This window comes from Nuphar pumila, chromosome 10 (genome assembly GCF_984573655.1).
Source record: "Nuphar pumila chromosome 10, dmNupPumi1.hap1.1, whole genome shotgun sequence".
Classification (NCBI taxonomy): domain Eukaryota; kingdom Viridiplantae; phylum Streptophyta; class Magnoliopsida; order Nymphaeales; family Nymphaeaceae; genus Nuphar; species Nuphar pumila.
The window spans coordinates 1292247-1353848 of NC_143258.1; the positions used below are offsets into that span (position 1 = coordinate 1292247).

Below are 61602 nucleotides of genomic sequence, written 5' to 3' on the forward strand. Positions count from 1 at the left end.
GACGCATGGAAAGAAGTCGTACTGGTTTGATTGTCATCATTAATTTCTACTCAACAACCATCCGTTCTGACGACAAAGGAATGTATTGTGAGCAGGCGCAACTGAAATGGAAGGTCCACCTATAAGGTTGTCTGCATAGAGATTTTAAGACGATTGCGATACTTTCCATATGAACTGACAGATGCCTGTAGTCCCACGCCCTTCTTTGGATTTGAAAAGAATCACAATTAGACAAAGAAATCTATATTTTGGGAACTACCATATTGGTCAACCTTATTGATATGACATAATTTAGATGTGATGTATGTGAAAAAAAAATGTGTTTGATAATGTGTTCAATACGGTAATGAATGTCAAAGAGAAAATGAAGGATAATTCGAAGGCCCGTATGGATTTAAAAGAATATGTAAAAGACCAGAATTGGAACTCAAAGAGTACAATGGCAAAGTACTGAAACCAAAGGCAAGGTACGTGCATGGACCAGATCAAGTAAAGCAGGTATGTCAATGGTTGAGACAGTTAAATTTTTTAGATGGATACGTCTTTAATGTTGCTCGGGCTGTGAAGATAGATGAGGAACAATTATATAGGTTGAAGAGCCATGATTGTCATGTCATTATGCAACGGTTGATTCCCCTAGCATTCCATGATATGTTAGACAACCCTATATGGGGAGTATTATCCGAGTTGAGTAGATTTTTTAGAACATTGTGTGCATCGAAAGTTGTAGTAACTAATGTAAAGAATCTCAAGAATTCTGTCATCATTACTATTTGTCAGTTAGAGAAGATATTTTCGCCAGCATTTTTCAATATTATGAAACATGTGATCATACACTTGCCATATGAACTTAGGGTTCGTGGTTCTATACAATATCGTTGGATGTACCCATTTTGAAAGGTATATATTTTTTTATATTTTTCTCTTCAATGCTATTAGAAATTTATTGTATTACGAGATGTATATTGTTGACAGATGCATGTTTGACCTAAAAAAAATGTTCAGAATAAAACAAGAGTAGAGGGTTCTATTTGTGAGGCGTACACTTTAAAAGAGATTTCGAATTTCTCATCTATGTACTTTGAACCTCACATTCCAATACGTTATACTTGCCCACCTCGTAATGATGATGGAGAACAATTTACTATAGTTGACAAATTGTCGATATTTCAACCACTTGGGCATGCCTTTGGTAGTTGTTGGTCAAGACTCTTGAAAGATCGAGAGCAAGACGCAACACAAATCTATATCCTTTTTAATTGCTCAGCGATCGACCCCTACATCGAGTAAGTATACTTAATATGTAACACTAAGTTCTATACGTGCGTACATGGTTCGATAATATAAATATTTGTTAAGTGCGGACAATTTGATCTGGAGTTGCGAAGAGAACTTCCACATCTCACTGATTCAGAAGTACATAAAGAACGTTAAAATAAGTTTGTGGCATGATTGAAAGAGTTGGTAAGAACGATGACATACATTCTTTTTGTGTAAACAACAATAAGTTACTTAATTGGTCATGATCACAGTCAATGTTTATGCTTGTAGGTCCGTCATGGTGATGTTAATGATCAAAGAATATGTGATTTATAAAATAGTCAGACCAAAGTTATGCAATGTTATAACAGGTATATCATAAATGGTTATCGATTCCATACAAAAGACTACGGTGTAAACAAGTCAATGTTGAATATTAGCGTGTGTGTCAAGGATAACAACTACGATGAAAATGAACATGACTACTACGGTGTTATAGAAGCAATAATGGAGTTGACTTACTTAGGCATAAATAATAGGGTAACTTATTCAAGTGTCATTGGTTTGATCCCACAACAACAAGAGTCGACAAAACCTCAGGCATTGTAGAGGTGAATCATAAATCAAGGTTTGGAACATATGAACCATTCATATTAGCCTCGCAAGATCAACAAATTTATTGTACTTCATATCCGAATACAAGGAAGTCAGATAGAAATGAATGGTGGGCAGTTTGCAAGGTAAAGTGTAAACTATACCCCGAGTATGATCAGTTACAGGAAAACAAGATTGCCGAAGAGGGTGATTACTATCAATCAGATGATATGTATGACTTCTCTTATGGTCACGATGTCGCACATGATATGCATGTCATATCTTCATTGTCCGATGACACACATATAGAAGAATGTGATCCAAATGATATACCAAGTGGATGGGCGCCCAATGAAGAAGAAGAAGAAGAGGACGAAGAGGAGGAAGAAGAAGAAAAATATGAAAGTCAAACAAGTGAGGAGGAAGCATACTCGAGCTAATGAAATACATCTTGTAATACATATGTTATGTTTAAATATATTGCAATGTTTAATGTGAATGATTTGAATGTATTACAATGATTTGAATGTATTGCAATATTTGAATGTATTGCAATATTTGAATGTATTGCATGAAGTTATTTTCAATTTGATTATATATCCATGAAGATATAGAGCTGTGTAACTGGTCCAAATAAAATTTTTATTTGTTAGAATATGGTTCATGGAGGTCACAGTAGTCGAGCACCCAGTGGTAGTCAGTCTCAGCCTTCATCTTCATGGGCTGCTTCGATAGCTATATCATTTAACCAATTATATACTTGATTAGTTTAAATGCGTATTGTGTGAATTTCTAACTCATTTTTCTATAAATGTTATTTTGCCTGCACATGACCCACCTACACCAGCTATTCATACACGTCACGAGACAATGTTGGATGAAAGGTCTTCTCAGTTTGACATATGATGACTCATTCAAATAATATATATCGATAATCTACCGTAAGTATTTCATTTTCACTTATCCAATACTTGTCTTATAAATAGTGTATATCGATAGTTAATGTATACCAATTCATGTGCAGCACGAGGTTCAAGTCACAAAGAGTAATACGAGAAATTAGGCAGTCACTAGTTCAACATCTTCCAGGACCGATCGCTTAATGAAAAAAGTACTTGAAGGAGGTGTTGGACATATTGTGGTCCTCATTCATGGTATACAATCGTTTATTATAGCTAATATGTTTCACATTTAATTTTTTGTTATAGTCATGTCTACTAACTTTCTGAAATTATTTATACGCTTTGAATCGCTTCATGACTGTGATGGAGAAGCAAGGCGTGAGGCAGGTGTAGCAGAAGATAGTTGTTAGTCGATTTGCAGACATGTTGCACAATATGAAGACTACAACAATAAAAGCATCTGGTGGGATAGATGATCCACTGTAGTGAAAGGGCCATGACCCTCTTACTATCAGGTCAGATTTTTTTGATGCAATGTGCGACAAGTGGGTGGGGCATGAATTTCAAAACTGCTTAGTAAAGGTTGTACAAAATTGAGCAAAGATTTCGGATGCCCATCTACACACAGATGAATCTAGAACTTTTGGGAGCCACCTAAAGAAAATGGTAACTCATCAATATATATATATATATATATATATATATATATATATATATATATATATATATATATATATATATATATATATATATATATATATATATATATATATATATTGTCAACATTATAAGTATTGTTGCATACTTTTTAAATAATTTTTTTATCATTTAACCTCACAGAAAGCAGAAAAAGAAAGTATTGTGCCTTACAAGGATGTGTTTGTTGAAACACATAAACGTAAGAGAATGGGAGAGTTTGTATCAGAGAATGCGAGAACGATAACGGTATGTATTTATTGTATTAATAAACATTGTAATATACAAGTTATTGTGAACATTGTAATTCTTAATTATTAATTCATATTATAACCATTACTTTGTAGGAGTCATACGAGCAACAGATGGTAGAGCGATATGGCGATGACTCCACTCAGCATTCGCCTTTTGATCCTGCAACATGGGTGACTGCAACCGGTGAACCAAAAAAAGGTCGTGTATTCAGGTTTGGGAGTAATATGAACACCCCACCAGTCATTGCCTCATCAAGCCACGGCTCTCAGAGTTCTCCCACCAGCATCAACTCCAAGCGTCCTATTGACCCTGCTAATTCTTGGGATGGTGTCTGCCAACTTGTTAAGGATACAATGCGTGACTATTTACATGAAGCAATTTTCGACATTATTTGTAATGTGTTGTGCAGCTTTTTCAGGACAGGGAAAATTCGTCTTCAGGTGCCTGTTAGGTATGAAAGTTTCATGTCGTTAGATTTCAAGTAAGTATATGCATGATTTCATCACATATAAGCATGATTTTATCACTATAAAAGTTTTTGACTGTCTTATAACACATATATGCATGATTGAATCACTATGAAAGTTTTTTGACAATATTAGAATACATAAAAGCATGATTTCATCATTATGAAAGTTTTTTTACTACCTTAGAACACATATATGCATGATTGAATCATTATGAAAGTTTTTTGACAACCTTTGAATACATATATGTTTGATTGAAGCACTATGAGAGTTTTTTTACAATATTAGAACACATATAAGCATGATTTCATCACTATGAAAGTTTTTGACAACCTTAGAACACATATATGCATGCTTAAATCACTATGAGAGTTTTTTGGCAACCTTAAAACACATATATGTTTCATTGAAGCACTATGAGAGTTTTTGACAACAATAGAACACATATAAGCATTATTTCATCACTATGAAAGTTTTTTACTGCCTTATAATACATATAAGCATGATTTCATCACTATGAAAGTTTTTTGACAACATTAGAACACATATATGCTTGATTGAAGCACTATGAGAGTTTTTTAACAACAATAGAACACATATAAGCATGATTTCATCACTATGTAAGTTTTTGACTACCTTATAACACATATATGCATGATTGAATCACTATGAAAGTTTTTTGACAATATTAGAATATATATAAGCATGATTCTATCACTATGAAAGTTTTTTGACTGCCTTATAACACATATATGCATAATTGAATTGAGAGTTTTTTGACAATATTAGAACACATATAAGCATGATTTCATCACTATGAAAGTCTTTTGACAACATTAGAACACATATATGTTTGATTGAAGCACTATGAGAGTTTTTTGACAACAATAGAACACATATAAGCATGATTTCATCACTATGAAAGTTTTTGATTGTCTTATAACACATATATGCATGATTGAATCACTATGAAAGTTTTTTGACAATATTAGAACACATATAAGCATGATTCCATCACTATGAAAGTTTTTTACTGCCTTATAACACATATATGCATGATTGAGTCACTATGAAAGTTTTTGACAACCTTTAAACACATATATGCATGATTGAATCACTATGAGAGGTTTTTGACAATATTAGAACACATATAAGCATGATTTCATCATTATGAAAGTTTTTGACAATCTTAGAACATAAATACGCATGCTTGAAGCACTATGAGAGTTTTTTGACAACATTAGAACACATATAAGCATGATTTCATCAAAGTTTTTTGACAACATTAGAACACATATAAGCATGATTTCATCACTATGAAAGTTTTTGACTGCCTTATAACACAATATGCATGATTGAATCACTATGAAAGTTTTTTGACAATCTTAGAACATATATATATGTATGATTGAATCACTATGAAAGTTTTTTGGCAACCTTAGAACACATATATAAGCATGATTTCATCACTATGAAATTATTTGGCTGCCTTAGAACACATATATGCGTGCTTGAATCACTATGAAAGTTTTTTGACAACCTTAGAACACATATATGCATAATTGAATCACTATGAGAGTTTTTTGACAACATTAGAACACATATAAGCATGATTGTGATACAGAAGACATTTATTTGATAGCCTTATAACACATATATGCATGCTTGAATCACTATGATATTTTTTTGACAACCTTAGAACACATATCTCCATGATTGAATCACTATAAATTTTTTTCTGTCAGCCTTAGAACACATATCTGAATTCTGTTAATGTCCTTCACTTTATTGTTAGCTAGTCTATGTGTAATTCATTCGTATTACTTTGATTGCCTTAGATTAGGTGCATTGCATATAATTTATTTTATTATATTTTGTTTATATTAACCTTTCTTTTCTCTTGAAGGATGATAGAGATAATCAGCGTAGAGGAGCTGATAAAGGCATGGATGAATAGGCAGATCAAGACAATGAAGAAGATGATGCTCAGAATCTTGACGATGATTAAATTCATGTGTTGAATTTGTTGTACCTTCTTGTTGTTTAAAAAAAACTCTTTATAAATGTTCACTTGTAAATAATTAGAACTTGGCGAGGATTATAGTGGATTGGTAAATTTTTTCACCTTGTATCTTGTGTTAAATTTGTTTAAGTTGCTTTGTATATGTATTTTTTATGTGTACTTTATTTTTTATACACAGGATATATAAATTGTGTAACGAGAAAATTTTTCTTAATATTTATATTTCAAACATCTTTTTTTTTTTATGGATTAACGACAGATATTAGCCGTCGCTAATTAGCATCGGCCTCTAATTTCGCAACGGATTAGGGATGAATATTTATCCGTCAGAAAACTGAATCGGCCAATGTTTTGCGATGGATTGTAATCCATCTTCCATCGCTACATTAGCGATGGATGTGTATATGTCGCAAAACCAAATCTCTGTGAATTAACGATAGCCTTACGATGAATCATGGCATTCGCTAATTCGTCTCAAATTAGCGATGGAAGTAGCAACAGATATTTTTCGTCGCTAATTAGCGACTAGAAAATTGTGATGAAAGTTATTCATCACTAAACTGTTTAGCGACGAATTAACGATGAATTACGACCATCGTTAATCCACAAATTTCTTGTAGTGCAAGAACAGGCTTCGAAATGACCTTAAAAGGGTCAAGACATGATCAAAAGTCAATGGTCAACATGGTTGGGCGGCTATAGACCGTTTAAACTTTTAAATCCCCATGCAAAACGTTAGGGCAAAAAGTATAAACGGATTCGGGTCAGATCCATAAAGATCTAAAAAGGTCTTAATGCAAAGTAAAAAATGATTTAATGTTTGGTCAAAGGTCAAAAATGTACTTGAGGATTAAAATTGTCTCAAGTACTAAAAAGAAAGACCGAACTAAACCAAGTCAAGTTCGTAATATGTAAACCTCAAACTCCAAACCCAAATCTAAATCCAAGATCCAAGGTTTGTTCAAACCCGAACTCTAATGCCCTCGAGGGCCATGCCCTCTAAGGTATCACTCAGGGCAATGGAAGTTCCTGCAACTTTCAATATGAAACTAAACCTTTTGTAAGAAACTCAAAAACCCATAGACAAATTAAGAAATTAAGATAGGAAACTTAGGTAGCTTTGAGACATAATCTCAACAATTAGCCAACAGTTAGCTAGAAAAGTGGTTAGCAGCTACCACCTTCTCTGTTGCTAGTGGTGGTGTTTAATATGTGGTCTGGTGGCCATGGTGATGACACTACTTCTACTACTATTGCAGAGAAGGGCACCCACTAGAGTCACTTACCATGTGATGTGTCCCCACTTAGTTACAACGGAAGGAAGCATTAGGGAGGAAATTCACTGTTCCTCCAACTTTTCATGATAAATGACAAAAATTGCCAACCTTTGTTTTTCAACTTTCTTGAAAGTTGCATAGTAAAAGCATTTCCAACATATTCTCAAGGGCATTTCCCCTAAAAGGAATAAAGGCAACATATATGGCTCATTAGCTGCATTAGTTCTTTCAACTCTTGCTCCTTTCCTTCACCATCAAGTGACTTAGACATCATAAGATCTGTCACATGGACACGGACAAGGACACGGATTTGATATGGATGCAAGACACAAGGTTGCAATTTGTTTAACTAGGACACGGAGACATTACTTTTCAATATTCAATTTGTAAAATATTTTTTGATATTTTAATAAATATGAATATATTTAGTATTCAAAACTATTACAAATTTATAAATAACTTTTAAATGTGGCATGACGTATCGTGTCATGTCCCCCTAGGGGTGAAATGGGTCTGATTTAGGCCGGATCTTACCAGAATCCGAAATGTCAACAGTAGATCCAAATCGGGATCCAGATCAGGATTGAATCAGATCCAACAAGGTAAGGTTGAATCCAAATCTGAAAAACATGTGGTAATACTGGATCGGGAAAAAAACAAACTATTTATATGTAAAAAATGCAATGGGGATGGATTTTCATTCAGATCAATTCCAGACAGGTTTTAGAATGCTGATCAAAATCTGACCCAAATCCGTAAGTAATCAGAATTAACAAATCTGAATCTGATGCAAATGAACATTCGGATTTTGTTTAAAGAATCAATATCCAAAAATAAAGTATCAGGCTCGGATCAGATATCTGACCATATCCGATCTGTTCGCAGCCCTATGTCCCCCTAGGCAGTAGACTCCATACAAGGAAGCTAGGAAAGGATTATATATGAAACATTATTGTAAACACCCAACAGAAACAAGCAGCTCTCAAAGTCTGAATCAAGAGACACTTTTTTCTTTTAGGGGTTTCCCATTGCAGACAAGAGAATGCCTACCAAAGGAATCAAAAGAAGAAAAAAGTAAAGGAGAAAAGATGAAGTGAATTCTTATATAGACTCAACTTTTTCATAGTAAGATTCCAAACCAAGAAACTAGTGGCTCAACTAGCCCAACAGTCTTTGCACTTTCAGTTTTGAGTGTTGCACAAAGGATGATCCTTATCTTTCTTTCTATAATTATTTTTTAAAATAAGCAAAGGCCACTGAATTACCAACCTTTTAAGAATAAACCAAAGATTAAACAAGCCATAAATCAAAACTTGCAGGTAAGTGGACATATATTGTTTTTCTTTAATCAGTAATTTATGAAGGGTTAATGAACACCCCCCCCCCCACCCCCCAAAAAAAAGAAAAAAAGAAAAGAAAAAGGAAAAAGGGTTTTTGCGAACAGATTAAATTAGGGCTGAAAATAGGTTGATTAACCATAACCCTTTATAAGGCCATAGATCATGATAATTACATCCACATGAAAAGTGTGATGCATTACACCATACTTCTTTTTTAAATTATGCTTTTAAAATCATACCATTGGTCTTTTTCCATGAAGGACGGGAAAACCACCCTCGGGATCATAGGCCTAGTCATGACGGCTAAGCCTGCCATATCGTACTTACGACCGCTTTTTCGATGGTATAAACATGTGGTGCACCCCTTGCCCTCGGGGAGTCGCCCCACGTCGGCTGAGCAAGGACTTATCCCTTGCCCTAATTAATGCAAGGGGTTTGGCACTCACGGGAGTGGAACCCTGACCACAGGTTTAGTGGCTAAGGCCCCCTCCACTGCACCAAACCCCATTGGGCTTTATTCCATTGGTTTCTATTTTTGTTTTTTTTACTTGCTTTCCCTTATGCTTCCTAACATGCTTCATGCATTGCTCATCCAAGTCTTCCATAAATACTTTCATATGGTTTCTCGCATCTCTCGCATCGCTTCTCACTCCCTTCCTACTCTGGCAATTATGATTTGGAGCCAAATCTATGCAAGAGTCTAAGAAAGGTTTTCCAAGCATTCCACTTATCAAAGTTGCACATGTATTCCAACAATGGTCACAAGGGCAAAGTGATGTAAACATAGGGCCTTTTGTCAATCGAGGTCATTTTTTTATGCAGCGGCACTGCATGCTTAGCATGCAGATCCCCTACTGCTCACCATCTATCTCAACGTTTCTCTCATATGGACAATGCACTAATCTAGATGAATGCAAAGATGTATGGTTGTCAGGCAGATCGTTACATGCCCACCATGCAGCAACAACGCTGCATATAATGTGAAGTCTTGTCAATATCAGTTGGCTTGCACAGCCAAATCATTTGTTCAGTGCTACAAGCCTACGAGATGTCCTAACGGGCTTTTTGGCAGACAAGATGCTACCCGGTTAGCTAAAGAGAGTTCAAGTTGGGACACATTCATCTTAACTTTCTTTTGTGTTTGACAAATGAGTTAAAACACTTCACCTCAGGTCTCCTAAATATCTTGGGAGAAATTTGCAGTAACTTTTGCTTTGGCATGTCATCTGATCTGGCTAAAAAAGCTGGTTTAGGGATGGCGTGGAGCGGGGGGCAACGGGGCCCCGCCCCACCTCACCCCGTTTGGACCAGAGATGAAGGGCATGAAACGGGGATAGAGGCAGGGATGAAGGTTAAAATCCATCCCCGTGAGGGGATGGAGGCGGGGATAGACTTACGCTTTCCCCTACCCCGCCTTGCCCTGCCCTGCCCCGCCCCATCCCCAATCCTTCAAGGAATGACTATAGACCTAGGGGAAATGGGGTCCTGCCCTGCCTCACCCCCGTTTGGACCGGGGATGGAGGTTTGGATTTTGAGATGGGGCGGGGGTGGAGACCTTGTCCCCCGCCCCGGTCCACTGCCATCCCTATTTAGGTTAGTCAAATAAAACTGAACTACAGTTAGCTTGATAACGATGATTCATGTGGCACCCCTGTAGCTTTGTTGCATGAGTAAGAGCTCACTAGTCACTACTAATTAGGATAATGAAAACAACCTAAGTTTTCGTTAGTGAAAGGCAGTAACAATAAAGATGACTACAATGGCTTTCTTAGATATTTAACCAAGGGAAAACCCTACTTCCGGTAGTAGGGCCCAGGAGAGGTTGATGCTCTGCTCCTTGGCTAACCCTTAAGCCGTAAAAAAACTGGCAAAAATAAATTTTTTGAAAAAAACTCATGTAAATAAATTTAAAAAAAAAAGAATAAAATGATTTTTTGTGAAAAATATATTAAGAAATAAAAAAAACATGTAAAAAATATCATGTTTAAAACACAACAATTTATGATTTTACCAAAAAAATATGATATTATGAAAATATCGCAAGAAATTAACAATTTATGACCACCGACTTTTAGACTATAGTGGCAATAATGACCACCATGACGAAAGTCAGCCACTGGCATTTAAATCTAAGAAAGGTCAAGGGCATTATTCTTTTATAAAGGCAAGGGGGTGTGTAGGAATAGCATTTGACCGAGGGAAAGCGGAGATCCTATCGAACCCACTTCGTTCGGAGCGAGAATGGAGGATATGAAACGGAAAAATGGACCCGGGATGAAGTTGAAAATAAAAATCATGGACTTACACTTATTCCGTCCTGCCTGCCTTGTTCTGCCTTAGTAAAATGACTAAAATACTCTTAGTTATTTAATAAAATTACATATAACTCATATATATATATATATATATATATATATATATATATATATATATATATATATATATATATTCTTAATACTAAATTTTTAAGCCTAAAGCTTAAAACCATCCTCTCTGCTTCTTTAATTCTCCTTATTCTCTTTCTTCCAAGATATCGTGAAAAAACAGGACTCCAGTGGCCGGGCCCACCTCATGCTTGGTGTTTGGTGCATGAGCGTGTGCGTGCATGTTTGCAACCAGTGATACCGGCAAGGCGACAACACCAGATTGTTGATAAGGCAATTTTTGTTTTTCTAACTTGTTTTCCTTCATACAAAAATTCCAAGTCAATGATTTTCAAAACCTAAAAAATCACTCATACAAAAATGCCGATCGGTGAGGCTCGGTCGTCCTGCAGAGCTTGCACTCCTTCATTGTTTCTTCCTTGGCTGCCGCCGCAGTTTCCGGCAACCATCGGCGGACACAGGGAAAAGGCCTTCCCTGGCACTGACGCTAGTAGGGACACTGCTGAAGGAGGTTTTGCAAAAACCACCAGGCACAGCTGTCTGGCAGATAGGCCCTTCCAATGTCGGGCTCCCTTCCGCGCATCTCTTACATCTGCTGTCAATTTTGGCAAGCAGCATTGTTGATCGAGCCCAACGGTTCCTGGGTTTTTCGGCGAGGGAAGCTCACGAAAGCTCATGAATATCAGACACCACCACACACACTAAAAACAGAGCTTTGATATCAATGTTGGATTTAGGATGATCAGTTCGACAGAAGAGAAGGGAATTGAGGTTTTGAGGGAAAACGGGGGAGGATTTTCTCTATGCATGGATCGAGCCATGACTGAGTTTTTTAATCCCACAGAGGCAGAGGCAGAGGCAGAGGCAGAGGCTGAGTCTACTTATCCTCCCCTGAGTAGTAGTTACCCAGCCATGACTGAGGTTTTTAATCCCATTAAATACAGTATTCAATACATTATTTTACTCACACGTTACATGAGTTCTGAGCCCACCATTGTGTGGCTCTTCGGATTTCAGTGTGAGACCCTATGACGGGCCATACTGTATCCATTATCCAGACCCAACAGACGGCGCATCACAAGTTTGAAACCCATCGCTCAACGCAAGGTCGATGCTATGCTGGGTGTACTGCCCACTCCCCGGTGAGCAGATAGAACCACAAGGCTTTTATCAACCGGAGGCGTTTACCTTATAGTAAGAAACATGCTCTGGACGTAACTATTTTTACGTAAAAAAATAACATTTTTGTTGCAAAAGTTTGGTGCAATGCGTGTTGGTACGTATTTCTACGTTCTTTTGAAACCCCTTAACCCATCAATTCATGATAAGCTGGAATCTTAAGCAATATAAAGTGTTAAGTTTTTAGCTTATTCGGATGCTCAAAGTTGGAGAATAGTAATAAAGCCACAAACTGCCAACCTTATACAGATCACAATAAGAAAACAAAGGATAACAAGGATAATACAAACTATATAACAAAGAAGCCTGATTATGAAATGCACAAGCTGGAATCTGAATCATTAACATCATGACCAACAACTTAACCATCTTACCATGCTTCTCTGGAGGTTTGCTTCTCGGTCAGTAAAATTTTTTTTTTTCATAACTGGAGAAACCACCTCGCCTCGCTCACAAGCTCATAGGCGTAAAAACATTGGGTCCCCCTTGACCATGGTTGATGCAGGGGAAGCAATAGAAAAGCAGGGGGGTTTAAAGCAATGCTTCACTTTGGGTATTCCAACTACTTGATTAATAGCTACAAATTGTGATAGAGATCTGGCAGATATTCCGATTCCAGCAAACGATGACGCTATAGCTGTTAGTTTACATCTCCTGCGGTGGGACGTTGCAGGTTCAAAACCCCAGTGGTACGATTGGATAATAACTGGTGGGGGATCTGCCTAACCCAAGCTTGCCTTTCAAAAAAAAATATACATATAAGAGGCATTTAAGAAACACTTAATAATTCAAAAGAGTAACTAGAGCAAGACTTGAGATAAAAGGCGCACGCCAAAAAAGTTATTCATAAGTAATTGCTCAGAGTTTAAATTAGAAATTTATGAGTCCATATCAACCTATACCAAATTGTTCCACATCAAAGTTGTTAAAATAGATAATATTAACACCACGTCTAAGATTTATTAGATACATTTTTTGTTTCAAGAAACATACAAGTTTCTTTTGAATTATCAATATATATATATAGTAATGGGTCGGTGCTAAACCACATGCTAAATAAGTTTTTTGGGCTTTTTTCATTTTATTTTTAAATTCTGACAGTACAGGTGATCTATATACTTGATTTTATAAGGATCAGCTCTTGAAAAGTTTGATTCCAACACATGGGTAGATCTTTATAAAGTTCAAAAAATCAACTGTCCAAAATCTTTGTAAATTTTCAAGGCTCCAATCATTATTTTTTTCATCAAAAACACATGATCCAGGTGGTGATTCTTAGTAAACCGGCCATGCCTAACACATTTATGGGGCTGGAACCGCATAAAAAGCACCGGAGAAGCCCGAAAAACCCATTTAGCAGGCGGTTTAGCACCATATTGGCTTAGCATGAACCCATTTTCCTATATATATATGACCTGAAATAATTTCCTTTTGTTTTTTACTATATGATCAAATTTTAGTCCATTATGCATATGTCAAACCTTAAAAAAACCCGGTATGAACATCTTAAATCCAAGAAAAACAACATTATCTATTAATACAATAACAACTAACAAAAGGAGATTAGCATAACATGTGAATTATATACAAGAGATTACATTATCACGTATATGTTCTTATAATAAGAAACTTTGAATACTTTTGGCTTGGTGTACTTTTTTAAATGAACAATCTAAAATATTTAAGGAAATTTTTAAATACCCACCAAACTTTTCTGTCTAATTCATGTGTGCACCAAAGGTTTGGGTGTTTGCAATTTCCCACCTATTAAAATGGCCATGCTACCCATACACCTTTCCCAAATAAGAGGGCCTAGTTTTTAGGAAACTCTCCCTGCCTACATTTAAAGCAGACATGACTTCCATCTTCCTAACCTCTCTCTCTCTCTCTCTCTCTCTCTCTCTCTCTCTATATATATATATATATATATATATATATATATATATATATATATATATATATATATATATATATATATATATGTGCTGTCTTGGGTCCAACTTAGATACTGCCCATACTCAGATCCAATATCACATTTCCATTCCCATACAACTGAAGAAGCTCAAATCCTACATAAATGAATAACTTTTTATGATATTTGAGTTGGATTTGGATCCAAATCTAGATTCTTTTTCAAAAAATATCAATGAAGTACTGGTCAAACTAGACCCCAAGCCAACATCATTCCGTTTTATCACTATTTAAAGATAAACTTGGAAGACAAAAATATTCAAATGAATTTCATGTTATAAGGCCAATGCTTAAACAGGAAAACTTGGCATGCATTTGTTATAAAGGTAAAATAGTATTTTTGAATCATGAGTTCGTACATTCTGGTCAAACTTTCAATCATGACAAAAAGATTCTATCAAGCAGCTTAACTGCTACAGGGTAGAACGGTAACTTCAAAACATGAGTTAGGATTAACCCAAGGACAACCTAATGTCAGTTTATGATTGAACAAATTTGATTTAAACAATAACAAAACTTTGATGGAAAATTGCAAACTCTCAAACTTTTGGTATGCACATGAATTAGACATGAAAGTTTTTTTAAAATTTTCCAAACAACTATGGGCTTTAACACACAGTTTCCAGAAGCTTCTTATATAGTGGGGAGACTGCTTTCCGGAAACTCGCTTGGAAAGGACGATGATTCTCCCTTCCAAAACTTGATGAGAATCTCAATTCTCCCACACTTCTATGTTTTCCAAACGCTTCATTTATTCTTCTTACATGTTTTCTTACTCTAATTTTCATGTTTTTTATATGTTTCCTCTTACGGTTCTCACTCACTTTTATGTGCTTTCTCTAAATTGGCAGTCATCATTTTTAGATTTTGTTAAAAAATTATTTTTTACACTAAATGTGTTTCATTTTTATTCCCATTCAATTCTTATACTGCTTTTTTGTATTCCTCACTTCTCGTTTCCTATACATTTTAAAATGCATTGCTTCTCACTTCCGCTTCCCGTATCATTTCCCACAGCCGCTTCTTAGTCCAGCAACCTTTAACATAAACGAGACGATGGGTGTTATAAAAGAATTATAGAGAGATAAAATCTGGTGCCTTTGACAGTGTCCTTCCCCATGACAATAATGAATAAACCCAAGCTTTGGAAGCACCTAGCTTCCATCTTCAGATGTGGTTTCAATGAAGCGAGATTCCAAATATAGATAAACGCTTCCGATAACCATGTGCACAGGACCAATAATGAAAATTAGGATAAGACAAACTAATTGACAATTACTGATACTAAAAAAGGTGATTGTTTTGAAAAGGGAAGATAACAAGATTGCTTAATTTAAGAATAACAATAAAATGATAGCCAAGCTTGAATGAGTCTTTCATCGCCTAACATGAGGGTGAACAACAGGATAATGCATGAATAAGGATATTTTTCAATGAGAAGCGCTTACACATCTATGCAAGGAACCAACAGTCATTATTGAAGGTGAACTTTTGCGCCTGTAGATATGAAAGATTCCATGCAATCAAGGGAAGATGGTGTACCTTTGCTGCAAGTGCTGAAATGAATTAACATGAGATGTACTTATGGAGATCAGGAGAATGATGGAGACATAGTAATAACTGTTTTATCAGAGTCTGTTCTTCTCCCAGCAAGTGAATAGTACGCCAATAGCTGAGCTGGCTGCTCAATACCATCTTTTGCAGGACTTCCATACCCATCAACAGCTCGCCTAGAAGATATAATTTCAATGTTCCAGAATGGACGATCCATGAGCAGAAGATCTTCACGTGATCTTGATGCTTTACAACCCTGAACCCAGATATACCTCAAAGACACTAACTGCAAAACAGCAAGAGCTAATGCACGCACGGTGAAGAAACAACCCCTCATCTCAAGCTTCAGAAGACTTGGACAGCCTCTAGAGAATTCCATGAGTCCAGAATCTGTTTCACCCACACAACCCAACAACATCCACCTGACATTAGTGCTGTACTTTCCAATATATCCTAGACCAACATCTGTTAAGGCCCCAGGCCGAAGGTAAAGTGCAAATCTCCTAATCTTCTGGCAACCTCTCAATAATGCTCGAACACCATTATCAAGTGGGAGACCTGTTATTTGCTCTTTCTTACCAAGCAAAACAAGACGAAAATCACACAGATTTTTGCTGTATGTCCCAATGCATTCTAATGCTTCATTGCTTATATCAGATACATATACAGCCAGATGTTCTAGTTCCGGGCAACCTCGAGCAACTGCAGATAGACCTCTTTGAGAAACCATTCCTTGTTCCTCATCCACACACTCAATTCTAAGCCGACATAGTTTCTTACAATGTTGAGCAACAATCCCTAATCCTCTGTCCCCAATCGCATTTCTCACCTACAAAAGTCAAAGAAGAGAAAAAACCTCAAGGCAAACACCAATACAAAGGAAAAAAATAAATTTCTCCAGAAATAGAATCCATACCTCAAGAACTTCTAAATTGGGACACTGTCGAATCAGCTGACAATGGTCCTCTGTATCAAGAAATGCGAACTGCAGATCCAACTTCTTGAGTGATGAAGCACAAGGAGATATAACTGGAAGGTCATTCTTGCTCATGAAAAGAATACCCAAAACTGACAGCTTAGGAGGAAAATGAATCTCCTCATACGTATTAACTTCCCCAAGTTGATCACTAAAAGGACCCCCAAACTCTTCTAACATTGTAGCAATCCGAAAGAAATTATCAAGATCCAAATTTTCACAATCACCAATCTTCAAAGAGACTAATGATTGACAGTTCCTAGCCAGCAGTTCCAGATCTTGTATGCTGACATTTAGATCTGTCACGTAAAAGTTCAGAACCTCCAAAACTGAGTTGTTCAGTGCAAGCTCGCGGATCCAACCATTGTCTTGATCAGAAATGCAACTCTCTTCCAAGAATAAGATCCTTAGAGACCTGAAAGGCATAATACAGCCAATGCATCATTCGTCATTTGCCTATAGAGCTCTTATAGTCAGGTACCTCACCAGCAGCATAATTTCCAAAACGGAAGCACTTTCTATGTGTTCTTAAATGTATTACGCAGTACTACATGAAGCGAACAAAGCATAACATTGAGCCTTGAGAAAATTGCTAAAAGAACCATTCCTGAACCGGGAATGGAATTACACGGTATTTATGGACAGTGTCTGAACATAGAGAATATAAATAATAATAATAATAATAAAAAGAAAAAAACAAGCATACAAATATTTATACAATCTTATCTCGGCCTACTTTAATGAGGAACAATACTTTATCTCGGACAATTTTTATCTTATCCCTTAAAATTAGGATAAGATATAGACATGATCTATTTTTCTGTATTTAATTTGCATTACAGTCCTAAAAATGAGGTAGGGTAGATGCCCCAAATCTTAAAGACATATGATATTACAATTACCTGCAAGAACGAGCGATTTGTAAGAGCCCGTCCGTGGAAAACCCCGAGCATTTGTCGAGCTTGAGAGCCTGAAGCATATGCCCGCGGGCTCCAACCAGCACCCCGAGATCACCGTCGGTGACGATCATCCTTCTGAAATGGAGAAATTTCAGGCAGTGAAAGGAATCCGAGATCTCTCTAATCCAAGGCCCGGCGTATCCGCCCCAATCCTCGGGTATCAAACTGATCATCGCCGCTCGAGGCTTCCCCTTGATCTTCAGGGACTCCAGATACGGGAACCGGTTGCGCAGGCGAGCCGGCGTAGTCGAGTAGCACATTCTGATGGTAACGTGCTTCCTCGTCAGACCCTCGATGTTATACCACTTCTTGCAGACCAGAGAGACCGCACTCCGGTCGCGAGGATCGTCCAGATAGGCCATCACCCAGTTCAGAGCCGCGTCCGCGTGGCTCCAATTCCCTTTATTCATCCTCTGAACCTCTTCTTCTCCTGTATCTCAACCAGATAGTAAAGGGGCTGCAAAGTGCAAACTTCTCAGTCGTAAAAATCACAAATTTCAAGTTTTCCCGCCCTCTTTTTGTCAAGAATGTTAAAAAGAACACTAGAGGAACAAAAAAAAACAACAAGTTACAGATCTGAATAGGACTGCCGACTGTACAATTCAAAATCGTTCGAGCATCGGGCGATTCATATCCGAAAAGAAACGGAAAGGAACACGAAAGCTTACCAATTCCGTTACTAGATGAATCCTCAAACCTTTCGGAGCTCCGACGATCACCGACGAGCAAGCTCTCTCATTTCTCCCCTTCTAAAAGAACCAGAGTTCGCACTCAAAATACAAACACGGCCGGCTCGCACCTTCTCCGACGAGCAAGCTCGGTCGTTTCCCCGCCAGGGAGCTCGAATACCGATCGTCGCCAACTCTCACGAATCCTGCAGCACTACGGAGCAAGAAAAACGCCACAAAAACTCCGCCGCTTCTCGGTCTCAACCCCCCGGAAACGCCCTCTCCCGGCGTGCTACCAAGCGGCCAGAATTCACTCCTGCGCCGGAGAGCACCACGAGCACCGATCCTCCACCAGCTACCTCAACGTCCTCATCCGGCCGATACCGCCCTCAAAACCGCCGGATCTCCCGTCCCTCAGCCACCTACTCCGCACCGCACTAGAGGCGGACCTCCGGCTTTCACTCTCCCTGCTGATCGCCCCTAAATTCTTACATCCAACGCTCACCGTTAAGCAAAAAATAGCCAAAAAGGAGAAATCAACGGCGATGAATCATATCATACCAAGAGCAAAATCGACGACGATAGAGGGGTCGATGGATGCTTCCTCACCGTCACATATCCCTGAACGATAGGAACGATGAATCATACTTCGTTCCCTGATGGCAAATAAATAAAGGAAGGAAATTTCCAAGAACCCCCTTTAGGTTGTTGTTTAAACTTTTAGGCGATCCTTATTTTTGGAGGCTTCTAGATACCCTCAGACAGGGGTTTTTACTTTTTACAAATTACTTCATGCCAAAAACCACCAATGTGATGGAGGAGCGGAGCAAAAGAACCGTCTTCACAAGGATCCATTAAGATTTATTTTTATACTTGGATTTTGTCTAGTTTGTATTCGGATATTGAGTTCAAATGATGGATCCATTAAGATTTATTTTTATATTTGGATTTTGTCTAGTTTGTATTAGGATATTGAGCTCAAATGATGGATCCATTAAGATTTATTTTTATATTTGGATTTTGTCTAGTTTGTATTCGGATATTGAGCTCAAATGATGGATCTATTAAGATTTATTTTTATATTTGGATTTTGTCTAGTTTGTATTCGGATATTGAGCTCAAATTTTTATATTTGGATTTTGTCTAGTTTGTATTCGGATATTGAGCTCAAATGATGGATTCATTAAGATTTACTTTTATATTTAGATTTTGTCAAGTTTGTATTCGGATATTGAGCTCAAATGATGGATCCATTAAGATTTATTTTTATATTTGGATTTTGTCTAGTTTGTATTCGGATATTGACAAAGCTTGGTTTCCTTCTGCAAAAAATTATAATGTTATATGGGACATGCCATTTTGGCCACATGCACCTCGACGACACGCTAGTTTAATTTGTATGGCCATTATTTTTAAACAGTATTTAATAAATTTTATTGTTTTTAATACTATTTTAATAAAAATGTTTTTATATTAAAACATTGCAAATTATTTTTATTGATTAAAAAATAAAAATTCATGTACTTATGTCCCATTTTTCAAAAAAAATAATCTAACTTTCCTGTTGAAACAGCATTCATGTGAGCCAGAATCAGGTGCCATCACATGACCTGGCTGCCCTCCATCTTTGGCTGACAGTCAGTCAGTTGTGGGTAGCTAGAGCTGGTAAATGAGCCAAACCAAGGCATGTTCAGGCTCAGCTCTTAGTGAATTGTGCTCGTGTTCGTGTTTAGCTGAGCCGAGTTCAAGCTCGTCTAGTCCATGAATGAGACGAGCCGAACATGAGCTGGCTCGTGTAAAAACATTTTATGTTATTTATAGAAAGTATACATATTTTTATAAGTATATGGCATTGGATAGAACTGATTGGAGGAAAATGATTCATGTGGAAGACCCAAAATGAATTTCTTTTTTTGGTTCATATCGCTGACCCCAGTTGTTTTGGGATGAAGGCATAGTTGTTGTTGTTGTTGTTATACATATTTTTATATATTATACTTAAATATATATATATATATAACTTTTTATAAATTACACTTAATAGTTCATATTTTATGTATATATTTTTTATTAATCATTCTTTTATATATATATATATATATATATATATATATATATATATATATTATGCATTCTTCTTTTTATATATTACACAAAATATATATTATCTATAAAGGTATATATATATTATCTATACAAGCACTATCGAGTCAAGCTGAGCTGAACACCTTGTGTTCGGGCTTGATTCGTTTAAGCTAAATGAGCTGCTCGTGATCGGCTCTCCAACTATACAAACCGATCACGAACGAATTCGTGATGAGCCGAACCAAGCCGAGTCACCAGCTGCTCCGATAGTTTACCAACCCTAGTTGTGGGGGCTCAAAAGCAGCAGCCAGGTGCAGAAGATCTGGTGACGTCTTTCATTCTTATTGCTAAGCATTGTCCCGTTGGCTAATATTTGGTAGCACCTTTTCTCTTGTTTTATAGCCAAGATGGTACAAGATAGTGCTGGAAAATAATGGTGCACGACTTGCATAATATTGAGGTGTAGCTGGCCTGGCCTGCCCGTTTGGTCCAGCGCTATGGGAAAACCTCGGCCCACAGCCTGCCTGTTTGGCCTCTGGCTTACCATACAACAACAACAACCACCACCACCACGCCTTCATTCTAAAAGCCTATCGTGTATATATATATATATATATATATATATATATATATATATATAACCTAGCCCATTGCCCACCTCGACTTATGCTGATGCTAATGTACCTTCATTATGGAAACCTTTTTTGTTTAATGGTGTTAATTATACAATAATTTAGTTGCTTTAAAGCCTAAAGCCAAGGGAAGTAAGAAAAACGTCAAAATTTTGGGGGCCCAATGTCCGTCCTTTTTAAAAGCACAAGCATCCAATGCATCAACGTCCATGACTCCACGTGTCCATTAATGGTAATTTCAGTATTATGAAAAAGAATAATGCGCTCCTTAGGCTTTTTTTTTTTCCCTTAAGTCTGGTTAGGCCCATTCAAAAAATGTAGGTTTGAGTGTTTTTTTTTTTTCACATCTAACACCACAGATGTAATCTATAGGTTTTGTTTAGTGGGAAATGGCTTTTGGATTGCCGGAATCTAACCAGTATACGGGTTTTTTCGATGATCCAAAAACCAATGGCTATGAAGGCATCAATTTTTTCAGACTAAATACATCTTTTTATCGAAAAAAAAATATGATCCAAGGGTCGATTCCTTCTAAATCGAAACACTCAAAACTATGAGGCCTAACGAGAAAAGGGCACCTAATATGTTCATCAGTTCTCTATGGAAAAAGTGGCTATGTCAACATTTCTTGAGAAAAATGCACCCATCTCGAGAAATGCCGAGATGAATGGTTGTGGGAAAGGTCGCTGCATGCCCACCATATCAATGATGCTGCATATAATGTGAAATGAAAAAAAAGAGAGTAGTGTGGGATGTTTTAAACATCCAACATGCACAAACCACACATTTTTTCTCGCTGAAAGAGCCTTTAATGGCCGTCTTTACCACTGCTAATGGCCTCACAGTTATGTCACAAAATAACTGTATGGTCATTAGCAGCAGGAGTTCGTCCAGCCCTTCTGTCCACTGTTTGCGAGTAGGACACTCTCTCTCTCTCTCTCTCTCTCTCTCTATATATATATATATATATATATATATATATAGAGAGAGAGAGAGAGAGTGGTAGGTGTGCAGTTACTGATGGGATGCATGTGGCCGTCCATCACAGGGCGTGGTGGACAGCCACAGTCGAAAAAACGAGAAAAAAATGTGAATTTTGCACATTTTAATGCTGCCCGCATCCTTACATGGATAGGCGGTCAAAAAACCACGGCTAAAGAAAAAAATAAATAAATTTACGTTTTTGCCCTTTTTTGTATTTTTTGGGCGTTGGCCATCAATCATGCGACACAGCTGCCACTTTATTTATATATATATATATATATTATATCATGATAGGGTGCTCCCATAATACCTACTCTCAACTAATAGAGGATTTAGATTTTCAAATTTCTTGAACTTTTTTTTAGCAGACTCTATAAATATGATCTACAATCATTATTTAGTAGAAAACAAGTTTTGGATCATGTGACTATAGCATAGGTTTTTTAAGACCTTTAAAAATCAATGGCTCATAATGTATCAAAATTTTATGACTTAAAAAATCTTATTTTTATATCAAAAAACGTGATCCAAAGTATGATTCCTATCAAATAAACTATGTTGAGTACATACATAAGGTCAGATTGAGAAAATGCAACATACAACTATGATTTATAAGTATGTGGGAGTACGTGCTCTTAGAAGATTTAATAAAGAGGTGATACAAATGAGCAAAATTTTTTTTGAAGATTAGGGCACAAGGACATAGATTGTTTTATTATTTAATTAATAAATATACATTTTTGGAACTTTAACATTAAAAAAAAAACTAATCTTAGATGGGCATAGTTTGTCCATGTGTGGTGTCGTGTCTGTGTCCCCTAGGCACTGGTCCCTGTGTAGTGTGCCCCTCAAACATAACTTCAAAGTTGGCCTTAACCTTTTTTTGTGAATGTGGTGATGTTTTAAAAGTTAAAGCTCCATATCATGTTAACCATGCCCAAGTTCCTGAAATTGGTTGTATTCTTCACAATGCCAATCATACAGCATGTGTGTATGCTGTACAATGTGCTATGATGTTAAGACCCTGGTGGTTTAAGGGCTTGTCTTTAAGTACCTTAATCACCTTGCGGCTCTTTTATAAGTTGGTTAGGCACTTAACACTTGATATCAAAGCAACCGTCACGTTTCGAATTCGATTCTCGAATAAACCTAAGAAAAGGGCTACTTGAATTAGAGTGAGAACCATCAAATATGAAAGAACTATTAGGGTTTGTCTTTAAGTACCTTAATCACCTTGGGGCTCTTAATTTGGTGTATTGGTTAGGCACTTAACATTTGATATCAGAGCAACCGTCGCGTCTCGAATTCGATTCTCAAATAAAGTAACCAAAGAAACTACTTGAATTAGAGTGAGAACCATCAAATATGAAAGTCTTATGACTCTTTGATATATTGGTAAGAGTGAGAGTTAATTAGTTCCTAGTTTTTGGCAACAACCACATCATTATCCCCAAGGGGTTGACCTAGTGGGGTGCCTTGGCTGGTACACTGGCAGTCAAGGTTTGATTCTTATGGGTGTCGCCTCTTTGTGCAAGCTAACGCGTAGCATAGGCCTCGGGAGCAGGGTTCCTAGCCTCAGAGTTTTATGTTATCGGCACGATGACCATAGGTATGGCAGGCTGAGCCAGAGTGACCAGTTCCTTCGGGTCATAAATCCAAAAAAAAAAAAAAACTTGTATGGGCCTATTTGTCTAATGGAGTTTGACTCCATTGATAGCTTGCTGTCATGGTAAACGACCATGGGCCATGGGGTTCATGTAAACCCCTTTGGACAAATAGTGCCTGTAAGTATATGATAAGGCCTTAGTCACAAAGCTTGTTCTCTGGCAATCAGGAAAGATCTTGCCATGCATTAAAAAATTCAGTTTTTTAAGGAAAAATTAACCAGCAGGGGCAGTTTCTTCTTGTAAAGATAAAAAATGTGCAAAATAGGTATAAAAATCTAGTTTTACTTGCACCATTATAAATTTAACCACTTGGTTTTTGTAATTATGAGATTGCAAAATTATTTTTCCCCTCCCAATGAAATATAACAACAACAACAACAACTACGCCTTCATCCCAAAACAATTGGGGTCGGCGATATGAACCAACAAAGAAAATCATTCTGGGTCTTCCACATGAATCCTTCTCCTCCATTCATTTCTATCCAATGTCATGTCCTCGGTGAGGTTCAAAGCATTCATATCCTTTCCTATCACCTCCATCCATGTCTTCCTAGGCCTACCCCGACCTCTTTTAACTAATATATTTTCCCATTTCTCCATCCTTCTAACTGGAGCATCATTAGGCATTCGTCGAATATGTCCAAACCACCGTAAATGAGTCTCTCTCATCTTATTTTCAATGGGTGCAACGCCTACCTTCTTACGTATCTCCTCGTTCCAAATCTTATCTTTTATTGTATTTCCACACATCCATCTCAGCATACGCATCTCAGCTACACTCATTTTTTGAATATGATGTCTCTTGGCAGCCCAACATTCCGTACCATATAGTAAAGCGGGCCTAATAGTCGTCTTATAAAACTTTCCCTTCAACCGCAATGGCATTCTACGATCGCACAACACTCCAGTTGCACTCTTCCATTTCATCCACCCAATTTTTATCCTATGATTTAGATCTCCATCAATTTCTCCATACTTTTGAATGATAGATCCCAAATATTTGAAAGAATCATCCACCGGTATTTCTTGCTCACCAAGCTTCACTACACTCCCATCTCTATTTCGTTGCTTACTAAATCGACATACCATGTATTCTGTCTTACTCTTACTCAACTTAAAACCTCTTGCTTCCAATGTCTGTCTCCATAATTCTAACTTAGCATTAACCCCAGCTCTAGACTCATCAATCAAAACAATATCATCAGCAAACAACATACACCACGCCACATTTTCTTGAATTGATCTCGTAAGCTCATCCATCACTATAGCAAATAGGAAAGGGCTTAAAGCAGATCCTTGATGTAACCCAACCGTTATAGGAAAATTGGTTGTCACCCCTCCACAAGTGCGGACATTGGTTACTACTCCTTCATACATATCTTTAATTATACTAATGTACTTGAGAGAAACACCTTTCTTCATCATTGTCCACCAGAGAACGTTCCTAGGTACTCTATCGTAAGCCTTCTCCAAATCAATAAAAATCATATGCAAATCTTTGTTCCTCTCTCTATTTCTCTCAATAAGTTGTCTAAGAAGATGTATAGCTTTCAGAGTAGATCTTCTAGGCATAAAACCAAATTGATTCTCCGATATCATGACAACCTTCCTCAACCTAGACTCAATCACCCTCTCCCAAAGTTTCATAGTATGACTCATGAGTTTTATACCACGATAGTTTGTGCAATCTTGTATATACTCTTATATAGAGGCACCAAAGTACTCTTTGGAAAAAAAACACATTAAACCAAAACTTAAGTGTGTTCTTGATTGTTGCCAAAAATTTAGGAGCATTTTTTAAATTTTTTCATAAAAATGTTACGCTTTTTTTGACAATAAACAAAATGCCAAGGAATTGAAAGAAAAAACTACGCAAGTTTAACAGTGTCATAAACATAGTTTTTTTAGATAAGCCTCATAAACATAGTGCAAGTAGCATGTCTTGAACCGAGTTAGTATGGTATCATGGTGCTTCTATTGTGGCATACCACCATAACTTTCTGTGGTACACACTTAATTTACATAGATTTAAGCTCCAAAACCAAAGTCTGACCTTTGGATCATGTTTAGTTGATTCAAACATGATGTTTTATTCTATTTTTAAACCACCATTATCTTCATGAATTGTGAGCCATTGATTTTTCACCACCTTAAAAATAAAATCATACTGTATTAGATATGATAAAACCTACTATCATAACAAATAAATGATGCTAAGCACATTAGTACCATTAGATTTAACATTTGGTGGCCAAATCCATACAAACAACGAGAGTGTGTATCGCCAAATGATATCATGGTAAAAAAACCACCATATATATATATATATATATATATATATATATATATATATATATATATATATATATATATATATATTAGCGCGTAAGTGCTTAATGATACGTGCTTAATGGGTTCTTCTGTTCTTGTAATTTTTTTGCAGTTCTGACCCCATAAATGTGTTGGGCATGGTCGATTTAGGGTGAATCCACACTTGGATCATGTGTTTTTTTATGAAAAAATGATATTTGAATAAATTTACAAAGCTTTTAGACTGTTGATTCTTTCAAACCTTATAAAAACCCACCCATGAATTGGAATCGTACACTTCAAGAGCTGATCCCTATAAAATCAAGTACATAGATCACATCGGTCAAAATTTAAAAATAATATGAAAAAATCTAAAAAACCCATTAAGCATATATCATTAAGCACCCTCGTGCTACTATATATATATATATAAGTTCTTCTAAGGTGATATTGTATCAACATATCTTATGGTGGTAAAGCCTTGATTTACATATATCAGCTTCAAAAGCAAAATATAACCATTGGATTATGTTTATCATGTCCTATTTATTACTTTCATACATTAAAGTTGACTTGAATATAATTTTTATATCATTTTTAGATCACTCTTATTTTCATGAACTGTGAGCCATTGATTTTCACCATCCAAAAACTGGAATCTTATGGTGTATTAGACATAATAAAACCTTCTAATGTTATAAATAAATTACACTAAACACATTTATAAAGTTAGATTTGCCATTTGGTGGCTAAAACTATCACCGAATGGTACGTAACCACCATGTATATATATATATATATATATATATATATATATATATATATATATATATATTAGCACTAAAATAGCACCAGTAAAAGTCTAAAAGTATCCTATTAGACTTTTATTGACACTATTTTAGAGCTAGTAAAAGTCTTTGCCCAAAAAAGATAGCGCCTCGTTTGAGCACCTAACGAGCGAGCAGCTACCAATTTTTGTGTATATATAGGTGTTGAATTCATGCTTAATCATACTAACAATCCACGGACACTTTGATGGACGGTCAGCGCACAAAAAATTTGCATCAAAAAATGCTAAACACCACTAAAACGCACACAAAAAAAACACTTAAGTGATGCTTTTGAAGTGCCTCTAAAGGCCCTAATTCAGCTGGGACCTTTAGCGACCCTTAAAACCACTGAGGGTCACAAGGACGCAGGCAGCATTAGAAATTTGTAACACCATGAGTAGGGGTGGCAATTTCTGACACGACCCGCCAACCCGCCTCTTAGGCGGGTTCGGGTTGGGCTTAAGCCAACCCGTTTAATAAACGGGTCGACCCGCGTAACCCGTTTATTAAACAGGTCAGGTTCGGGTTGGGGGTATGCCAACCCGCCAACCCGGCTGACCCGTTTAATAAACGGGTTAGGCGAGTGGGCGTCAACCCGCCAACCCGACCTGCCAACCCAATCCATCAACCCGCCAACCCGACCCGCTAACCTGACCCACGAACCTGAAAACCCGTTTACCCGACCCAACCCATTTATTAAATGGGTTGGCGGGTCATGTCGGGTTACCCGTTTATTAAACGGGTCGGGTTCGTGTTTGCCACAGCCGACCCGTTTAATAAACGGGTCGGGTTCGGGTTGAGGTATGTTGACACGCCAACCCGCTAACCGTGAGCATCCTTGTGACCCTTTAGCGGTGGTGCGGTTTAGTGTTTTTTTTGTTTTTTGTGTGCTGACCATCCATCAATGTGCACGATGAATGGCCAATGCCCAGGTTCCACACCTATGAATTAAGCACCTACCCATTTTCCTATAATATAATACATCCATGTTAAATGAAATAGGTTCTCCAGCTTTTTGATGTTTTTTCAGAGGTTCTAACCCATAAATGTGTTAGAAATGGCTGATTTGCTAAGAATCAACAACCTGATCATGTGTTTTTTATGGGAAAATATGATATTTAGAGCTTCAAAATTTTACAAAGATTTTGGACCATTAATTTTTAGAACCTTATAAAAACCCGCCCATATGTCGGAATCGAATTCTTCAAGATCTGATCCCTACAAAATCAAGTTCATAAATCACATATGCAAGGACAAAATTTAAAAATAAAACAAAAAAAGTCTGAAAAACCAATTTAGCATGTTTCATTTTCAAATGTATTGCCCTATATATATATATATATATATATATAACCCATTAGCATGAAACATGTCATGGAATTTCCAGTGTTTTTTTTAAATTCTGACAGTACATATATGATCTGTATACTTGTTTTTATAAGAATCACTTCGTGGAGCATTTGATTCCCATGAATAGATAGGTTTTTATAAGGTTTCAAAAATCAACTCTACAATTTTCGTACATTTTTGTGACTCCAAATACCATTTTTTTCATCCAAAATACATGATTCAAGTGTCAATTTCTAGTAAATCAATCATGTTGAACACATCTATGGGGTTGAAATTTAGAAGAAAAAAAACATCCAACATCCAATAGCATGTTTCATTTAGCACCGTGGGCCATTTTGTAGGTTGTCATTTCCCTATTACATATACATACCTGTGTGTGGTAAAACAGAGATGCATTAAAGTCACTCGGCAACTTATGACGACCTTCTAGGCCTTCATCTTGGGAAACTTCCCCAATAACACTCTTCACATCGTATCAGCTTACAGAAATATAGAGTTTCTTGTACAACAAATTGCAATGAAATCAAAATCTGGGGATTTTCGACAACATGGACAGCATTAACAGAAAGACCAGAACTGCCAAACAGATCGCAGCACCTGTATCAGGATCCTGATATCTACAATTCTGCAGTAGTGACCCTAGTAACTGCATCAAACACTGAATTGTTTTTTCAATGATACCAAACACCGAATTGTTACCTACAATGACAATGGAGCAGAACAATCCTTCATCTGAATCTTTCTCCATTCTGTGTCTCTGAGGCCGTGGGTTCATCATCGTTATTGCAACGCTCCGTTTCATCTTGAAGCCCATCGTCAGCGCACTTTCTTGAGCCATTGTTCCCACTCCCATTGCTAGTATTGCGAGTTGCTTCTGGATGTAAACCACCAAATCTTGCAAGGGCACCACATGCTGACGAAGCATCAACATCACCATAACCACTATAGAGTCCCCGGCTTCCACCAATCAATGCTCCCTGCTTCTTGTCCTGTCCAATCTGAAAGTTAGATAGCAACAATATAATGTGATAATTAAATACCAAAAATATATATATACTGTATCCCTTACATGAATGCGTAGAAGGTTTTCATCCATGTCGGTCAAGAACCCTGGCACGGTCTGTGATGAACTAATGAGCATCCTGAGAGTTTCCCTAGCGCCCTTCTCCACCTCCGATTCAGCATCTGGAATGAGTTTATTGACAAGGGTGGGAAGCAATGGAGAAATGTTGGTTGATATTGATGGCCCCGCACTTACAAGGTAGACCTGGCCTGAAGAGCAGACATCGATAACTGGAATATGCACAATGGGGTCGGAAATGAACGAAGTAAACGTAGGTATCTGATGAGAACTTGGCACGGGAATGAATGGGGAAACAGGAAGTGGCATCCGAACCAGTGGGTCCGAAAGGAACTCTGGGAATTCCAGCTTGCTGCCTATGTCAACTGGGCCACTTGATGGCAAAAGCAAGTTCGGGTTCCCAGCAGATAAAATGGATGACAAAGGTGGTAGTAGGGAAGCAGGATCAATGACTGTTGATGGTAAATGTGGAGGTGCTACAGTGTACTGAAGGGTAGATGTACACGGGGGACACCAACAATAGTAGGGAGATAATTTGTTCAAGGGACGAACCTCGGGCAAAGAAAGCTGATGCGGCAATGGGTTTAAGACAGAGATCATGGATGAGCAGAATGAATCAGATACCGGGTTCAGTAGAGGTAAGCATTGGCTGCAGCAAGTTGTCGTGGATTCCAGGTTGTCCCTTTGGCTATCATTTTCACCGTCAATATTGCATGCAAGAGTGTGGATAGAGCTTAATGCAGGAGCAGAAGATGCAAGCTGAGCATAATTCCCCAAGAGGCTACACTGGGCCTCCCCACATCGCCTTGCCTTACCCCTAAAAGAACACCCAATTCTGGATGAGGATAGGGTCCTGGAGAATCCTTCCTTGAATGTGTTTGTTCTAGGACTTGAGCTCCCTTGATAGAGTGAGTGCACCTTTGAAGTTTGAGAGGCAATGGGTCTAGAACGTGATGAGTGCTTCGTTGATGGTGGCATATTCCCAACTTGGCACGAAGAATCTGATACCGGTGGGGCTGAGGAACTTGTTCTTGGAGTTGCATGTGAGGTGGCTGCGGAACGGAGAAGATAAGAACTAAGATATCTACCAAGGGAGTCCAATCGCGACTCACTGATCCCAGTTAGCTGAGATAAAGAAGGCTTTCTCTGTAGTAGATCCTTCAACTGCCATCCAAAGAAAAACACATAAAAAGAAGAGAAAAAATTAAAAGATAGCCAACTCTTTTACGGTCGCAAACAAAAAAGCAAGATCATAGGAACAAACCTTTTCAAGGAGCTCAGTCCCAGTAGCCATGGATTTCTCTGATAGCCAGTAATATGAGATGGCTTTATCAGGAACCTTAATAAAAAATGATCTGCTGGAAGTGTCAGCTGGGATTCCTTCAATTGTTATTGAGAAGCTTTCGTCATATGAACTGAATAACGCCAGCCTCTCTTCGCAACCATCATCTCCAAAAAATGAAAGACGAAAATCAGATGAAGGCAAGAGAGTTAGCTTCAAATTTCCCCTGCAGAAAAGAAACAACAAACAAAGACGCTTATAAATAAAGTACACACATGATAAGTTTTACTTGGATAAAGTTGAAGACTGATGAACATGCCTAAGAAAAAAGAAAAGAACAAACAAAGACTAGAAATTCATGCAGAAAGTTCGATTATGAGCAACAGCCGTAACTATTAACAATTTATCCCAAAGTAAAAGAACTACATGTAATGATGGTAGCAGGTATAAAGAACATTTTACAATGTGAAAAAAAAGATGAGTTTCAGGAAGAAAAGAAGATTTATGTTATGCCACCACTGCATATCTGATAAGAACACACAGCAACCACATCACTACAAACTCTTTCAAATAAAAACATTCTTCGTTTACATGACACGAAAGTAGAGAACTCAGGGATGAAGAGAAGTATGCGAACTGGACACTCAGTATGTAAATTACACGACACGAAACAACATTCTTATATGCAATTCTCAACCTGCAGTATAGTAATTAAGACATGTTTTTATCCGTTCTCTACTACCAGTAGACTGATATTTTAATATATGATACTGTTAAAATATAAAGTCCATATATATATATAGAGAGAGAGAGAAAGAAAGATACATATATACATATATATATATATATATATATTTTGTAATACCCGATAAGGGTAAATATGTCATTTCCATTTTTACGCATACTCTCCTTAAGAATATGATTGTAATTTATTTCTTTTGTCTTTTTTATTTTTCATTTTTCTCTTTTTTTTATTTCTTTTTAGCCATTGGGGGACCACACAATAGAGGTTGGGCCCCTCCAACGGTCACAATTGTGACCGTTGGAGGGGCTCCAACGTCTATATGTGGAGCCCCTCCAAGGTCTCCAAGTGTGTATATATAGGGGTTCAACCCCTTTGTATTTTCTCAAGCTTTGAGAAAAAGCTCTCACTTCTTCAATAAAGATTACAATGTTTATGAGCTCTATGTGTTACTATTTATGATCTCTATATGCCACTGGAAATCTATGAAAAAGGTGACTAAAACTGGCCTATGAATGCAGTAGCATCCTTCAAATCGCAACGTGCCAATCAGAACACATTCACGTCTAAACATTTGACCAAGGGCCACCATAATTCATAGATAACCCACTTAAAATACAAGCAACACATTTCAATATTAAAGTCTTGCCTTCCTTTTCATTTTTCGAATGTTCTGGGAAAATGACTTCAGTTAAAAAACATGCAATTGTCATTTCTGTCTCAGTTATAACTTTTATCAGAGAATGTAAATAATAGTGGATGATTCTGTCATACCCATCGACTCTTTTGTTTCATATCCACAACAAACTTACAGTTTTGGTTTCTTTCTGCTTTTTGGGTGTGTGCATTCAAATTTCTTAATCTAATGTAAGAAACATGAATATCATCTTAAGGTGCAAATTCTTGAACAACCTTAATCCATTAAGTTTAATGAAAATTAAATAACACATTTAAGCTGATATTGAAATGCATATAATAAATTACAGTTTTAAAAGACAAATAACCACAAATTAAAGGATCAAGGTTAAAAAAGATCAAATTAGCAACATGATGTTGACCATGTCTAATACCTCTAAAAGAATGTGCCTCTATGGCTAAAGGAAAAAAAAGTCCTTTGAGATAATTAATTGAACTTTTGTTTGGAGAGAGAATTAAAGTGCTACGTCAGCCAAAAAGGATTGGTTCAGAAATTGGAAGAACATTATTGGTTCATTGAAAACTTTCAATGAATCTGAATCACCTACTTTTATTTGGCTTTCAATTTAAATTTGCTTTGACAGTGATGCACTACGCAGTTAACTCATTTTCATGAACAGACATAGCTTCTTCTGAAACAATTTCAGACTCTCCACTTCTATGCTCCTTGTAAACCTATTCTACTGAAAGGGGCATATGCATGCACTTGCACGTGTGGAAAATAAAGCAGCTTTCGATGAAAAAGTGCAACTTAGATGTTGTGTAGTGGCAGAGTTGATGATGCAGGTGAATCACCCCCCTGATTGGAGTGGTGTGCACAACGTTAATGTACTGATAGGTGTATGGTTTCCAATCAGGTTAACTATTTTCTTCATGGCAGACATAACGATGAAGATGGAATTGCACACCCTTATAGGTGATGGTCAGAATTAGTGACCAATTAAGGTACATCTTACCAAATCCCCAAAGCAGGACTCAAAGCTTCCAAATTTCTCCACCACTGGAATATATCATTTTGATCCTAGTACATCAATTCAATAATCCCAACTGGCTTTCAACCAGGACAAAGAAAAACAAAGATATGACTTATAGGTTATTATCATTTGTGATCACCAGAAAAATAAGACATCAACAATATTTAGATACAACAAAAAACAATAGCTTATTATCATCTGTGACCACCAGAAAATAAGCCGTCAACATTATTGAGATACAACAAAAAAACAATAGCATAAATCTCAGACTAGACTGCCTGCAACAAAGTCATAACAGAAAATTGCAACATTCATTACTATGTTTATGATATCTGGATTAGGTAGGATCTAAAGAGCACTGATCCATTCTAAAAACTGTATACCAACAACCACAGAATCATAGAAAATAAACAGCATAATTATATAAAACAAGTCAACTGCATTATATAGTGCATAAGAAAAGAACTTGTCAAACTAGGAAGTACATCAGTACAATTTAAACATAAGCTGTAATCCTTTTATCTACATTGATGGCACGAAACCACACCAAACCTACTGTTGCTTTCATTAAATGCATGGGATACAACGACGAGTTATGAACTGCCAAAATAGGGGGTACGGAAGGAAAACAATAACAGTAAATGGCACCAGAAATATGGGATGGACAATAACAATAAAACCATGAACTGCAGAGACTTGAAAGAAACTACCTTTGCTTTCCCTTAACTCAGAGATCATAACAGACATCACAGACGCCCACTTTACCTACAAATGAAAAATAGCTTTATTTGGAGATATGAACAGTGCCACCACTAATAAGCTGAAGAATATAATCCTGCAACTTATAGTATAAAAATGTTGGATACAGGACATACTATCCAGCCACGCCGAATTTAGTGATAAACTCAAATTGGGGCACACAGTTCCAATCTAGAAAGGGCACATTCCACAGGAAACCAGCATCGGACACTTCAATTGCAAAAACACTTTATATGAATATCACTCATGAGATATACATAATTTACAATAAATAAAAAATAAAGAATAAACTACCAGAAACTAAGAAAAATCATTGAACAAAACTAAGGTGATCAAGGAACTGGCTTCATATTCCAGGGTCAGCTCTTCACCCCACCAAATATCGCTATAATTCTTAAATACTTTAAAATGGGAAGTAAATTTATGCTATACAAGCCTACAACTACAAAAGAAAGAACTCACCAGTTAGTCAAATTTCAGGAAGTTGTTATTTAACGAAATAATAACGACTGAGTTAGCACACAAGAAATTCAAAGATGTCATCTGCAACAAGCTGAACTTAAAATACTATATGTCAAATTTCCAGGTAATCAATCAAATAAATGAGACTTGATAACTGAACTATGCCTGGAAAGCACATGAATAACATAAAATCGTGCATGCAGTACCAATAATGAATGAACTGCTTGGTATTTTAGCTGGGAGATTGGGAAGCACATCATCATTGACCAGTAATTATAGTTCCATTATCTTTATCTAATATCAACTATATAGGATCATGAAGCATACATTTAAGTCAAATGAACAGCCTCAGCTACATCTGTAGTGTAGCTTTATCAGTTGACCACACTTGTTGGGATCTATGTAATTATAATACACAACGACCTACAATGAAGGGGCATCTGTATGACCCGTTGAATGGGCAAAAGCCCACAGCAGAATATTGCTTTTCCTGTTGGGACTTGGACCAGTTCTGTCTCCACAGCTTTCTTGATATACCTTCTTATGCAGTTTCTTTAGTGTAATGTACATTTGGAATAACCCTAGATTGTTTGGATTAAGATAAAAATGTACACTAGAATAGGAATCACTGTTTTGGATTAAGATTATGCAACTGTTGTAATCCTTTTATCAACTACAAATGGAAGCTACATATCCAGCCCCTCACATAGTCGCATGAGGTCATTAGGGGCCAGGTCCATTTTCTCAACTATTAAACAATTTACCACTTGTATATCTCACCACATCCAACCACGTACACCTACTCTGTGCAAGTCCACTATGTTAAATAGTAAATTAAACTAGTGTCAAATGCTTAAACTATCTCAACAAATCAAACTGTTCAATGCATAATCACAATCTCACAACCTCAAATTGGTGAATGGAAGGCCAATTCCTTAACCTATCTCCACATGTGGAGAGCCCTTAAAAGTATGCCAACCCCAGTTTTAAGACCCATACAAAAGAGGCAACCATATCTTGAAAAGGCACAACAGAACTGATGAACAATCACTCCAGATCACAAGAAGGAAAATCAAGCACTGGATATCAGTATCAATAAACAAGTCGATCTTTAAACTCCAGGGAACCAACTTTGCCATTATCATATGTTATGCAACATTTGTACACATTTTAGCATGATACAGTTGAACTTCCTAAATAACATCTACAATAAGGTTTCATTATATACTTTTCTTTCATAGAGCTTCATTTGCAGGAACGAAAACCAACTAGTATTACCAAAAGGGATGATGAGAAGTGATAGGCTTGACCAATCGTTTCATGATCCAAATTTCTAGACGTTTCCTGCAGGATGTATTTAAGTACGTACAGATTTATTTACAAATTTTTACATCAACAGTTTGTCAATAATCCTCAATACTAATGTGTTCATCATAATACTGGTGAAAATGAGCCATAAAATCAGTTCATGTGTAACTATTTCAATGGTTAATGTACCACCACGTGCAAAAAAATAATTTTAAAAGGTAAATCATTGTCACGGGCAAAATTTTTCTGTGAGCCCGTGCAGAGTCAAACTGCCCAGCCTAACGGCCCAAGGCCTCTCACAAACTCTTTTATGTGTTCCAAATTGATCAGCGGCACTATGCACCACCCTGTGCACACTTACGTGAAAGTTTGGCCTCATGCATCACCCCATGCGTAACTGCCTGGCCCAAGCCACTGGCTCCGTGCATCTTCCTTAAGCGCATCACCATCATGCTTCAATGAATGTACAAAAGGGTCATCATCCAAGTTCCAAGGAGGGGGCGATGCTTCCACCCCTCCGAACCAACAACCTGAATCCAACAGCAACGTCGCACCTCTAAGGTGCATCGCGACCTCTTAAAAGAGTCACTCAGGAAGACCTTGCAGATATATCAACGGCCAAGGAAAGGTTATTCCCATGACCGCCCAATCTTGCGGTTGGTTCATAGTTGTACGCCTTAGTGAGCAACGCTACCCACATCACTCACTGACGCGTAAGTATTTACTCACCTAGGCCCGCATTACCGTACACAGTTGGAAACACCTAATGTAATCCCTATAAGAATTAGCTCTAACCCACACGCACCCATGTGCGAACCTACGCTACACATGGGATATCTCATCCGAATAGAGATGTACTTAACTAAATCTCCAAAGGCAACATCCTCTAGTCCACTAACACACTGCTTAACTAAACAATGTTTCACGTATGTGCCGTCATACACTATCGCATCAACGATGATAATCGTTGTCCATCAAATGCCATGCTACCACTGCACATCACCGATAGCCCAATGCAAAACACTCGTTCCTACACCCGATGCATTTTCTACTCAGTAGAGTTCAACACCGCACTTGCCACATTCCAACAAGCTTGGTCCAGGACAACCATAGATCTTCAGTCTAAAAGTCATCTCTAAAGAAGTAAATATAACTGATGGCATCTACTATCTACAGATCATTGAATTCGAGAAAAATAGATATACAATTCAACAACCTTGACATCAATTAAATCACAGGATTAAGTTTCACAATAATATATACCAATCCACAATTGGCAATAGAAAAAGAAAATGCATTTTTACAATGGATCTGACCAAAAAGAACAAAAAAGAACAGCAAAAAATCAAATGAAATAAAAGCATAAATAGCCTAACATGTGCTGGCAAAAAACAGCATGTGTAGGAGAAAAATGTTAAATTCATGCAAAATGGAGAAGAAAAAGAAAAAGAACAAAAAGGAGTGCATGTTCATCAATATGGACACTGAAGGTCTCCATAACTAAGCAGATGTAAAGGGAAATTGAAACTGCCACAGAAAATCTGGAGCATGTTTGCTTCCCCTTTGAAATGTGTAAATGATGAAACTGTGAATGTGAGTCCAATTCACATGGTCACCTACGTGAATTGAAATCACACACCTTATGTGTATATGAATCGAATTTGATTCATTTACACACATTTTGCTTGGAGTGTGCAAATTTTCTCGAGTGAATCGGAACCTCGCAATTGTGAGATTATGATTCACATTGGGGGCCAAGCAAGCATGCCCCTCATCACCACCAATAAACAATAAACAGCTGTAGAAAGTACCTTCTAGCAGTTGGGCACAAAAGAGGCCCTTGCTTGACAACTTTTCCGGCACGAATGGATGCAAGAGGAACACACAAGCACCGTGCCAACATACCCACTTCTGCAGCCTCAAAATGCTGTTGTAAAATGCAAAGACAAGATGTTAGACAATAATAACAGAATATTGGCTAACTGGAAAAGAATTGCCTGGGAAGAAATATGTGAAATGCATATGCAACTCAGAGACATAACCTTCCAGACATAATGGACACCTGGAAACATGTAACATGCCTATTTGATGTACATAGCAATGGTAGTTTTACAAAAGGAGACACAGGATTTGGTACTTATGCTTCCCCACATGATACACTCATGTTGCATACGAGTGCTGTTATCAGAGTTATGGGAATAGATAAGATTAGAGCATATTTTCCCAACAACATGATAAAACAGCAACAAGTGATTTCTTTTGTATGTCAATGAACTTGAACTGTTATCTTGACTACGTTAATTTTCATGCAGAAACATAATCTGGCAAATATTGCTGAAACTAACCAACTGGCTAACATGTTGAAGAAGAATTTCTACAAGATTGAAACAAAGATGTGCACTTCCAAAATCTGCAAGATTTTGCAACTTACAGATGGCTTCCCTGAGACCACGGCAAAGAAACTTAGATAAAATATTTTTTCCCTCTTAAGATCTCAAGACACAAATTAATCCACCATTTTGACCAGACATTGTTCGAGGTAATCCATGTGAGTAACCTTCACATAGTGACAAGACAAATGAGGAATTCATTTAAAAAATACTAACTTGATTCTGGATTAGATGCTGACACTAAATTGAGTGCACAAATGAATCTCGATATTGCATTGTTACAGGAAAAGAAAATTTCTGCAGAGAAAAGGCCCTAAGCATCTCTTGTAAAGCCTCAAGAAATAACTACTTGAAATTAAACAATTGATGTCACTAGATGATGTATAGATATTTATTAAACCATAGAGCAAAACAGTAAGTACACGTTCCAAACTCAGAGGGTATGGCCAAGAAGCACTAGTTAAGCCCCATGTCACATGGTTGGAAACTCCGTTCTTGCAGAAATAACTATTTCTCTTTTCATGGTTGCATCCAGATGTCATGTATTGCATGATGAAAATTCTTAATCATCTACACTCAACTTAAACTGCCATGTGTAATAAACAGCCGAAGCCTTGTCTAGTTTCGATTAAAGACATAAAGTCCTAACAACTCTTGACACGGATACTCTGAACAAAGATTTTCTCCAATTTTCATGATGCGTCCTTTGGTGTATAGCAGTAGCACTGCCCTTCTTTTCAAGCTTTGATCAACCTGAATATGTCAACTAATGCAAACAAATTGCTTAGTCATCATGATATGTGGTTCAAGCTTCACACCAACACCTAAATTCAATCCACAGCACCAAGTAGATGTAGTTCATAGGTATGAATTACGATCCACTGATTAAATGCTAAAAATAGAACCAAGCCTATCAGTATTCAAATATCACTGCAGGATCAGCCAGTCTGTGCCACAATCCACACCCATATCTATATCTATATCTCCACTGTAACACATTTCCCTGAACTTCGGCCTAACGTGGAAAAATAAAAGAAAGACGGACGATTTGTCACCAACTATTTCACTCCATGGTCTCTCATTTATACAATCATCTACCATATGTTCATGCACAGAACACTTAAGGAAAGACCCTATCATCTGTTCTTTTATGGCCAAGAAAAAATGCAGACAAGTTATACGTTAAAAACAGAGCCAAAATTCGTATACATCACCTTCTAAACATGGAAGGTATTTCTAAGACGTTTAGCGCAGCATAACAAGCAAAATCATAGACACAAACAGGAAATTGACGGACCTGTCTAAGATGAGCGAGAAGGTGGTCCTCCACCACACCGCCGGAAACGTTCAGCTTAAACAACGGCTTCAACCTCTCGTCTGCTCGGCAACCACCTATCGTCTGCTGATCCAAAGCTTGGAGCCACTGTAGTATTTTGTTTCCACTGCTGTCCTGCCGAAACAACAAATCTCCTTCACTAGGATTACAAAGAATACTCGCAAGCCTCTCTGAAAGTCCAAGGTCTCTACATAAACCTGCACTTGAACCACTTCTTTCAACAGCAGATGCCGAAGAAGAAAGGCAGTAAGCTGTTCTCGAGTTCAAAGCAGAAGATAATGATGATGATGACGATGACGATGATGAATTATCTGGAATTAAACAATAACTAGAAGCCGAAGCTCCCAATCCACATTCATCTTCACCAAGAGAGCCAGTAGAAGAATTTCCCAGAATCTGACCATCCTGAACCTCAGCATTGATCAAAGGCTCGTCCAGCGCCCCATCAGATCCCGAATCCAGGTTTCCACCCCGCTCAGAAGACGAATCTCCCGATGATCGGCAGTTACTGCCGTCCGAATCACCATTTGAATCCCACAAAGATACATCGGTAGAAAGATTTCGCCGTTCCGGGATCTTATTCTCTCGATCGGAACCATCGGCCCTCGCACTATCTTCTTTTCCAGGTGGCGTCATCCCTAATTCACCAAAGAATACCAAGATCGGCCACAAAATTCAGATCAAAGCCAGCACCAAGAGATCAAAGAAGACGACGACGATGAAACCGACACAGAAACCCTACAATCTGACACCAGGACGGAGAGCACTCCAATTCGCGGAAAACCCCTCACACCTCCTTCAGGAACCCCGAGAGATCGCACGAGCGACTCTCGGTGAGAGGGCCCTGTATATATAGGCAACCGACCGGACCCGTCCTCGCTTTATGAGCCACATCTTAAAGTCGTTCGCGTCCGTCCACGTCATCCTCGCGTCGACGTAAGCAGATAGCGATTGCACGGCGGGTTGACGGTGGGGGCGAGAAGCGGGCCCCACCCGTAGCATGTGTGACACGTGTCAGTAATAAATATCAACAGGGAGAATGTGTGGTCGAGATGAGCGGCGTGGGACGGATAACGCTCTGCTTTCTTTCCCCCGATGATGTAACTGCGGGGGACAGGGAGGACGTGACGTTAAACTATTGCGTCACACGGACACGACAATTAGTCTGACAGCGTGTCTCTTATGACACGATAAACACGTAGACACGTACACTAACCCATACGGCAAATATTCTGGTATTTTCTAATGATTTTAAGTATTATTTTAATAAAAAGGATTTTTTGTATTACAATTTTTATTGATTAAAATCTTTAAGAAATCATGTGTCCTTGTATCCTGTTTGTCAAAAAAAAAAATTAGAACTTGTGGGTCGAATGTGTGTCACTCGTCCTCCTACGTAACATAGATTTAGGGGCGACGGGTTTGGTTAGGACTGAGGTAAAACTATATCCAAATTTGATTTGAGATGATGATATCGGGTCTGAACTCTGGTCTAATCAGATCCACTATAAGCGAAAGCATACCATGATCCTATAGGGATTGAACTTGACTTTGATCCCCAATCAAGATTCAAATGTGTTTTATTGTATTTTGGATTCAGGTTCATATCTGACATGGTTCAGTTTGTTTAACTCAAAAGCAGGAAAATTTTGTGAAACATAGTACACGAGGACATGGGATTTTTTTAATTTTTAATCAATAAAAGATAAATTTTTTTTTATATTAAAAATATTAATTAATTTAAATAAAATTAAAAGACATTAGATAAGTAAATTATCATCAACTAAAAAACTAAAACTAACCCTAATCTCATTCAACAAATCAACCAGTTTCAACTAATCAAAATAAGTAAAATCATCATCAAAATCAGTGTCACTATTACAAAAAGTTAACTCCTTTATCACAAGAGAAGGGAAAAAGGTTTGTCTTCGTATTGAAACATTGTTTGACATGTGGGAACCAATTGGTCAAATTGGTACCGATTGGTTCCCGCTCATTTGTTTTGCTCTATGGAGGAAACCAGTGAATCGCACCCTCATAAGAAGTCATGGACAAATGCTACTTAAGGGTGTACTTGATTGTTTGTTCAAGAATGAAGGAAACAACGGAACATAACATGCGATCTGTTTGTTCTATAACAACTGTGTTACGTCCAGCATTTGTTTTGATTGGACAAAAAGTTGTGTTCCTTATGTCTGCCCTTTAATTTTTACTTTGTGTGGATAACTTGGACATATATGGATAATGGGTTGGATAACTTAGTTTTGGATAGTACTACTTGATATGCCCCACCATATGAGTATTTTAGCATGTTTATTATGGATTTTAGCCTTAGATATGGATCTTGCATTGTATCTAAAAATAAAAAATATTTCAATTTTGGATAATTTGAAAAAAATAAGAATTGAAAATTTTTAATATATAAAAGCTTTAATCAGTGTCTTATTGAATCTAATTACGAAAGATTATCAAAATTTTATGGATTTTAACTTTGAATATGGAATGAAGTACAAAAAAATGTTTAAATTTTGGGTAATTTGAGAAAAAACTAATAATAATTCATATTTTTTATCTATAAATACAAAAACCATAAATAAATCATAAAACCCTGAAATGCAAGAAAATAAATAAATAAACTAAACTATAAGAAAAATAAACCATAAAAACAAAGAAACCATGAATAAACTATAAAATTAAATATAAAAAGTCTTAATTTAAACCTTAATCAAATACAAGAAAACCCCTAATAAAATTAACTATAAGAATTCCCAATTAAAGAAATTTGGTTCAAAACCATAACCAAAGAAAAAAGCCCTAATCAAATTAAATATAAAAACCTTAATTAGATATATTTTATTCAAAACCCTAATCAAAGAATATCAAAGAAAAAAACATTAATCAAATCAAAGAAAAAACGTAATCAAATTAAATATAAAAAAAAATCTAATTAAAGAAATTTGATTCAACGACCTAATCAAAGAAACTTAGAGAAGAAGAACAAAGAAGAGAAGGAAAGAGAGAGAGAGAAAGCACTTTGCTGCAAAATCTTACAGCCCGGCCTCTGCATATATAGAGAGGGTCCGGGTAGACCTCCCTCTACCTCAGTTTTTTTTTAAGTGGTGCACCCCGTGTCCCAATTCCCAGCATAACAAGGGGGTGGATGCGTGTCCGCCATGTCCAGGGTCTTATGGAGACGTCGTTTCACACTTCGCACTGCTATCAAACACCCCCTAAATAAACAACTTGAACCAACAAAAAACCCCATGGTGATAGGATGCAGTTTCATTTATCTCATGGATTACAGACATCCAGAGAACCTCTTGACAGTGTTATTGTTAAAAGCACCTTTGACCCAATCCCCTCATGAGCATAATAAGGGTTCTCACACTTAGATATAAACAAAAGGAAGAAGTTGTTTTGGGGAACTAAGTATAACATTGTTAAATGCACAGAAGAAGAAAATTAAATATAATGTGACACTACAAAAAATTAAAAAGTCTATTTTTAACTCTGTTGTGCACAAAGGAATGATTCAAGTAATCATATTCAAGTAATCATAGGTGTGGATATGGATGCCACAACTTTCAACTTTAGTATCCAGAGGTTCCTCCTACCATCCCTACTGATTTTCAATATTGATGCTAATGTTTTGCAATGCAGACCTCACAGGTGTGTTTAGTGTGATTCAATTGTTGGATCCTGTTTTTTCAATGAAAAATGTGATGTATGAGCTTTAAAATTTATGAATTTTTTCAGCCATTCGTTTTGAAGCCTTATAAAAACTTTGCTCACATGTGATAATCAAATGGTTTAAAAGCTTGTTCCTACCAGAAACTATTTAGATCACATCTGTAAGGAGAAAAAAAAGAACATTAAAATTGACTGCACCTCCTACGTGGGTGGGATGATATCATACTTTTTTAACTAAAAATAATTGTATTGTCCTTGCAAAATTACCCTCTCTCATGTTCACAAACGCCAATGCCATACTTTTTTATGACATTTTTACCCTTAGCACTAGAGAACCTCATGAGAGTGGTGCGCTACCATGTCATCAAGGAGGTCACAACAAGAGAGTTTGGGAGCATGGCGGAAAACACAACATAATGGTTGATTCAAGGCATATATTTGTAAACTTCTTGACAGTCAATTATTTAAAAAAAGATTCACACGATAGCTTGTGAATGTCATACTATATATATGCAAATGTCACCACACATTTGCAGACCTCATTGACGATCAGTTACTTGAAGGAGATTCGCATGGTAGCTCGCGAATATTGCACTATATATATGTGAACAACAACACACATTTGCTAACTTCCTTGACGATCAGTTACTTAAAGGAGATTCGCATGATAGTTCCCGAATGTCGTACTATATTTATATATGTGAATGTCACCACACATTTGCAAACATTTTTAATGATCAACTACTTAAAGGAGGTGTGCATGATAGCGGTTACTGTTGAGAATCAACTTCAATTTAGTTTTATGTTTTTTTGATTTGAGTGAGATTTGATGATTCGATTTTTTGTTCCAATAGAGCATGTGTAACGAGTTTTTAGGTTCGGATATTAGTGTTTGATCAATTTATTCTTAAATGAGTGAGTCGGGTATGTACAAATCATGATCCAATAGTCATTCTTGATTCAGATTTAAATGATGCCTCATATCCAGTATTGAGGTGGACAACCCAGTCAGTGTGAAAGGCACGCATGCTGATATGACAACTTAGGTATCAAATCAAGAGTGATTTCTACTCAAGACAAGTGTCAACTTTCTATAGAGCTTCTCGAATTGAGATAGTATATCTAACACAACACATGTCAACACCAAAATGAAGAAGAGTAAGTCAGTGGAGCCCATAAGGAGTGTCTCCCCTCTTTATAAGCATCTCCATCTGTTTAAGAAAGAGATGATTTGTACAGTCCAATTATTCTTATTTTATTATTTTTTGTGATTTTTAAAAATTAAGCCTAATAAAGAGTCCATTAAGGAAAGGAAGTTAGACTCCCTTCTCTAGTTTAGTTCTTATTGTCATGTAAGGCTCAACTTTTGACAACTAAATAGTGTTTTGGTTTTGTGAGTTAGCTTTATTTTAAGACTTAGAATTGAACTCTACCCCAGACCCAAAATCTATAAATAAAAGCCTATAAATCCCCTTATGATTATGAATATAATGAATTAATTGAATTGTAATTCAGTTCTCTATCTCACTACAAGAAAAATGCTAATTAGCAATGAAACTTTGTGATAGTTTTTTTTGTCGTAAAGTTGTGATGGATTAGCGAGAGAAAACCATCTGTCGTAAACACTCGAAATATTTACGAACTTAGCGACAGAAAAAATTCCGTCGCCAAATTCGTCGCTAATTAGCGACGAAAAATTTATGTCGCAAAACATGTCGCACGTAGCGGCGGATGTGGCGACAAAATTTTTTCGTCGCTAGTTAGCGACGGCGTTTGCGACAAAAATATTTTGTCGCTAATTGCGTTAGCTAAGTAGTGACAGAATATTTCTATCACCTATCTGTCGCTAAATATCGATGTAAAATGCCCATCTAGGGCACAAAATCGATATTTTCTTCTCTCACCCATGCTGCTCTCCGTCGACCGCCCCCTCCCTCTCTCCGGCTACCGCCCCCTCCCTCCCGCTCTCCGACCGTCGACCGCCCCCTCCTCTGCTCCGCCTCTTGTCTCTGGCCCCCTTCCTTGCGGAAGTTGGCGACTGAAGCCGTCGGTGGCCTCCGAGCTTGGCAACCCATCGTCTCAGCCCCTGTCCCCTCCCTCTCTATGGTGACTGGCCCCTTCCTCTCTAGCGTTCTTGCGCATGCCGGTGAGAGCTCCTTTCACCTTTTTTTTTCCTACAACAGGCCCGGCGAGAGCTCCTTTCACCGTTTCTCTCTGGTATTTTTTCTGACATAAATGTTGCAACTTTTACATGGATAGAAAGGTTACATAACAGAACCTTGTCTGTGTTTTGATTCTTGGATTGTGAATTTGGGTTATTTCAATTTTGTTGTTTGGTTGGTTTGAAAAGGTGTTCACTTGATGAATATTTGATTTTTGGGCTTCTTAGTTTTAAAAAGAGAAAATAGCATTCCTACACATTCGATGTTTGATGGTTGTTATTTGATATTTGATACATTTTTTTATCAAAATTGATGCTCTCAAACAGTAAAATAGAATGATCACTCAAATGTTATTAGCTTTAATTAGTTTTCATTTAATTACTAGCTTAAATTAGAAATCGGTAGTAGAAATCTTTATTTATTTTAATTCTTTTAATTCAACTAAATAGATTAGAGTTACTTATTGTTCTTATTAGTTAGTTAAAATTAATATTGATTTCCAGAAATTACTTTTTATCAATCAGATTAGAAATAGTTGTTTTAATTCAATTATCATTTTTAGTTAAGTAGTTTAATTTAGTCGAGTTATCATTTTTTTTTAATTTCTAATTAGTTAGTTTTAATTATAGCCAAGTCTGATTTTCACATCAGTTAGATTAGAGTAAGTAGTTAGAAATTAATTTAGATCAATTTGTGTATAAATCATTTAATTAATTCAGCCAAATTTCCATTTATTGCAACTCTCATTTGTTAGAATAGTATAGAATATTTGCCTTAATTAGTAAATTGTTGTGGCTTTAAAATTAGTTCCAGGTTTATCAAGTTAATTAGTTTTAATCTGATATACGTAGTTAGTTTTAGTTTTAATGCAGAGTTGATTTTTCTTTGCCTTGCATAGTCGTTAATTAATGTATAGTTGTTGAGTTCTTGTTTTCATCCGTAGTTGCATAATTTATTAGATTAGGTAGATTAAGTATTTAGTTTATTTAGTTTTTTAGTTGTTATTAGTTACCTTGTATGTTCGTATAGCATGTTAAGGAGTAATGGTTAGATATTATGCTAGTTAGCTTATTAATTTCTTGTTTTTTGATTGCCTTAGAACAAATATGAGCATGATTGAATCACATATAAAGTTTTTTGACTGCCTTAGAATATATATGCGCATAATAGAATCATATATAAAGTTTTTTGACTGCCTTAGAACACATATAAGCATGAATGAATCAATATACAAGTTTTTTGACTGCCTTAGAACACATATAAGCATGATAGAATCACATATAAAGTTTTTTTACTGCCATATAACACATATGAGCATGATTAAATCACATATAAAGTTTTTTTACTGCCTTAGAACACATATAAGCATGATTGAATCAATATGCAAATTTTTTTACTGCCTTAGTACACATATGAGTACAAATGAATCAATATACAAGTTTTTTTACTGCCTTAGAACACATATGAGCATGATAGAATCACATATAAAGTTTTTTGACTGCCTTAGAACACATATGAGTATAACTGAATCACATATAAAGTTATTTTACTGCCTTAGAACACATATGAGCATGATTGAATCACATATAAAGTTTTTTGACGGCCTTAGAACACATATAAGCATGAATGAATCAATATACAAGTTTTTTGACTTCTTTAGAACACATATGAGCATGATTAAATCACATATAAAGTTTTTTGACTGCCTTAGAACACATATGAGCATGATTGAATTAATATGCACATTTTTTTACTGCCTTAGAACACATATGAGCATGATTGAATTAATATGCAAGTTTTTGACTATTTTATAACACATATGAGCATTTTGTTTATATTTTATTTATAAATATTAACAGTTTGGTTCTCTTGTAGGATGTTGGAGATGATCAGCGTAGAGGAGCTGACGAAGATATGGAGGGAAGGGTAGATTGAGCAAATGAAGAGGATGATGTTCCAAATTTTGACGATGATTAGTTTCATGTATTTAATTTGTTTGACATACTTGTAATTAATTATAACTTGGCAAAGACTGTATTTTATTGTTTAACTTAGAACCTGTGTTAATTTTGTTTCACCTGTATATGTATGTTGTTTTCTATAAGCAGGTTATATGAATTGTATTAGGAAAAAAATTTCTCGAGTTTCATAATTCATTTTTTTTAATTTTTTTTTAACATTAGCGATGGCTTAGCGACGGATTATTTCCGTCGCCAATTTCTATCAGACGATGGTTTACGGCGGACTGTGATTCGTCGCTAACTTGCCGTCTAAAAGCTAGCGACAGATTATATCCGGATATAATCCATCGCCAGTCCATCGCAAATTAGGGACGAACATAAGCCATCGCTCATCCATCGCTAATTAGCGATGGACTATCGAGAGATAAATTTTGTCGCAATTTATCGACTAGGAATATGCGATGGCCTATATCCATCGCTAAACACGTTAACGACGAAATTAGCGATGGCTTAGTGACGGATAGTGGTCGTCGCTAATACACATTTTTCTTGTAGTGTCTCTCTCTCTAAAAGTTTCTCTCTCATCTTTATGATTCATGTGAGGTCAGGCCTTCCTAAGCTGGTCGGTCTCACCTTCTGAAGAGCCCGAAGCACTCTAGTACTCAGACGAGTGCGGTCTTGTTTTCTCAGAATCCCGGTTGGCATTTCTTCGATGTGGATAGTGTGTCTACGCTCAAATACATGTGGGACACCCTTCTAATCTTCCTCAGACCTTTTAGTACATCCTAGACCCTGATCCCAGCTTTGGCCAAACCCCTGCTTACTTTTTGGATCTCCAAATTCGAAACTGTAGCCTATCGATAGCTCATCCTACTCCATTGGACAGTTCCAAACTGCCAACAACCTCTCTCATGGATCAGCCCTTAACCCACGTCCTAAGATACTAACACCCAAGCCAAGAAGCTTTGCTAAATTTGGGTGACAACCCTTAGACCTGAACTCCCTAAAATGACTTTACCAATTAGGAAACCCTATGCAATTTTGACTGTTTGGCTTCACCAACCTTCTCCAAGCCATACCTGATATCTTAAACCTTTGAAATGTGTATCAAACCCCTACACACATCCCAATACATACTTAACCCCCTTTAGACCATACCCTACTTAGTTATGGACTGGTATCCTTTCTTGAACCTCTCATCAAGCTAAATATCAATGTCATAAAAACACTTTTTATAAAGTTTTTTATTTATTATTCACACACACATAATTTTGATTTTGCTAGAAAATTTGATTTTTGTTCAAAATAGCTCAAGATATTCCATTAATGATAATTCATTGAGATCTAGATTTGTGACTATATATATATATATATATATATATATATATATATATATAGAGAGAGAGAGAGAGAGAGAGAGAGAGAGAAGGGTAGGTGTTCCATGTTTTTTGTGCCTACCGAGCTTGGATAGGGGGTTTCAGGTTTTAAAAAAAAAATCTGACCACAGATGTGTTCTGCATGATCAATTTACATGGAAATCACATTTGAATCGTGTTTTTTTGAGGAAAAAATATTTTTTTAAGCATTGAATATTTTTTAAAATTGTACACCATTGATTTTTAAATCTTATAAAAACCTAACTTGGGGATATAAGATTTGGTATACAGGAATAAATAGGAATAGGAATGGAGTAGGGATTGCTATGAGTCGTCAGTTTATAGATAATGTAGTTGAGGTCCGTAGGAAGGGTGATAGAATTTTACTTATTAAATTAGTATTAGGTACGGATATTATTAATATTATTAGTGTTTATGCACCTCAAGTAGGTTTAGATGATTCCATTAAGCATCAATTTTGGGAAGATTTAGATGGAGTAGTACAAGAGACATCTTATGGAGAAAAGCTTTTCATCGGCGGTGACCTTAATGGACATGTAGGCATTAGTAGGGATGGATTTGAGAATATCCATGGAGGCTATGGTATAGGAGAAAGAAATGAAAGTGGAGAAAGGATTTTAGATTTTTGTTTGTCCTATGATATGATCTTAGCAAACACTTGGTTTAGGAAGAGGGAGTCTCACCTAGTAACATTTAAAAGTGGGGTTAATACGAGTCAGATAGATTTTTTCCTACTTAGAAAGAGTGATAGGGGTTGTTGCATCGATTGTAAGGTTATACCAGGAGAAAGTGTAGCTACACAACATAGAGTCTTAATTTTAGATCTTAGAATTAGACAATGCCGCAAAAGGGATAGACATAGGATAGATCCTAGAATTAAGTGGTGGGCACTGAAAGGAGCTAAACAAGGAATGTTTGTAGCGCAGGTAGTTAAGGAAGTTGATTGGTGTCTCGAGGAGGATTCAGAATCAATGTGGAATAAGATAGCGGGTGGTATGAGAAAAGTAGCTAAGGAGGTATTGGGTGAGTCTAAAGGCGGTGCACCACTAGGTAAGGATACATCATGGTGGAACGAGGATGTCAAATTAGCTATTAAGGTTAAAAGAGAGTGTTATAGAAATCTAAGTAAGAGTCGTGATAATGAGAATTTGGAGAAGTATATGATAGCAAAGAAGGAAGCTAAAAAAGTTGTTCGAAACGCGAGGGCTAAGGTATATAAGGAGGTTTATGACAAGTTGGATACCAAAGAAGGCGAGAAGGATATTTATAGGCTTGCAAAGATGAGAGATAGGAAATCGAAGGATTTGGGTATGGTTAGATGTATCAAAGATGAAACGCAAAGGGTTTTAGTCAAAGATGAGGAGATTAAGGAGAGATGGAAAGATTATTTTGATAAGCTATTTAATGATAGTCATGCTCAAGATCTTGGAGACTTCTCCATTCCTTTTCATGAGATAAATCGTGACTTCATGCGCAAGATTCAAAAGAAAGAAATTGCAGAGGCTTTGAAGAAAATGAAATCAAGAAGGGCAGTTGGCCCAGATGGTATACCTATCGAGGCTTGGAAATGCTTGGGAGAGAAAGGTTTAGAATGGTTGACAAATCTTTTTAACTTGATTTGGCGAACAAATAAGATGCCTAATGAGTGGAGGAAGAGTACTTTGGTGCCTTTATATAAGAATAAGGGTGATATACAAGATTGCACAAACTATCGTGGTATAAAACTCATGAGTCATACTATGAAACTTTGGGAGAGGGTGATTGAGTCTAGGTTGAGGAAGGTTGTCATGATATCGGAGAATCAATTTGGTTTTATGCCTGGAAGATCAACTATGGAAGCTATACATCTTCTTAGACAACTTATTGAAAGATATAGAGAGAGGAACAAAGATTTGCATATGGTTTTTATTGATTTAGAGAAGGCATACGATAGAGTACCTAGGGACGTTCTCTGGTGGACAATGATGAAGAAAGGTGTTTCTCTCAAGTACATTAGTATAATTAAAGATATGTATGAAGGAGTAGTAACCAATGTCCGCACTTGTGGAGGGGTGACAACCAATTTTCCGATAACGGTTGGGTTACATCAAGGATCTGCTTTAAGCCCTTTCCTATTTGCGATAGTGATGGATGAGCTTACGAGATCAATTCAAGAAAATGTACCGTGGTGTATGTTGTTTGCTGATGATATTGTTTTGATTGATGAGTCTAGAGCTGGGGTTAATGCTAAGTTAGAATTATGGAGACAGACATTGGAAGCTAGAGGTTTTAAGTTGAGTAAGAGTAAGACTGAATATATGGAATGTCGGTTTAGTAAGCAACGAAGTAGTGATGGGAGTGTAGTGAAGCTTGGTGAGCAAGATATACCGGTGAATGATTATTTCAAATATTTGGGATCCATCATTCAAAAGTATGGAGAAATTGATGGAGATGTAAATCATAGGATAAAGGTTGGGTGGATGAAATGGAAAAGTGCTACTGGAGTGCTGTGCGATCGTAGAATGCCATTGCGGTTGAAGGGAAAGTTTTATAGGACGACTATTAGACCCGCTTTACTATATGGTACGGAATGTTGGGCTGCCAAGAGACATCATATTCAAAAAATGAGTGTAGCTGAGATGCGGATGCTTAGATGGATGTGTGGAAATACAATAAAAGATAAGATTCGGAACGAAGAGATACGTAAGAAGGTAGGTGTTGCACCCATTGAAAATAAGATGCGAGAGAATCGTTTACGGTGGTTTGGACATATTCGGCGAAGGCCTAATGATGCTCCAGTTAGAAGGTTGGAGAAATGGGAAAATATATTAGTTAAAAGAGGTCGGGGTAGGCCTAGGAAGACTTGGATGGAGATGATAGGAAAGGATATGAATGCTTTGAACCTCACCGAGGACATGGCGTTGGATAGAAATGATTGGAGGAAAAGGATTCATGTGGAAGACCCAAAATGAATTTCTTTTTTGGTTCATATCGCTGACCCCAATTGTTTTGGGATGAAGGCGTAGTTGTTGTTGTTGTTGTTGTATAAAAACCTAACTTGGCAGACGATTCAAAAATGGATTCCCACAAAATCAAGCATGTAGATTATATGATCAGATTCTAAAAAAAATAGAAACAATCATTCCAAAACTCGATAGGCACAAAAAAACATCAAGCACCTACCTCTTACTCCCTCTCTTTATATATAGGGTTTAAGTTTGCTACATGGTTTGTATATGCAAATTATTTGGCAAATGGGGCCGAACTCCCCTGTTTGGTTTTTTTTTCTCTCATATATAATACCATGTGATCTATATGTTTTGGTTAGGGAAAACCAACTTTTGTACTGCTGAAATCTAACCTGTATACATGGTTTTTTGGTGATAAAAAAATCAAAGGCTATGAAGGCATATATTTTTTTTCTGACTCATAAAATTGTGTTTTTTAGTAAAAAAATCCAAAAGTAAATTCCTACTAAATCAAGCAATGTTGAACACACTTATGAGATTAAATTTTGTCTAAACAACTAGCACGGAGAGATTCCAACTACATTATAGGTCCAATCTTTTGTACCAAAGATAAACTCGTGTGTATATATATATATATAGAGAGAGAGAGAGAGAGATTTTAAAATTCTAAAACATTTTTAATTCACGTATTATAGGTCAAATCTTTTGTACCAAAGATAAACTCGTATATATATATATATATATATAGAGAGAGAGAGAGAGAGAGAGAGAGAGAGATTTTAAAATTCTAAAACATTTTTAATTCACGTATTACTGATTCTAATGTTTCTTATTCCCATTTCTCAACAACCATAAACCTCAAAATAACCCTCTTTTTTAAAATTCCAAAACATTTTGATTTGTGTATTCATTATTTTAGCATTTTTTTTTGCCATTTTCACACCAACCAATACCAATGGTCCAATGGCAATACCGTAGCCCTCAACGACCATTCAAAAAACATGAGGGGTTATTTTCGTCATTGCATCGCTCACAGAGTTTCCAAGTACAAACGGATAAAGCCGACGTCGAGCTCCAAACGATAAACTCCGAACCAGTCCACAGAAACGAACAAACCCGAGTCGTCTCGCTTCTTCATCTTCCTCCTTGTCTCCTATTACTATTACTACTTCTTCTTCTCCTTCCTTTTTTCTATTTGTTTCGATTTATATTTATTTAATTCGTTCATTTTTCGAAGAAAAAATCCGAGTTTCTCTGATTAATGTCGACCATCGGATCCGTGCAATCCGCGAATCCGAGCTCTTGGGCGAAGCAATTCAGGAAATTAGGGTTTTCCTCGGGTCTCATCCGGTCGAGGACCCTCCCTCCGGCGCGGAGAATCCAGATTCCGGCGAGTTTCCTGCGGAATTTCCGGTGCTTGTCCCCAGTTTCCCTTAGAGTTTCCAGGGCCGGCGACGGCTTCGACGTCTGGGGCGGGCTCCTGAAGGGCCGGAGATGGCGGGGCGGGACGAGCGCCCGGGCGAACGGCGGGCCGTGCGAGAAGGACGGCGACTCGAAATCCGCTGCCGCTGGCGAGAAGAACGACGGGAAGCTCGGGTTTAAGAAGGCACCAGCCTCCAGCGGCGGCGAGGACGGCAAGGGCGACGGCGGCGTCGAAAAGCCGGTGACTTCATCGCAGAGGGAGAAGCAGGGGCGGAGCGGGTGGTGGCGGGGAAGGAGATGGGAGTGGCGGCCGTTGATTCAAGTGCAGGAGATCGGTATCTTGCTCCTGCAGTTGGGGATCGTCATGTTCATTATGAGGTTGCTCCGTCCGGGGATCCCTCTCCCGGGGTCGGAGCCGCGGGTTCCTACGTCGTATGTGAGCGTCCCGTTCAGTGAATTCCTTAGCAGGATCAACACTAACCAGGTGCAGAAGGTGGAGGTGGACGGTGTGCATATCATGTTCCGTTTGAAGTCTGAAGTAGCAGCCCCGGAGGGAGACGTCGATAGCAGGGTGAGGGACACTGAGGCGTTGGTTAGGATGGTATCACCGACGAAGCGCATCGTGTACACGACCACTAGGCCTACTGACATCAAAACGCCGTACGACAAGATGCTGGATAACGAGGTCGAATTCGGCTCGCCGGATAAGCGATCGGGTGGATTCCTGAATTCTGCAATGGTGAGGGCTTTTGTAGTGGTTTTATATCGTTATTGATTGATAAGGTCGTGATTTTTTGGTGTTCCAAACGAAATTGCGGCTATCCTATCGGTTCCAATTGCTTAATTTAGCCTTATTTTAGTTTTATTGGCATGTTGAATTTTCTTTAGTTTTCTCGGTTTGATTGAATTCTCTTCTTTTGTTTGCTGCGCAGCTATTGTTCTTAACCTGTTCTCTGGTTAATAATGAAATGCATGATAGATAGACCCCAAAAATATTTTTTTCTGCTTTTAAAGTTTATGCCTGTTAGTCTGGATTCAATATCAGTTGTTTGGCGAATCTGCTAAACTGCTTACTGTTGGTCTGATGTTGGGAATTTCTGCCATAGCAATGCACGGTTAGATAGCATATGCCTTAAAAAACTTCATGACCAATGATAAAGGTAACACATTCTGATGTCAATGGTGAGTATTTTGTTGACAAAGTTTACAAATGCTTATATTGGGAAAACTTTTAATGGCAAATTGTAAGAGGAATTCAAATAATTGGTTAAGGGGAAAACATGGAGAAGGAAAAAGCTCAATTTTGCTGATTTTATTTTTTTCTCCAAATTATTATCTTGCCTCTTCTATTTTATTTGAATGGTTTCAAACCTTCACAGTACTATTTTATGGCGTGTGAGGTGTTGCCTTGGATCTCCTTCGTGTTGATTAAAATTGTCTTGAATGTTGCTCTCACTACAATCAACTAGCATAGAGAGTCACACAGTTGGTGGTTTGAAGTGAAGAGTCATGGTTGAAGGAACAAATTTAGTGTCTTGTAGAAATCGTTATCTCTTCCATTCATATTTCATGTTGAATTTCTTTTTGTTATTTATACAATCCCAACTTCCTGATTCCAGTTGTCCTGTGCTTCTTGGCAAGAATGCTCATGTGATAACTGGTAACTGTTCTCACATTTTTTGGTAGCTTTTATAGTTTTGGGGTGTCTTATGGAAAACCACATTCATAAACATTACCTGATGTCGATGAATAGCTTTTGAAGTTCAGGAACTATCTTTACTTGCCTTGAGTCTTAAACCTTTCACAAAAATTCATGCATTTTCTGCATTCTAAATTTTGTCTTTGCTTTGCAGATTGCTGTTTTCTATGTTGCTTTACTTGCAGGCCTCCTTCACCGTTTCCGAATGAACTTTTCTCAGGTGTTTATGGAAATCCTAATCATTTCTTTGCAATTTAAAAGGAAATTTTGCAAAATGCAGTTTTCTAATGCAGAACCTGCACTCTTTTAGCAGACAGCTGGCCAGTTAAGAAATCGTAAAGCTGGGGGTTCTGGTGGAGCAAAAGTGTCTGACCAAGGGGATGTGGTCACATTTGCAGATGTTGCTGGAGTTGATGAAGCAAAGGAGGAACTTGAGGAGATTGTGGTAGGCATGATATTATTCTATGCCTAAAATTATAATGCTGTGAAAATTCAAAATATAGTGAAAAGATAGGTGAATTGGGGGGGTTTGGTCCATAAGACTTTGGAGGGAAACTAGGTGCATGAGAAGTGTTTGTTCAGCTAAAAATCTCGCCCCTGAGTACTCCTGCATCTTTTGCAAGTTCTTTCCTTGAGTCTCTTTTTTTTCAACTTGTGAATGTGGCTTTTTTGTTCATTTATTGCTAATAATTTATGGTGTAAGGTTGACTCTGGCGGCTGAAACCAGTTTCTTAAACTGATGCCAGGAATTCTTGAGGAATCCAGATCGGTATATACGTTTAGGTGCCCGACCTCCTTGTGGGGTTCTGTTGGTGAGTGTCCTTTCATCCAAGGGAGTGGGAAAAAGGCCTAGTTCAATTTGACTCAATGCGTCTCCACAATTTTTTGGGAATTCTTTATGATATACGTAATTATCATTGCAGGTAGGCCTCCCCGGAACAGGTAAGACTTTACTGGCAAAAGCTGTAGCTGGTGAAGCTGAAGTTCCCTTTTTCAGTTGTTCTGCAAGTGAATTTGTAGAACTGTACGTTGGCATGGGTGCATCTCGTGTGAGAGATCTTTTCGCAAGAGCAAAGAAAGAGGCACCATCAATTATTTTCATAGATGAGGTAGCAACTGACTTCCAACAATTAATTTATTTTAATGGGAAATTCCCTTGTTTAGGGATTTTACTTTATATCTTTCTGCAGATTGATGCAGTGGCTAAGAGTCGCGATGGTCGATTCCGTATTGTTAGTAATGATGAGCGCGAGCAAACATTAAACCAATTGTTAACAGTGAGAATCCATTGAAACACTTCAATTTTGGAACTACATTAAACAAACAGTTGATTCCTCAAATAATGTCTTTGTGTTGATGCATTCAGGAAATGGATGGGTTTGATAGCAACTCTGCTGTTATTGTTCTTGGAGCCACAAATCGATCTGATGTCTTGGACCCTGCCCTTCGACGTCCTGGAAGATTTGACCGTGTAGTTTTGGTATTTTTTTGTAGCTTGTTCACTCATGAAATATTTTCTATGTACTTACCTCTCTGTATTGTGAACTGTTTCTTATAACATCAACTCTTGTCTAGGTGGAAACTCCTGACAAATTTGGTAGAGAGGCCATTTTAAAAGTTCATGTTAGTAAAAATGAACTTCCTTTGGGTGATGATGTGGATTTAAGTGAAATTGCTGTGGCAACCACTGGCTTCACTGGGTCTGTGGTTTATTTTGATTTTTAATTGCCGTTCGTCCTTTTGAAGGAAATATGCTTAGCAGGATTTTTAACTTTGCAAAATTTGTCCTTGTTGCAGGGCAGATCTTGCAAACTTGGTCAATGAGGCTGCCTTGTTGGCTGGGCGACTAAATAAAGTTGTTGTGGAGAAAATAGATTTCATTAAAGCTGTAGAACGTTCAATAGCTGTAAGTTATTTTTCATCAGCTGTCACACATTGCTGTTTTGTATTAACTTAGTTTATCTTTTCTTCTGCGATTTTTTTGTGATTATTATTATTTTTGGATTTTGTGCTGATTCACCCTTAATGGGATAATATACTCCAACAGGAAAAGTATTTCATAATTTTCAATTCTCCGAATTCCTAACCGGTGTCTCAGGTTAAACACGGAGGTCACATTTTCTAACATCAGTTTTGTCATTGCAATAGAAATATATTCAAACATCTATGCTGTTTTTATATCTGGATCTTTTATTTAGTGTTTATCCCTGTTCACTATCATTGGATAAAAAGTCAGAAGGTATTGATGGCTTTATAGCTAGTTGACGTTGATGATTTTGGTCATTCACCCAGTTCACGATTGAAGTTAATTGGAAAGGAGTTTAAAGTGCAAATGCAATTGAATATAAGAAACATTTCGACTTATTTGTACATCTCAAGGATGCATTCATAGAACTAGGCATGTCTCAAACATGTTATGCAGAGTTCTAGGATATGACAAACAAAATCTTCCAGACCTGAGCATTGCAATTTTGATATCTTATTGTGTATTTCACTTGAATGTAACTTTCCTTTTTTGTATAAATAGGCTCATTGTGAATTGATTTTTTAAAGGGAATAGAGAAGAAACATGCAAAATTGCAAGGAATTGAGAAAGGTGTTGTTGCAAGACATGAAGCTGGCCATGCTGTTGTGGGTACTGCTGTTGCAAATCTGCTCCCAGGACAGCCTCGTGTAGAGGTAAGCTACAAAAGAAGTACCAGTATGTTTTGATAGAAATCTGTTTTGATCATTTCTCTCTCTGACTCAGGTTCTCCAAAACCATACTGTTTTCTGTTTTCTGTTTTCATCCCCCACTCATTTATCTCGAATTTTTTATTTCAAAATCTGAGACTTTGTTTGCTTTCACTGCTTATTTGTTATCAGAAATTGAGCATATTGCCCAGATCAGGGGGGGCATTAGGTTTCACTTACACTCCTCCTAGTGAAGACCGCTACTTGCTCTTCATTGATGAGCTACGTGGTCGCTTAGTTACTCTTCTTGGAGGTCGTGCAGCAGAAGAAGTTGCTTATTCAGGTCGCGTCTCAACAGGTGCACTTGATGACATAAAACGGGCAACAGACATGGCATATAAAGCAGTAGCCGAATATGGTCTAAACCAGACAATAGGTCCAGTTTCACTGACAACGTTATCTGGTGGTGGTCTTGATGATGCTGGAGGAGCTGCTCCTTGGACAAGGGATCAGGTTCAATTGCTACTGCATCCTGTTTATGCATTATCCGGGCATTCAATCTGACAAGGCTAATCTAGAGGTTGAACTTTGCAGGGACATCTTGTAGATCTTGTTCAAAAAGAAGTGAAAGCACTTTTGCAATCTGCACTGGAGGTTGCACTCTCTGTTGTGCGTGCTAATCCTACTGTTGTGGAGGGGCTTGGTGCCCAACTTGAAGGTAAAAAAAAAGTTGTTTTAAAATTCATTTTTCCATACTTTTGAAGCAATTGTTTAATGAATTCAAGTCTTGATGCTTAAGCTGCTCATTTGAGGCCTAATTGGAAGGTAAAAAAAACGGCTTTTTAATTGAATTTTTAATATACTTTTGTAGCAATTCTTTGATCAATGTTGATGCTTAAGCTGCTCATCTTGGATGCCGTTCAAGTTCTGCCTTTTCCATTAATCTTCCAGTGATGAAACAAAACATCTTCCAGAAAGCAGATTTATAACCTATACCATGCACACACTTCATAGCAGTTGTTCCTGGACATCATGCTACAGGTCCCAAGTCCATATGGTTTATGCAGTTATGCTTAACTGAAGCAGTGTGATTCCCACAATGTTTTGGTGCCTCAGTGGCAAACTGGCTTAGCTACATTTATCAGCTCTAAAACCCAAACCTCTTATAGGTGTGTGCTATACATAAGATCAAAGCCAAACTTTTCATGGCTCAAGTGCTTTCTAAATTCTATGTTTTCATCTATCAGTCTTGGCTATATCTCGGCAAGGCAATTTCTCGAGACAATATAAGTTGTCTATTTACTTTAACATAATTGCAAACACGTTAGACAGACCATTTTTCATGAAAAGAAATATCAGCATTTCATTTTTGGTGGGAGAGGGTGCAATAGGCAATATCTTTCTAATCCATACCGATTTATAATATTTCATGACAAAGCAGCTTGGGCCAATAAGAGCCTTCTCTAGGTGATCTTACACATTGTGCCCACAATTTGAAGGCTTCTCTTTGCCAGAGATGCTACAGACACCATGTGTAAAATCTTCATGTGTGGATTCTCTTGCCTCCATCTTTTAATCATCTCTTCAGCTTTACTGTATAGTCCAATTAGAAGTTCATTTTTAATCAAAGCATCACTGAAAATCTTGGTCTTATTCTTTGTAGTGGTGGAACCTCCATCCTTTTTCACTGTTAGTGCTAAATATTTCTTCCATTGTTAGAGTCTGCTTTAGCCTCCTTTCCTGGTATTAACATTTTAATATATTGCCAAATACTGTACCATGCTACTGTTTTTGGAGCATTCTTTTCTCATTTTTTGTTAATCAAGTGGCAAGATTTGCTACCTGTTTTATTTAATTGTTGTACAGTATCTGACATGTTATTGCTTAGTCTGTTTTGCTCTGGATTAACCTCCTGACGCATCCCCTTGATTTTGTGAATTTATGTGTATGAGTGCATGAGTATACATGGATACGGCCATGTTTCCAGCTTTATATATTAAATATTTCTTCCATTGTTAGAGTCTGCTTTAGCCTCCTTTCCTGGTATTTACATTTTAATATCTTGCCAAATACTGTGTACCATGTTACTGTTTTAGAAGAATTCTTTTCTCATTTTTGTTAATCAAGTGCCAAGATTTTCTACCTGTTATTTTATTTAATTGTTGTACAGTATCTGACATGTTATTGCTTAGTATATTTTGGTCTGGATCAACCTCCTGACGCATCCCATTCATTTTGTGAATTTATGTGTATGAGTGCATGAGTAGACATGGATACGACCATGTTTCCAGCTTTATATGTTAACACTTGAATATATTTCAAAGCTTTTTAGCGATGGCCACACTGTCACATGACTCACATGCTTAGAAGGCTCTTATTATGATTGTCAATGGGTTAATATATCTGCTTTGTGAAATTGATATAACATTTAATTGATTTAGTTGAAGCTCTGTCTCTATCACAACATTGATATTTATCTGTTTATGGAATGGTTCCTGCAATGGTTAACTGCTGGATTGTTTATTTTAACAAAGAGTTATTATGAGCTAAATATAATGAAAGTATGTGTATGACTTTGAGTTCAGCGTTGTCACATTCTAATCTTATGATATTTCTGTTGTAAGCAGAAAATGAAAAGGTGGAAGGTGAAGAACTAGAACAGTGGTTAAAGTTGGTTGTTTCCCCTGCAGAATTGGCATTGTTCGTAAAAGGCAGCAATCAGAATCTTCTTCCTCTACCTACCGACTCTGGATAACAGTAGTAGCATGATTTTATGATCTGCACTTTGTTTCACCGATCCAGCGCTCCAGCCTTCCATTAAACTTTTGTTACTAGAGGCAGTACTATGACTAGCAAACTATCGTGCCCTAACTTCCAAGTGCCATTTCTCAAGATCAGGTCACTGCTGTTTGTCAAGCCACAGACAGTAATAAATCGACTGCTTTCATTGGTCTTTTTGAAGTATCATGTTGCGGCTACATAAACTTTGTCTACTCTTGGCTAATTGATATTAAAAAAAATGCCTCGAGTCAAAATTAATCAGTGATAAAAAACTAGCAGAGATGTGCTCAAAGTTGCATTGAATCATCAAGATAGGGCTGTGAAGTGGGTTACTGAGTAGGAAGACCGATCACTCGATGCATTTCTGTACATTAAATGAAATAATTGTATTAGTAGCTGTGGATTGTAAATTTGGTTATTATGTATATTCTTTCATGTCCATGGCAAGTCTGATATCAAGTTCCAGTACATGGCTTTGAGTCTCATGTTACCAGAAGTTATGTGAAGAATGTGTATGTACAGCATACAACTTGTATTGAAGTTAACATTATGAACTTCTGGATTCTGCTGATGGGATGATCATAATTTTCAGTTTCTATAATTTCTTTTATTGACATGAAGAAATCTTTTTACATAAAAACAAGGTTTTTTTTTGTTAGGCAAGAAACAAAGCTTGTTTAATGAGCAATGGAATATTCTTATTTCACGCAATAAAATGAATTGCACGAAGCTATTATTATTGCTCTTAGTATCCATTTTTGTGAATAGGGATGGCATCATATGTTTGGTTGTCAGAAACTAAATCGGATGGCTATTTTGATACCAAGGAGCAAGCTTGAAAATTATTGAATAACAGAGCCCTTTTCTTTTCTTTTTTTTAAATCTTTTTTCACAGGCAAACCGGGGTTAGACCGACCCAGAACAGTACAAAGAATCTACCGATACCCCTCACAAATCATGAATATGTGGAAACGATTCTGGTGGCTAATCTTTCCATATTCTAGTAGTATATGATTGTGCTCCCACCTTGTTTTTTTTGTTCTGGCTACAAATTCCGCCATACCAGAAGGCAAGCGGACAAACTTCGGCGGCCGATGGTGTGCGATCAGCGGATGAAAAAATATCCATAAAAATCAGTTTTTTAGTGCGCCCATTAATTTGTATCTAGAAGAAATTTGTTATAACACAATGATTTACAAATACCTTAGATATTTGACTATTTTGCACGTGCACCAGCAACATCATAACATCCCCGATAACTTCCTCACTCGAGTCAATCACACTAACCATATAAGACATGGTCTCTCAACAGAGGCCGAACTCAGCATCTTTGAGCCACAGAGAAACAACATAGAAGGAAGCTGCTACATCAATAGGGAAAGCACTTAAAAGCATAGCACCCCGAGGCAATCAAGTCATCCATAAGAAGATGCTGATTTTAGCACTTGCCACACCAGTTGATAATCTACTAAATGA

General features: G+C 37.2%; 3 protein-coding genes across 7 annotated transcripts; 1 reads left to right on the forward strand and 2 right to left on the reverse strand.

Moving 5' to 3' along the window:
- Positions 1 to 12592: 12592 nt before the first annotated feature.
- Positions 12593 to 19149, reverse strand: LOC149823181 (coronatine-insensitive protein homolog 1b-like). 4 transcript variants are annotated; one of them, XM_090018698.1, is made up of 6 exons: positions 19067 to 19149; positions 18506 to 18992; positions 17781 to 18267; positions 16819 to 17293; positions 15891 to 16731; positions 12593 to 13114 (listed from the first exon to the last, which is right to left on the reverse strand). In XM_090018698.1, the coding sequence occupies exons 3-5, from the start codon at positions 18245 to 18247 to the stop codon at positions 15940 to 15942; spliced, it is 1734 nt and encodes a 577-aa protein (XP_089874824.1). In that variant the 5' UTR covers positions 18248 to 18267; positions 18506 to 18992; positions 19067 to 19149; the 3' UTR covers positions 12593 to 13114; positions 15891 to 15939. The 4 variants fall into 4 exon arrangements, with proteins under 4 accessions (XP_089874824.1, XP_089874825.1, XP_089874827.1 ...); XM_090018699.1 differs by having other exon boundaries at positions 18506 to 18985; positions 19067 to 19144; XM_090018701.1 differs by having other exon boundaries at positions 15891 to 16292; positions 16482 to 16731; positions 17781 to 18294; positions 18506 to 19114.
- A 9506-nt stretch (positions 19150 to 28655) lies between these two features.
- LOC149823182 (uncharacterized) lies at positions 28656 to 40214 on the reverse strand. Its single transcript, XM_090018702.1, has 5 exons — positions 39355 to 40214; positions 37479 to 37594; positions 30709 to 30952; positions 29433 to 30608; positions 28656 to 29352 (listed from the first exon to the last, which is right to left on the reverse strand). The coding sequence occupies exons 1-5, from the start codon at positions 40027 to 40029 to the stop codon at positions 29092 to 29094; spliced, it is 2472 nt and encodes an 823-aa protein (XP_089874828.1). The 5' UTR covers positions 40030 to 40214; the 3' UTR covers positions 28656 to 29091.
- A 12360-nt stretch (positions 40215 to 52574) lies between these two features.
- LOC149823183 (ATP-dependent zinc metalloprotease FTSH 7, chloroplastic-like) lies at positions 52575 to 60739 on the forward strand. Of its 2 annotated transcripts, none has more exons than XM_090018703.1 (13): positions 52575 to 53712; positions 54827 to 54892; positions 54983 to 55117; positions 55419 to 55484; positions 55596 to 55781; positions 55863 to 55949; positions 56039 to 56152; positions 56248 to 56372; positions 56470 to 56578; positions 57226 to 57351; positions 57538 to 57858; positions 57940 to 58063; positions 59973 to 60739. In XM_090018703.1, the coding sequence occupies exons 1-13, from the start codon at positions 52813 to 52815 to the stop codon at positions 60098 to 60100; spliced, it is 2487 nt and encodes an 828-aa protein (XP_089874829.1). In that variant the 5' UTR covers positions 52575 to 52812; the 3' UTR covers positions 60101 to 60739. The 2 variants fall into 2 exon arrangements, with proteins under 2 accessions (XP_089874829.1, XP_089874830.1); XM_090018704.1 differs by having other exon boundaries at positions 52576 to 53712; positions 54986 to 55117.
- The last annotated feature ends 863 nt before the right edge of the window (positions 60740 to 61602 follow it).

What these genes read in the sequence shown, in the direction of transcription:
- LOC149823181 (XM_090018698.1), bottom strand. Translation starts at nt 18,247, where the DNA reads ATGAATAAAGGGAATTGGAGCCACGCGGACGCGGCTCTGAACTGGGTG. An exon ending in CAAATCGCTCGTTCTTGCAG is followed by an intron (nt 17,294 to 17,780) that starts GTAATTGTAATA and finishes TATGCCTTTCAG; the next exon opens with GTCTCTAAGGATCTTATTCT. An exon ending in CCAATTTAGAAGTTCTTGAG is followed by an intron (nt 16,732 to 16,818) that starts GTATGGATTCTA and finishes TGACTTTTGTAG; the next exon opens with GTGAGAAATGCGATTGGGGA.
- LOC149823183 (XM_090018703.1), top strand. Translation starts at nt 52,813, where the DNA reads ATGTCGACCATCGGATCCGTGCAATCCGCGAATCCGAGCTCTTGGGCG. An exon ending in TCCGAATGAACTTTTCTCAG is followed by an intron (nt 54,893 to 54,982) that starts GTGTTTATGGAA and finishes GCACTCTTTTAG; the next exon opens with CAGACAGCTGGCCAGTTAAG. An exon ending in CAGGACAGCCTCGTGTAGAG is followed by an intron (nt 57,352 to 57,537) that starts GTAAGCTACAAA and finishes ATTTGTTATCAG; the next exon opens with AAATTGAGCATATTGCCCAG.
- LOC149823182 (XM_090018702.1), bottom strand. Translation starts at nt 40,029, where the DNA reads ATGACGCCACCTGGAAAAGAAGATAGTGCGAGGGCCGATGGTTCCGAT. An exon ending in TTCTCGCTCATCTTAGACAG is followed by an intron (nt 37,595 to 39,354) that starts GTCCGTCAATTT and finishes ATTTTACAACAG; the next exon opens with CATTTTGAGGCTGCAGAAGT. An exon ending in AAAACCTTCTACGCATTCAT is followed by an intron (nt 29,353 to 29,432) that starts GTAAGGGATACA and finishes CAGATTGGACAG; the next exon opens with GACAAGAAGCAGGGAGCATT.